Below are 68,194 nucleotides of genomic sequence, written 5' to 3' on the forward strand. Positions count from 1 at the left end.
AAGACAGTATAAGAAGATCCCTACCCCCTAGCCTCATATATGCGATTGTGAGCGGCACCACGGAACAGAGGAATAGGGGGTAGACCACAAACCCTAAATTTCTAACATTGGTATCAGAGCCGATTAAATTTCACGACGTAGTCATCGACTCGATTCGATCCGTAATCAAATCCGCTGCGTAGTCTGCTCGTGGTCAACTTGTACAGGAATTCCACGCCATCAGGACTGAGATTGATTTGATGTGCTCTTCGTGTACAGACGCGCTGGTTCAGCCGCTCAAATCGCTCCAGGTCGATTTGCTCGCGCGCCGCACTACCGCCTTGCCACGCCGCTTGCTGTCTCGCGCCGCCGCACTACTGCCGCGGAGCGCCGCCTGTAATCCGCGGAGGACCAATGTTTGTGAGAATGTCTCGTGAAGAGCCGGCTCTAGCACGTGTTCCTAGGTGCTTTGTGAGAATGAAAGGTGGGTCATATATGATAAAAGTAGTATTCTTTTACAACTAACTATTGTACAAGCCAGCTATAAGATGAGCTATAAGGATGCTTATAGCCAGCAGTTGGCTATACTATTAACCATGCTCTAACACTCCTTTCCATTCATTAGCTGTTCGAGAATGAAAAAGGAGGCGACCGAAGGACTCTAGATCTCGGGCCCGGCCCAACCCCGGATCTCCGCCGCCAACGCTAGCTGTCGGTTGGGGTAGAGATGGGGAATGTGCTCGGAGCTCTGTTGTAGATAGTAGGTCTAGTTAAGTTGTTTTCTTAGCGAAGTTTGGCTAGATGCCGGAGTCTGGCTTTATGCCGATGGAGATTGTGTCACCGGCACGTCCGAGCCGCGTGCGGTGGCTGCCAGAGCTGACCTTGTTGCTAGTGCTGATGTGGTTTTTGCTACTACTTACGGGCGTCGAACAGGCATCTCCGGTAATAAGCTCGAGTTGTCCCTGCCTCTGGAAAAGCCCTCTCTTCCTCAGATGCCACCATGGAGGTGGAGAAGGAGTTGAGGAAGGGTAGTGACTAGTGAGACGGTTCTTGAAGAAGGGGTTCGAGCACAACAACAACAACTTTGATTCGGTGGAGCTAAGGCGTCGGTCTTCACCAAGATGCTTCTTCACGCCGAAAGGCGGGCATCTCTACTCCGCTTGGCCGTGATGCCATATGAGGCAGATGGTGTGTTCGTTTTGAGGCCATGGTGAGCTGTGGCGTCCATGGCGGTTCCGTCGTCCCAAGTGGTGCATGCGCCCTCGGCGACGGTGTAACTCAATCCAAGAGGATGCAACATACGACCCGATTGCTTTCTAATCTTTTCCATATAAGAGGCAGATGGTGTGTTCGTTTTGAGGCCGTGGTGAGCTGTGGCGTCCATGGCGGTTCCGCCGTCCCAAGTGTTGCGCCCCGGCGACGGCATAGCTCAATCCAAGAGGATGCAACATATACCACCCGATTGCTTTCTCATCTTTTCGTTTGGGGTCCTCTTCGTGAAAGACAGGGACTTGTTTGATATATCATGTTTCTGTGATGTCTTGGTGTAAACTGCTCTGTAATCCTGACTTATGTGGTGTAATGCAGTGTCTAGGCCGTTTCTTGTTCAAAAAAATGATTAGGACAGGGCAAACGCTGGATCCAAACATGTATGTCCCTCTATCCATTAAGCAACCAGGCGCGAGTAATAGCTGGTGTGTGTTGTGTAGGATATGAATGTCATTTTTTCTTTGCTACAATGTTGTTGGGGAAGACGTGCGTCCGTTGGACGGCTTGTATAGACGAGCATCGCACTGTTATGTTGATGGAGAATAGACCATGCGGACGACGGCTTGCACGTGTATGTTGGGCGGCTCGTACAGGCAAGCACTGCACCGACGGGTTGATGTCGTCCGGACCGCGGGGGTGACGTCTTGCGCGCGTCTGTTGGGCGGCTCGTACATGCAAGCACTGCACCGGCGGGTTGATGTCGTCTGGACCGCGGGGGGCGGTGTCTTGCGCTCGTCTGTTGGGCGGCTCGTGCAGGTGAGCACTGCACCAGCGTGTTGATGTCGTCCGGACCGCGGGGGCGGCGTCTTGTGAGCGTCTCTTGGGCGGCTCATACAGGCGAGCACTACACCGTCAGGTTGATGACGTCCGAACTGCGGGAGCGGCGTCTTGCGCGCGTCTCTTGGGCGGCTCGTACATGCGACCACTGCACCGACGGGTTGGTGTCGTCCGGATTGCGGGGGCGGCGTCTTGCGCCCGTCTCTTGGGAAGCTCGTAGAAGCGGGCACTGCACCGAGGTGTTGATGTAGGAGTCGTCCACGGTGTTTGAAACCAGTGTGGGTAACGAGTTAGTCATGGCATTGTAATCCGGCATGGACGATGAGCCAGCTGGGTCATTTGTAAGCTAGAGAGAACGACGAGTCAGCCCCATTATTTAGAAACTGGTGCGGACGGCTAGTTGATCGTGGTGTTGCAAACCAATTTGATCGTTGAGTTCATTACGGCCTTGTAAGCCGGTGCAATCCGCCAGTTGATTTTGTCCATGTAAGACGGTTCGAATGGCGAGTCGATGGCAACATTATATGTCGGCACAGACGGCGAGTCGGTCGTGACGTTGTAAGCTGATGCGCGAGTCGGCCATGACATTATAAGCCAGCTTGGTCACGCGAATGTGAGAGTTGGCCTTGTCATTGTAAACAGTCTTGACGCGCGGACGTGAGAGTTGGTCGCGTCATTGTAAACGGACACTAATGGCAGGTTGATCACTGCGTTGTAAGACGATGCGCAAGCCCATTGAGCAACGCAACACGGATGAACACCGGTGCAGAAAATTCTAAGGCACGCTTCATCTTCAAGATATAATGCCACTTTTGTAATAAAGAATTATCCTGCGTAGAAATATTGTAGACCAGAGTAATTGTTTTCAGAGAAATTTAAAATAAAAAATAAATAGGACGAATAACAGCTGATGTATTTGGACGACCGCGTAAAAATTCATTCTTCACCGTATCTTCCATGCCTGCACACATAACTCGCTTGTGACGCACCCAGGCATTGTTTCTGCTCATATTGGCGGGCATGCAGCAGCTCCATCAGCCAGTCCACACAGAACCTTATCTCTTCATCTCTGTTCTCTCCTGTTATGCCACAACAGCTCCTTTTTCTTTGAGCCCATCTTTCTTTAGAGCATCTCCAACAACGACCCTAAAAAACGTCTCCATCCCTGTTCTCTCCCGTTATGCCACAAAAACTCCTCTTTCTTTAGAGCATCTCCAACAGCGACATTAAAAAACGCGCGTGCGGTAAACTGGACTTTTAGCGCGCGTGGGGCGAAATCGTGCGTTTCAGCGGACGCGTGAAACTAGCGCGCGGTAACATATTGCGCGCATGCGGGAGAAAGCGGACGACCGCGCGCTAGATTTGGCGCACCGCTTTCAGCGTGCCTATAAAATGCGGCTGCCCATAGCCACATGCCCTCTCTCGTCGCTCCCTCTCTCGCCGCTCCCTCACTACTCGCTCGCCGCTCCCTCTGCCACCATGCCGCCGCGCCGCCGTGGAACCTCGGGCTACCACGGCGTCCGCGAGCGCCCCTCCGGCGCCTACTACGTCGAGATCAGGTCCGGCGACGTCCGCCTCGACCCCGACACCTTCAAAACCGCGCACGAGGCCGCCCGCGCGTACGACGCGGCGGCGTGGCGCCTAGGAAGGCCTCGTGCGCAGATGAATTTTCACGATGTGTACACGCGCGAGTAGGCGCAGGACCTCGCCCCTCCACCTCGTCTGATAACAGACCAGGACCGTCAGGATCATCATCGGTAGCAGCGCCGGCTCCTCATCGTCGAGGAGGACGAGTGAGCCATGACGGAGTGGCGCCGACGCCACCCGGAGGACGTCGCCGCCGAGAACGCCTTCTGGGCGGAGAGGACGGCAAGGCGTCGCGAGGAGCGGCATGACAGACGTCGGCGCAAGTTACTCGTTATATCGCAGTGTGGGGCCGTCAACAACGGTTTGCCGTCCATCTTCACTTCTGACGATGAACGTTGGAAGGACACATGGTTATCTACCTCGAGCAGCATCCACAGTGACGACTCGGAGTAATTTTATCTATTTATGTTGTTTTTTACTCCCGCCGTACCAAAATAACTATCTCAAGCTTAGTACAACTATATACTAGAGCCGGTACAAAGTTGAGACAGTTACTTTGGGACGGAGGAAGTATTATCTATCTATACAGTTTTATCTTGTTGAATTATCTATATTATCGTGTTGGACTAGTTATGATTATTATCCATATAATAAATAAATTATGTATCAAATATATGCATATATTAATCGTGTAGCACTAATTGGAATAATACTACTGATGCGAATTGATTTTGCAGGGTTTTGATCCTCTCGTGAGAACACAACAGCTGCTCTAATCCCTTGCATGTGCGTGTGCTTTGGTTGGTCAATCGAGGGAAATCGAGGACTGCGGCGACTTGATGGCGAAGCAGAATTAACGAAGACTGCGGTGACTTGATGACACGTCTGTAGCTAGACAGAAACTGCAACGGAAAGTATGATCTTGGTCTCCGCGACTTTTTCGGACCGCAGCGGTGGTAAAAGACCACGACCCTAATTTTTTGTTGATCTCAAATCTTGTATACGTTGCTTTGACTATTCGTTGATGATGTGATCTTCTGCATAGACCTAGCGGATCTGGCGAGTCATACGCTTCTGGATCCTTAAAGGAGATCCCTTCAAGAATACAATTTTATCGTGCGATGAGCCCCACGACGGACGCCAAATGTCGTGGTTTTATCACGGCATATGTCCTCATGAAAGGACTTACGTGTAAGGCCATCGCAACTATATGGCGGCTTGAGAGAGATTGGTTGGAATCAAGAGACGCAAGTTTACCCAGGTTCGACCCATTCGATGGACGTAAAAGCCCATGTCCTGCTCGTGTTGGGTGCCTTAACTTGTCATATGCGGTCAGTTTAGTGCCTAAAGTTATAAAATACACGAAAATGATGCTTTAACTTGTTCGACCGTGCAAATACGGTGCCTCCTACCGTATTTGTATGTACGCCTTGCCCGTGTGACGTGCCAGCATGGCGGCGGCCCACAAGTCGATGGCTGGAAGTGAACGAGTAATTTTTTATTTTTGTTGGGATGAAAATTTGAAGCTGGAACATCCTGCTTAATGCAATAACATGCTGGTCACCGAGCCAAACTAAGTTATACGTAGTAGTATTAGCTAGAAATGTATACAGACCAATTCGACGTATCGTTCTGCAATTCCTCAACACATTTGCTACAATTTTGTAGAAAAAATCAAGATCATGTTTAATTTTCATGATATGTAAATTTTACCAAATAAATATACAGTAATTATCGGTAGGGCATTATTGTGTAATTTAAACATCTATTATATTTTTATTATTGTGTACTTTGAAAAGGTTAACGTGAACGTTTTAAAAAATTTATGTGGATTTAGACAGTTCAATGTATATTAAAAATTGTTGTGTAAATTTATGTATCTTCATGAAGGACCACAAGCACGGACAATGTAATTACTATATTTTTAAAATACACAATTACAGAAAAATTGACAATGTAATTGTTCGATGTGCATTAGAAATTAGTGTGTAATAATAGTAATTTTAGAAATGTATTAAAATATCTTAAATGTGTTTGTATAAATGTAAGAACAATTTTACACAATAACATTTTCAATGCACGTTGAACATTTATAAAAATACATGTTGTCATTTTCTTGAACGCATGACAAACATCTTTCAAATATAAGTTTATAATTTTATAATACCCGTGACACATGTTTCAAAAGCATTTTTTTTCAAATAAACCAGCACATTCCCTAAATCTCCCTTGATACTAAAATGGTTAAGAAGTAAATTATCTCATTTGGGCATCAAATGGTTAGCAGAGGTCCCTCGGTGAACAATATAACCACGAGGCACGACACCATGTGATGCCTAAAATGGAGAAATAATGTTTACATTTTTTAGAGGGTGAGATAAATAAATTCATAGGAAAATTCCAACTAGATGCTCTAAATAAACATAAGATTTTGCTTGGTTTATCGGCTAGATTGCAAGGGTGGCACACGTGAGCTCCTAGGTTCGAAACTTCATATCCCTTTTTTCTTTCTTATTTTTCTTTAATATCTTGCACGGAATCATTATTATAATTTTCATTATATCTATGATTTGCACATACAACCGTGTTTGGTGTAGCTGATATGTGGGACCCAAACCTGACAGGTTGGACCCATCAGTATGCATCTGTATGTGATACAATTATGAGTAAATAAATAAAATGTGAGGGGTTGGATGTAAAAAATGCTCCCGGTCACTGACATGCGGGCCGCCATCATAGTGGCTCGCTATGCGGGCAAGGCATATGCCTGGATACTGTACGAGGCACCGTATTTGCACAACCGGACAAGTTAGAGCACCACTTTCATGTATTTTTCAACTTTAGGCACTAAACTGACCGGACATGACAAGTTAAGGCACCCATGGTGTATTTAACTCTAATTTTTTCTTGATCTCAAATCTTGTATACATTGCTTTGACTATTCGTTGATGATGTGATCTTCTGCATAGACCTAGCGAATCTGGCGAGTCATACGCTTCTAGATCCTTAAAAGAGATCTCTTCAAGAATACAATTTTATCGTGCGATGAGCCCCACGACGGGCACCAAATGTCGTGGTTTTATCACGGCATATGTCCTCATGAAAGGACTTACGTGTAAGGCCATCACAACTATATGGCGGCTTGAGAGAGGTTGGTTGGAATCAAGAGACGCAAGTTTACCCAGGTTCGACCCATTCGATGGAGGTAAAAGCCTATGTCCTGCTCGTGTTTCGTTAGAAGATGATGATCTTGATTACAAGAGTGCGGAATCGCTACCTGTAATCTCAAGAGTGTCTAATATGTCTATCTCTAATGACTTGAAGTTGTCCCTTTTGGGGTGTGTTACCCCTCGTTATATAAGTGAAAGGGGTAGGTTTACATGTACAGTCCTACTCGAGTACGACTAGGACTAGTCTATCTTGAATCCTAATCTGTGTCTTGTTTCCTTCTCGGGGGAGTCATTCCTCTTCTTGGGCCTTCTCTTGTGAGCCAGCCCTCTTGTCCTCTCTATGAGTTGCCTTATGCCGGAGTGCACGCCGGGCCTTGGGCCTTCAGTCTTGTCATTCGTCTGACCCGCCTATCGGGTCACCAATGAGTCACCAATCTCGGCGGGGTGACGAGTGAGTCGCCAAGATCGGCCGGGTCACCAGTGAGTCGTCCAGGGTATATCCCCGACAGAACTCGTAGGGAATCTTTTTCTGGCTTGGGGAGGCTCGGAAGTGCCCGAATCAACAGCGACGATCTTCAAATGTCGAGAAGGAAGTCGACAATGGTTAGCACAATGCAATGTGCTCGAGTTGTTCTACGGAGATGTTCAAGGCGTCTAGGTGGATCTCTTGGACATGTTGGATTGGCAAGGTGTTCGGAGGACGCGAGGACAGAGAACAGACGCTCTCGAGAGAGAGCTAGAGAAGGGGAGAGGGAGCTACGAAAGAGGCAAGAGTTAGAGGAGGTTGTGGACGTCTCTATGGCGCAAAGATAGGCTCGGGGCGCGTGGGACAACGTGAAGCAGAGGTGGCCGTCGAGGCACGAACATGCATGATGCAGTGTGTTCCTGGCGAGGGGTTGGAGACGACCCTGCTCCTGAGTGGGACCCACCCGATGGTCAAGTACCACCTCTGACCGTGTCCACATCAGCATTCGGTCTGGGCAAACCACCCATTTTTTTTGTCCGGTATGGGATTATTTAGGGTGGTAATGTTGGGGAATGTTGCATGGGAAACAAAAATTTTCCTACGCACACGAAAGACCTAACATGGTGATGATCATCTACGAGAGGGAGATTGAATCTACATACCCTTGTAGATCGCTAAGCGGGAGCGTATATAACGCGGTTGATGTAGTGGAATATCTTCGCGATCCGAATCACAGCCCGTCCCGCGATCTCATCACGATTCGTCTCGCGATCCCATCACGATCCATCCCGATCTAGTGCCGAACGGACGACACCTCCGCGTTTAGCACACGTACAGCTCGATGACGATCCCCTCCTTCTTGGTTCAGCAAGAGGGGCACAGAGATAGATGAATTCTCCGGCAGCGTGACGGCGTGCCGGTGATGGTGGTGGATCTATTCCAGCAGGGCTTCGCCTAAGCGCTGCTGAAAACTGATCTAGAGGAAGAACTATGATCTAGAGGAGAGGGATAGCACGTAGCCGAAAATTCTGTACAAAAACCCTCAAAACCTCTAGTATGTATAGGAGGAAGGAGGGAGGAGGCTTGCCCACCAAGGGAAGCCTCCCTTGGTTCGGCCAAAGTAAGGAGGAAGAGTCCTCCTTCAATTCCACTTGGAGGAGGACTCCTCTCCCACTTGTCCACCTCTTTTGGAATTTCCACCTTTTTCCTCATGGGCCTTATTTGGTTGATTGGCCAGCCCACCAAGAGCTATTGCACCACCTCAAAGTCCATGTGGCCCTCTCAGGGAGTGGTGGGCCCACTAGGTGGACCCCTGGAACCCATTCATCACTCCCGGCACACTACTGGTAATGCCTGAAACTTTTTCGAAATCCAAATACAAATTTCCTATATATCAATCTTTCTTTCCGGACCATTCCGGAACTCCTCGTGATGTCCTGGATCTCATCCGGGACTCCGAACAACATTCGGGTACCAACATCAATAATTCAACTATACCGAAAACGTCACTGAACCTTAAGTGTGCAGACCCTGCGGGTTCGAGAACTATGTAGACATGACCGAGCCACTCTCTGGTCAATATGCAATAGCGGGACCTCGACGTCCATATTGGATCCTACAAATTCTACGAAGATCTTATCGGTTGAACCTCTATGTCAAGGATTCACACAATCCCGTATATCATTCTCTTTGTCCTTCGGTATGTTACTTGCCCGAGATTCGATCATCGGCATCTCCATACCTATTTCAATCTCGTTACTGACAAGTCTCTTTACTCGTTCCGTAATACAAGACCCCGTTACTAACTCTTTAGTCGCATTGCTTGCAAGGCTTGTTTGTGATGATGTTCTTGGGGAACATTGCATGGGGAACAAAAAATTTCCTACGCACACGAAGACCTATCATGGTGATGTCCATCTATGAGAGGAGATTAGATCTACGCACCCTTGTAGATCGCTAAGCAGGAAGCGTTAAGAAACGCGGTTGATGTAGTGGTACAGCTTGGTGATTCAAATCACCGTCGTCCCACGATCCGTTCTGATCTAGCGCCGAACGGACGGCACCTCCGCGTTCAGCACACGTACAGCTCGATGACTATCTCGGCCTTCTTGATCCATCAAGAGAGACGTAGAAGTAGATGAGTTCTCCGGCAGCGTGATGGCCCTCTGGTGGTGGTGATGATCTACTCCTGCAGGGCTCCGCCCGAGCTCCGCATAAATCCGATCTAGAGGTAAAACTACGTGGTATAGGTTTGAGTTGCACGTGGCAAAGTTGTGTCTCAAAAGCCCTAAAACCACCAGTATATATAGGAGGAGGGGAGAGGCTAGCCTTGGAGCTCAAGGGAGAACCAAGGGCGCCGGCCCAAGTGGAGAGGAGGACTTCAACTCCAATTCGGTTTGGGGAAGGAGGAGTCCTCCTCTCCCTTCCCACCTCCCTCTTTCCTTTTTTTTCCTTTAGTATTTTTCCCTTGTGGCGCCATGGCCTTGTTGGGCTGGCTGCACCAGCCCACTAAGGGCTCATGCGCCACCCTAGGGTCACTGGGCTCACTCCCGGGTGGGTGGGCCCCTTCCGGTGAATACCCGGAACCCATTCGTCACTCCGGGTACACTACCGGAAATGCCCGAAACTTTCCGTGACCAAATGAAACCATCCTATATATCAATCTTCGTTTCCAGACCATTTCAGAAACCCTCGTGACATCCGTGATCTCATCCGGGACTCCGAACAACATTAGGTAACCACACATATAACTCAACTATACTAAACACATCATCGAACCTTAAGTGTGCAGACCGTGCGGGTCCGAGAACTATGCAGACATGACCCGAGACACTCCTCGGTCAATATACAATAGCGGGACCTGGATGCCCATATTGGATCCTACATATTCTCCGAAAATCTCATCGGTTGAACCTCTGTGCCAAGGATTCATATAATACCGTATGTCATTCCCTTTGTCCTTCGGTATGTTACTTGCCCGATATTCGATCGTCGGTATCCGTATACCTATTTTAATCTCGTTACCGGCAAGTCTCTTTACTCGTTCCGTAATACAAGATCCCGTGACTTACACTTAGTCACATTGCTTGCAAGGCTTGTTTGTGATGTTGTATTACCGAGTGGGCCCCGAGATACCTCTCCATCAGACGGAGTGACAAATCCTAGTCTTGATCCACACTAACTCAACGAACACCTTCGGAGATACCTGTAGAGCACCTTTGTAGTCACCCTGTTACGTTGCGACGTTTGATACACACAAGGTATTCCTCCGGTGTCAGTGAGTTATATGTTCTCATGGTCATAGGAATAAATACTTGACACGCACAAAACAATAGCAATAAAATGACACGATCACATGCTACGTTCATAGTTTGGGTCTAGTCCATCACATGATTCTCCTAATGATGTGATCCAGTTATCAAGTGACAACACTTGCATATAGTCAGAAAACCTTGACTATCCTTGATCAACTGGCTAGCCAACTAGAGGCTTGCTAGGGACATTGTTTTGTCTATGTATCCATAGATGTATCTATGTTTTCATTCAATACAATTATAGCATGGATAATAAATGATTATCTTGAAACATGAAATATAATAATAACTATTTTATCATTGCCTCTAGGGAATATTTCCAATAGTTGTATTACCGATTAGGCCCCGAGATACCTCTCCGTCACACGGAGTGACAAATCGCAGTCTTGATCCATGCTAAATCAACGGACACCTTTAGAGATGCCTGTAGAGTACCTTTACAGTCACCCAGTAACGTTGTGACGTCTCATACACACAAGGCATTCCTGCGGCGTAAGTGAGTTACATGATCTCATGGTCATAGGATTGTATAATTGACTTGTAGAAAACAATAGCAACAAAATGACACGATCATATGCTACATTTATAGTTTGGGTCTTGTCCATCACATCATTTTCGTAATGATGTGATCCCGTTATCAAGTGACAACACTTGTCTATGGCCAGGAAACCTTGACCATTTCTGATGAACGAGCTAGTCAACTAGAGGCTCACTAGGGACAGTGTGTTATCTATGTATCCACACATGTATTTGAGTTTCGAATCAATACAATTCTAGCATGGATAATAAATGATTATTATGAACAAGGAAATATCAGAATAACCAATGTATTATTGACTCTAGGGCATATTTCCAATAGGTAAGGGAACCGAAAAAACACCGAAGGGTAATATGAACCACCGACTTTGTTGAGGGTAGTCAAATGGACTTTTTCCTTCTTCATACAGAGAAACTCCGAATAGGTTTTGGTGATATAATTTGGAAAAGTGTTTTTCATGATTTATTTACTTGTGCGGGTGCATTATCAATGATAGGGGGTGTCTATTCTTGCTAGATCTTCTAATTTTGTAGATGCTATATCCTTGCTTATACTTGAACTCGAAAGACAATTTGTGCACACGCATCCTGCCACACAATGAGTGTTCCTAGAATTTTCCAATATTCATGATCCTTCGGTTAAACTCTTGGCTATAATATTCCTAATACGTGGATGAATTTGTTCATATAATGCAAGAGGCTAGAGAGATATTAGCTCATTACTGAATAAATCGTGAATGCCTACCTATAGAAGAACTTCTCTATGGTCAACATGAAGCCAAATATAAACACACTAGACACAACTTATTTCTTCAATAAATGTCATATTATCTTCTGTGTATGTAGGATTTTCTTATAACAATGAAACATCTAAACTAAATTTGAAAAATAACATTCTTTCCACCTGAACATATAATTCTAACTTAGCACTTGTGGGTCACTTTGAAATAATTGACATTTGAATTTTATAAATAGAAAAATTCAAGTTTTAGTACCATGAACACAATTATTATAGTTGTTATATACAATTGAAATAAAAGATTGTCTCCTATGGTTGTAAGTGAAATAAGTAGTTAAGATTTAATTAAATATTGGAATATAAATAAATAAATAAAATGAATGATAAATCGAGGAGAAAACAAAATAAGTAGTTAAGGAGCTGAATTGTTTAGACCTAAATTAATCTAGCAAGCATACGCCGATAAAAAAATCACTTAGTAAAGTAGAAAACTTTTTACAAAACCAGAGACCAGGGTGTCCTACATATATTCAATTTGGAACATATGAATAAAGCACTATAGGCTAAATATTTATGGAATTTAGAAATGAATTTTTATTGTGACAAGATGTGTTGTTAATGAATATTTAAATAATAAGTGTATTTTTTGATTAAATCTAAGGTGTGATATTACTATTTTTGGAGTAGCTAGCTTGTTAAAAGTTTATACATTTTTTCTAAATATTACAACAGGGTGTTAGGTAATGGAAAGAACACTATGTATTGGAAATATTGTTGGGTTGGTGATAAGCCACTCAATTTTTTCTATCCTAGGATTTATAGCAAACTTTGATCATAACACCTTAGTTGATTAAGTCGTTGTTAAAGCATGAAATGGTTCTATCTTAAGAATAGTTCTTTTTTTTTTGAGAATCGATCGCTTAAGATTTGGAATAGTCTCAAACTACGTTGTGAGGAGATAATGATGGTTTGGTAATGATAAGATCGAATGGATGCTTACTTCTGATAGGAGATTTACAATGAGATACGTATGCAAATTTCGGTTAATTGTGCTTGTGGTTTTACCCAAAAATTCTTGTGGAAACTAAGATTCCTTCTGAATTTTATGTTTTTATTATTTGATGGTCAAGAAAAGCATTCTTACCAAGGACCATTTGTTAATAAGGGAGTTGGTAACAAATATTTTTCTATATCCAGTCGGTTTTTGTTGTCTTCCGTAGATGACCTACATGCGACTGCTAAATAATAAATACTCCCTCTGTTTCAAAATAATTGTTGTGGTTTAGCTCGAACTAAAATCAGGACAAGCATTTGATAACTATTTTAATATGAAGGGAGTACATAGCAATGCTACAATTGAAAATTCCTTTTGTAGGCCGAAGTCCAATGAAGTCGTTTTAAAAAAATTCAAAATTCATTCAAATTAGTATATTTACATTTTAATTTTTTTTGAAAAAAACAATAGATATACATGGAGGCATAATGCACAAGTGTGTAAATTTTCAGGACGAAATACATTGAAATGAGGATTGTGCAAAAAGACAAATCTGGAATTTTGTAACACATAATACCATTCATCCTCCGAGGCTATGAATTTGTCTTTTTTTACAGATTGCATTTCAGGGTATTTCATCCTGAAAGTTTGCACACGCATGCACAATATCCTTGTTTACTAATACAAAAAATTCAGACTTTTTATAAACCAAAAAGTTTGAAATTTGGTCTTTTGAAAAGACCTTCATGAAGTTCGGGAGCCAAAACGCGTCACTTTGCTACAATATGCTATCTCCGTAACATAATAAAAGTTGTTTCTGCAAAAAGAACACAGCTTAAGACAAGTTGCTTACTAACACTGTCATAGTTGTTTACTGAGTACACCCTCTATAAACAAAATATAAAATGTGCTTCCTTGGCGGCGACGGCGTAACTCCATCCAACAGGACGCAACATAGGATCCGATTGCCCTAATTTCTCATCGTTTCGTTTGGGGTCCTCTTCGTGAAAGACAGGGACTTGTTTGATTTATAGTGTTTATTATGTGATGTCTTGATGTAAACTGCTCCGTAATCTTGACTTATGTGGTGTAATGCAGTGTCTAGGTCCTTCGTGACCGTTTCTTGTTAAAAATTTGATTAGGATAGGACGAACGCTCGATCCAAACGCGTCTGTCCGTCTAGGTTTCGGAGCCTGCCTGGGACAGCGCGAAAGATACCCTGCGCGCAGCCACTTTTCACGTGCCTTGGGAGGATTCTGGCGTGGGCGGTGCGAGGTTTTGGATTTTGAGCCTCCCACATCCGGCCGGAGGATGCTTCGGCGACGTAGTCGAAATTCAGGCGCGACGGCCGGCGGATGCTTCGCCGACGCGTCGAACTTTTGTATACGAAAACAACACGGCTAGTAAGCCTCTCCGTTAACCAGCTATATAAACTGGGTAGAATGCAAGCACCTCATTCCCATCTCCTCATCGACCTGTCTTTCGTCTCCACACACACACACACACAAGCTGCTGCGTCTGCGCTTAGCGTGGTTAGCCAAATCAAAATTCATATAGCTGCTGCGTCTGCGCTTCAATCGCTGCACTGCAAGCGGATCATGGCGGAGTGCGCCCAGGCTGCGGGCCGGCAGCCAGTGAACCAATGGCGCAAGGCGTTGTACGTCATTCGGGCGTGCAGCAGGCTTGCGCCCGTCCGCGCGCTCTCCACCGGCGGCGGCGAGGACTTTCCGGGGAGCACCTTCTACGTCGCCGTCAGCATGTGCATGCCCCACGAGGACGAGGGTCACTCTCACGCTGAAGCTGATGCCGGCGGCCGCGAGGACCTTCCGGGGAGCACCTCCTACGTCGCCGTCAGCATGTACATGCCCCACGATGACGAGGGTCACTCTCACGCTGAAGCTGATGCCGGCGGCCGCGAGGACCTTCTTGGGAGCACCTCCTACGTCGCCGTCAGCATGTACATGCCCCACGGTGACGAGGGTCACTCTCACGCTGAAGCTGATGCCGGCGGCGGCGAGGACCTTCCGGGGAGCACCTCCTACGTCGCCGTCAACATGTACATGCCCCACGGTGACGAGGGTCACTCTCACGCTGAAGCTGATGCCGGCGGCGGCGAGGACCTTCCGGGGAGCACCTCCTACGTCGCCGTCAGCATGTACATGCCCCACGAGGACGAAGGTCACTCTCACGCTGAAGCTGATGCTGATGCTGCTGCAGTCTCCTCCTCCATCAGGGGCCTCGTCAAGGATAAGTGCCATGACTGCTTTCGCCGCCTCGGCGGAAGCACCGGCATCGCGGCCAAGCTCACTTCCCACCCGAAGCGGGGCATCAGGGACGAGGACATGACGTTGAGCTGGCGCAAGAAGGAGTTCGGCGACAATACGTGCCCCAAGCCCAGGCCCAGGACCTTCTTCCGCCACGTCTTGGACGCGCTCGGCCACGTCTCCGTCGTCGCGCTACTCGCCAGTGCCGCCGTCTCCCTCGGCTTAGGCATCATGGAGCATGGCGTCAAGGACGGGTGGTACGACGGTGCCACCATCTTCCTCGCCGCATTCGTCGTCTTCGGCGTCACCGCGGTCATCAGCCACGCCCAGGCCAAGAGGGACCACAAGCTCGCCACCGAGTCCGCCAACCTTGTCGTCACCGTCGTCCGCGCCGCCAGGAGACAGGAGATCTCCGTATTTGACGTCGTCGTCGGCGACGTGCTCATACTCAAGACCGGCGACGTCGTTCCAGCGGACGGGGTGTTCCTAGACGGCCACGGCTTCCAGGTGGACGAGTCGAGTTTGACGGGACATCCCGGCCCTATCGACATCGACGCCGGGACGAACCCCTTCCTCGCCTCCGGCGTGAAGGTCGTCAACGGCCACGGCTCCATGCTCGTCACCGCCGTCGGCACCAACACCACGGCTTGGAGCATCCTCTCAACGTTGAAATTGAACACTCGCCCGGCGCCGCTAGAGGAGCGCCTCGAGAGTCTCATTTCAACCATCGGCAAGGCTACCGTCGCCGTCGCGCTTGTCGCCTTCACCGTGCTCCTCGTTCGCCATTTCACCAACAGTAGCACGGGAAAGCCGCTGTTGATTGAAAAGGGCGTGCCGATTGCGGTGTCTCTCATGGCCACCTTTGCCATGAAGATGATGGTGAAGGATAAGGCGCTGGTGCACAGTTTGTCGGCGTCGGTCACGGTCATCTGCACCGACATGACCGGAATGCTCACCCTCAACAGGATGGAGGTGACCGAGTTCTGGGTCGGCACTGCCCGACCTAGAACCCCCACGGCGATATCTAGCAGCGTCGTTGGCCTGCTGTGCCAGGGCGTCGGGCTCAACACCACCGGAAGCGTGTACAAGCCGGACAATGTATCCCAACCGGAGATATCGGGCAGCCCGGTGGAGAAGGCACTTCTGTCATGGGCCACGGCGGACCTCTCCATGGATGCTGCCGCCTTGAAGAGGAGCTGCAAGGTAGTACATGTGGAGGCTTTCAACTCCGACGAGAAGCCCAGCCCCAGCCGTGCAATAATCAGGGACAAGGCCACACGTTTGTTGGTCGCGCACTGGAAAGGCGGCGCGGAGGTGCTCCTTGCCATGTGCTCCATGTACATGGACACGGATGCAACGGTGCGTGAACTCGGTGTGGAGCAGCGGAACAAGCTTGAGAAGGTGATCCGCGATATGGTGGCAAGCGGCCTCCGGTGCCTCGGCTTTGCTTATAAAAAGGTTGACGACACTGAGCAATCAAAGGTTCATCACCTGGAGGAACTGACATTGTTAGGTATAGTCGGCTTGAAAGACACTTGCCGACCAGAGGTCAATGCCACCATTGAAGATTGCACAAAGGCAAGCATGGCCGTGAAGATGCTCACCGGCGATAACATCCTCATGGCCCTTACTATCGCCAAGGAGTGCGGCATCATTTCGAGCAATGACCCCGACGGAGTCGTCATCGAGGGACACCAGTTCCGGGCCATGTCAGTGACACGACAACTCCAGATGGTGGACAAGATCCGTGTCATGGCGAGTTCCCGGCCCCAAGACAAGCTGTTGCTGGTGAAGCGGCTGAAGCACAAGGGCCACGTGGTGGCCGTGACCGCCGGCGAGGGCATCAATGATGCGGCGGCTCTCAAGGAGGCCGACGTGGTGCTGTGCATGGACGTCCATGGCACCGATGTCTCCACGGACACCATCTTCCTCAACGGCAAGTTCGACGTAGTGGTGAAGGCTACCCGGTGGGGACGCTGTGCCTATCACAACTTCCAGAAGTTCATCCAGTTCCACATCATCGTCAACGCCGTCGCAATCATCGTCAACTTCATGTCGGCGGTCACCATGGGTAACGTTCCACTGACCACCGTGCAAATCATGTGGGTGAACCTGGTGATGGGCGTCATGAGCACGCTGGCGCTATCCACTGACAAGCCCACCGACGCGCTCATGGAATCCCCACCCATTTCCCGCACGACACGGCTCATCAACAATGCCATGTGTTACATCATGGCCGCGCAGGCAATGTTTCAGATCGCCGTGCTGCTGGGGCTCCAATTCCTTGGCAACGATGACCAAGCCAGTGCCACCATGATCTTCAATGTCTTCATGCTCTTCCAGGTGTTCAACGAGTTCAACATGAGGGACAACGTCCTTGCCGGGGTGCTCAAGAATAGGATGTTCCTCCTCATCGTCGCCCTGGCGCTCGTGCTGCAGGTGGTGACGGTGGAGGTGCTCACGAAGTTCGTTGGTACCACGAAGCTCGGCTTGGGGCAATGGGGCGTCTGCCTCGCCATCGCCACCGTGTCGTGGCCCGTTGGTTGGGCCGTCAAGTTCATCCCAGTGCCGGTTCGTAGCAGTTGACAAGCCTAGCCTAGTAGCGAATCAAAGGCGATGTGTGGGGTCCTGGACCCGTTTCTGTTGGTAGCAAGTTCAACTGGATCTACTTACTCAAAAAAATCTGACGTTTCTGAAAAGTTTCACATCTTTCAACAACATGTTGAGCGTCTCTTTCATCGTAACATCCTTGCTACCCAAACTGATCGGGGTACCCAAAAACTCCGAGCAGACACCATTATTTTGGTTGATGCTTTTTTTATCTTGGGCGGTCATGTAAAATGTATTCCCATTTATATCAATGCCCTTGGAAAGTCAATACACTCAAAGATGGTGTCCTGGCCAACAAGTACACGTCATCTCCAACAGTGTTGTTACTCATGAGATGTGTTTGCAACCAACCACAAAAAGTCCCCATGTGTTCACGTGTAATCGAGTCGTCAGACTACTCCATGTGTTTGGAGCATAGAATATTCTCATGTTCATTGATGTACGGGGCCACCAAGGTATTTTTGTATAACTGTGTAGTGTGCTTGCGCCCAAGAATGTCCGTTCCTACATATTATTGAGTTTGGTCCTAGCATGCCTTTTCCACTCAGTTTTCCCTCATGCCGCGATTGAGGAACACCAATCGGCTTAATGTCAGGAATAAAGTCAATACAAAACTCAATGCCCTCCTCTATTTCGTGGCCCTTGAAGATGCTTTCATTTGGCCTAGCACGGTTACGGACAGTAAACTAGAAAACTTGCTACAAAACCAAAGACCAGGATGGCCTAGATATATTCAATTTGAAACATATGAATAAAGCACTACAGGCCAATTATTTCTGGAAATTAGAAATGAATTTCGATTGTGACAAGATGTGTTGTTGAATGAATATTTAAATAACAAGTGTATTTATTTGATTAAATCTAAGGTGTGATATTACTATTTTTGGACTAGCTAGCTTGTTAAAAGCTTATACATTTTTTCTAAACATTACAACAGGGTGTTAGGTAATGGAAACAACACTATGTCTTGGAAATATTGTTGGGTTGGTGATAAGCCACTCAATTTTTTTCTACCATAGGATTTATAGCAATTTTTTATCATAATATCTTAGTTGATTAAGCCATTGTTAAAGGACGAAATGGTTCTATCTTAAGAATAAATCCTTTTTTGAGAATCGCTTAAGATTTGAAATAGTCTCAAACTACGATGTGAGGAGATAATGATGGTATGGTAATGATAAGATCGAATGGATGCTAACTGCTGATAGCAATTTTACAATGAGATCCCTGTGCAAATATTGGTTAATTGTGCTTGTGGTTTTACCGAGAAACTCTTGTGGAAACTAAGATTCCTTCATAATTTTATGTTTTTAATTTTTTTCATGGTCAAAAAAAGCATTCTTACCAAAGACCATTAGTTAAGAAGGGGATTTGGTAACAATTATTTTTCTATATCTAGTCGGTTTGTGTTGTTTTCCGGAGATGACCTAGGTGCGACTGCTAAATAATAAATACTCCCTCTGTTTCAAAATATTTGTGGTGGTTTTAGGTCGAACTAAAATCACGACAAGCATTTGACAACTATTTTAATATGAACGGAGTACATATCAATGCTGCAATCGAAAATTCCTTTTGGGGGAAGAAGTCCAATGAAGTTGGTTTCTGAAAAATTCAAAATTCATACAAATTAGTATATTTACATTTTAAAAAATTCGGAAAAAAACAATAGATATACAAGGAGGCATAATGCACAAGTGCGTAAATTTTCAGGACGAAATACATTGAAATGAGGGTTGTGCAAAAAAGAAAAATCTAGGATTTTTTAACACATAATAATATTCATCCTCCGAGGCTATGAATTTGTGTCTATAGATTACTAAAGTACTGATTTAAACATAGGACCGGACTGCTTTCTCATCTTTTCGTTTGGGGTCCTCTTCATGAAAGACGGGGACTTGTTTGATATATCATGTTTCTTTGATGTCTTGATGTAAACCGCTTTGTAATCCTGTCTTATGTGGTGTAATGCAGTGTCTAGGACCTTCGTGACCGTTTCTTGTTATAAAATAATTAGGGCAGGGCGAACGCTCGATCCAAACGCATCTGTCCGTGCAGGTTTCGGAGCATGCGCGGGACGGACCACCGGACAGCGCGAGTTAGAAAAGCTACGCGCACGCGGGTTGCGTCAGCACGAGGATGACAGACGGCCCCCACAAAGTACGGAGCGGACAAAAGTATCACGTGCCCGCAAGAAAGTTCCCCACTATCGCCGCAGGGACTTTTATGTTCTTTTTTGCGAAAAAGCGCCTCAGGGACTTTTCTGTTTTTTTGTTTTTACGAAAAAGCGCCTCAGGCACTTTACACTTGCCGGGTTTTGGGCCTCCCACGGACCGCTGCGTGCCATAGCGGGTGGCGTTCTTATCGGCTGCGCACGTGAATTGCTCGGCCCGCCGCGAAATTCCTACCGACTTCACGACGGGCGGCGGATGCTTGCCGACGTCGGACTTTTCTATACGAAAACGACCAAGCTAAGTAAGCATCTCCGTTAACACCCCCCCCCCTCCGCCCCTTCACTATATAAAGCGAAGCGTGGCATGCAAACACCTCATCAATCTGTCTTTCGTCTCACTGACTTTTCTGTTTTTTTTTTCGAAAAAGCGTCTCAGTGACTTTCCTATTATTGTTGTTTTGCAAAAAAGCGCCTGAGGCACTTTACACGTGCCGGGTTTTGGGCCTCCTACAGACCGCCGTGTGCCATAGCGGGTGGCGTTCCTATCGGCTGCGCACGTGGATTGCTGGCCTGCTAGACATATAACCAATTATTACATGTTGATTAGGATTCTTTCTTTCTAACTAACCAGATTTTTAAGGGAATGAGGTCCTCATTTCCCTTATAATCTTTAATCAAAATCCACCTCTTTGTAAACCTATGTAAACTTATGTATTAACATTACTTGCACGCCGCACACGCCTTCCCTGCGAAAGTCGACCGGCGTAGTCGAAATTCCTACCGACTTCACGACGGACGACGGATGCTTGGCAGGCCTGGCCCTGAGGGGGGGGGGGAGGGGGGCGATCGGGGCGGTCGCCCCGGGCCCCCTGATGCCAAGGGGCCCCACATACGTGTTCTCGTCTTGTATGGGATTAGCTCCCTGATCAAATCCCAAAGTATCGCCTACCTCCTACGCGAAAACTAAATGGTATTACCGTTTCCCAGGATTTCCTTCCAGCTACGATTGAGGAGTAATTTGTTATTGCATGCGATTAATTGGGAGTAGTTATGGGGAAAATCGCTAGTGATTTGTTCCTTAATTTGCCAGCCGAAAATTGTGCGCTTAATTGTTTCATTTTCAGATGTTCTCCTAATTTTCAGCCAGGTCAAGCGGATCTTTTATAAAGGGGACATACCCGGAATGTTCAAAGGTTACAGAAGCTGAGAGTTGAGAGAATAGATCGTCCCCTACAGTAGCAGCACGGCACTTGATATCCATCTCCTATGTGTGCGTGGCGGCGCTTTGACTCACACAAGCTCCGTGTCGAAGGATGACTGAACCGCCGGCGATAGCCATGCCTTCCACGTAACCATGCCGACTCGCCGAGAGGCGATACAGTGTGATGGCGTGATTAGAAAAGATAAGTTATATGCCTCGGATCTCAATTTATCTGCTAGTGTAAGCCGTGTGAGATTTAACTGGGAAGCTTTATTTAAATTTATATATGATCATCAAAATTTCCTCTAGATTGTTGCAACTAGGCCATTATTAATCTATTCAGTTTTTGATGGGATTAATAATATATTCATTAGATAATGTTTGTGGATAGATGTTATTGGGGTTATAATTTTCGTATTTGATAACTTACCGGAAGTTGTTGTGGAGGAAAAAAAGTGATATAAATTTGGAAAACAAGGATTTTACATAATATGATATTTACATTAACATCAATCATATAAACGTGAGTGACTATCTGCTAAAATACCATGATTATCAGTGAATAAACTATTAGGTCCGATATTTTTATCATCAAAACAATCCAAAGAAGAGACTTGTATATAATAAAAATTAACATATTGCCTTCAGCGAAGAATAAAAGATCATTTTTTGTATATGATTTTATGCTCTACGCCCGGGCCCCTGGATTCTAGTTCCGTCCCGAGCCCCCGAATTCTCAGGACCGGCCCTGATGCTTCGCCGACGTCGGACTTTTCTATACGAAAATGACCAAGCTAAGTAAGCATCTCACGAGGACATGTACATGCCCCACGAGGACGAAGGTCACTCTCACGCTGAAGCTGATGCTGATGCTGCTGCAGTCTCCTCCTCCATCAGGGGCCTCGTCAAGGATAAGTGCCATGACTGCTTTCGCCGCCTCGGCGGAAGCACCGGCATCGCGGCCAAGCTCACTTCCCACCCGAAGCGGGGCATCAGGGACGAGGACATGACGTTGAGCTGGCGCAAGAAGGAGTTCGGCGACAATACGTGCCCCAAGCCCAGGCCCAGGACCTTCTTCCGCCACGTCTTGGACGCGCTCGGCCACGTCTCCGTCGTCGCGCTACTCGCCAGTGCCGCCGTCTCCCTCGGCTTAGGCATCATGGAGCATGGCGTCAAGGACGGGTGGTACGACGGTGCCACCATCTTCCTCGCCGCATTCGTCGTCTTCGGCGTCACCGCGGTCATCAGCCACGCCCAGGCCAAGAGGGACCACAAGCTCGCCACCGAGTCCGCCAACCTTGTCGTCACCGTCGTCCGCGCCGCCAGGAGACAGGAGATCTCCGTATTTGACGTCGTCGTCGGCGACGTGCTCATACTCAAGACCGGCGACGTCGTTCCAGCGGACGGGGTGTTCCTAGACGGCCACGGCTTCCAGGTGGACGAGTCGAGTTTGACGGGACATCCCGGCCCTATCGACATCGACGCCGGGACGAACCCCTTCCTCGCCTCCGGCGTGAAGGTCGTCAACGGCCACGGCTCCATGCTCGTCACCGCCGTCGGCACCAACACCACGGCTTGGAGCATCCTCTCAACGTTGAAATTGAACACTCGCCCGGCGCCGCTAGAGGAGCGCCTCGAGAGTCTCATTTCAACCATCGGCAAGGCTACCGTCGCCGTCGCGCTTGTCGCCTTCACCGTGCTCCTCGTTCGCCATTTCACCAACAGTAGCACGGGAAAGCCGCTGTTGATTGAAAAGGGCGTGCCGATTGCGGTGTCTCTCATGGCCACCTTTGCCATGAAGATGATGGTGAAGGATAAGGCGCTGGTGCACAGTTTGTCGGCGTCGGTCACGGTCATCTGCACCGACATGACCGGAATGCTCACCCTCAACAGGATGGAGGTGACCGAGTTCTGGGTCGGCACTGCCCGACCTAGAACCCCCACGGCGATATCTAGCAGCGTCGTTGGCCTGCTGTGCCAGGGCGTCGGGCTCAACACCACCGGAAGCGTGTACAAGCCGGACAATGTATCCCAACCGGAGATATCGGGCAGCCCGGTGGAGAAGGCACTTCTGTCATGGGCCACGGCGGACCTCTCCATGGATGCTGCCGCCTTGAAGAGGAGCTGCAAGGTAGTACATGTGGAGGCTTTCAACTCCGACGAGAAGCCCAGCCCCAGCCGTGCAATAATCAGGGACAAGGCCACACGTTTGTTGGTCGCGCACTGGAAAGGCGGCGCGGAGGTGCTCCTTGCCATGTGCTCCATGTACATGGACACGGATGCAACGGTGCGTGAACTCGGTGTGGAGCAGCGGAACAAGCTTGAGAAGGTGATCCGCGATATGGTGGCAAGCGGCCTCCGGTGCCTCGGCTTTGCTTATAAAAAGGTTGACGACACTGAGCAATCAAAGGTTCATCACCTGGAGGAACTGACATTGTTAGGTATAGTCGGCTTGAAAGACACTTGCCGACCAGAGGTCAATGCCACCATTGAAGATTGCACAAAGGCAAGCATGGCCGTGAAGATGCTCACCGGCGATAACATCCTCATGGCCCTTACTATCGCCAAGGAGTGCGGCATCATTTCGAGCAATGACCCCGACGGAGTCGTCATCGAGGGACACCAGTTCCGGGCCATGTCAGTGACACGACAACTCCAGATGGTGGACAAGATCCGTGTCATGGCGAGTTCCCGGCCCCAAGACAAGCTGTTGCTGGTGAAGCGGCTGAAGCACAAGGGCCACGTGGTGGCCGTGACCGCCGGCGAGGGCATCAATGATGCGGCGGCTCTCAAGGAGGCCGACGTGGTGCTGTGCATGGACGTCCATGGCACCGATGTCTCCACGGACACCATCTTCCTCAACGGCAAGTTCGACGTAGTGGTGAAGGCTACCCGGTGGGGACGCTGTGCCTATCACAACTTCCAGAAGTTCATCCAGTTCCACATCATCGTCAACGCCGTCGCAATCATCGTCAACTTCATGTCGGCGGTCACCATGGGTAACGTTCCACTGACCACCGTGCAAATCATGTGGGTGAACCTGGTGATGGGCGTCATGAGCACGCTGGCGCTATCCACTGACAAGCCCACCGACGCGCTCATGGAATCCCCACCCATTTCCCGCACGACACGGCTCATCAACAATGCCATGTGTTACATCATGGCCGCGCAGGCAATGTTTCAGATCGCCGTGCTGCTGGGGCTCCAATTCCTTGGCAACGATGACCAAGCCAGTGCCACCATGATCTTCAATGTCTTCATGCTCTTCCAGGTGTTCAACGAGTTCAACATGAGGGACAACGTCCTTGCCGGGGTGCTCAAGAATAGGATGTTCCTCCTCATCGTCGCCCTGGCGCTCGTGCTGCAGGTGGTGACGGTGGAGGTGCTCACGAAGTTCGTTGGTACCACGAAGCTCGGCTTGGGGCAATGGGGCGTCTGCCTCGCCATCGCCACCGTGTCGTGGCCCGTTGGTTGGGCCGTCAAGTTCATCCCAGTGCCGGTTCGTAGCAGTTGACAAGCCTAGCCTAGTAGCGAATCAAAGGCGATGTGTGGGGTCCTGGACCCGTTTCTGTTGGTAGCAAGTTCAACTGGATCTACTTACTCAAAAAAATCTGACGTTTCTGAAAAGTTTCACATCTTTCAACAACATGTTGAGCGTCTCTTTCATCGTAACATCCTTGCTACCCAAACTGATCGGGGTACCCAAAAACTCCGAGCAGACACCATTATTTTGGTTGATGCTTTTTTTATCTTGGGCGGTCATGTAAAATGTATTCCCATTTATATCAATGCCCTTGGAAAGTCAATACACTCAAAGATGGTGTCCTGGCCAACAAGTACACGTCATCTCCAACAGTGTTGTTACTCATGAGATGTGTTTGCAACCAACCACAAAAAGTCCCCATGTGTTCACGTGTAATCGAGTCGTCAGACTACTCCATGTGTTTGGAGCATAGAATATTCTCATGTTCATTGATGTACGGGGCCACCAAGGTATTTTTGTATAACTGTGTAGTGTGCTTGCGCCCAAGAATGTCCGTTCCTACATATTATTGAGTTTGGTCCTAGCATGCCTTTTCCACTCAGTTTTCCCTCATGCCGCGATTGAGGAACACCAATCGGCTTAATGTCAGGAATAAAGTCAATACAAAACTCAATGCCCTCCTCTATTTCGTGGCCCTTGAAGATGCTTTCATTTGGCCTAGCACGGTTACGGACAGTAAACTAGAAAACTTGCTACAAAACCAAAGACCAGGATGGCCTAGATATATTCAATTTGAAACATATGAATAAAGCACTACAGGCCAATTATTTCTGGAAATTAGAAATGAATTTCGATTGTGACAAGATGTGTTGTTGAATGAATATTTAAATAACAAGTGTATTTATTTGATTAAATCTAAGGTGTGATATTACTATTTTTGGACTAGCTAGCTTGTTAAAAGCTTATACATTTTTTCTAAACATTACAACAGGGTGTTAGGTAATGGAAACAACACTATGTCTTGGAAATATTGTTGGGTTGGTGATAAGCCACTCAATTTTTTTCTACCATAGGATTTATAGCAATTTTTTATCATAATATCTTAGTTGATTAAGCCATTGTTAAAGGACGAAATGGTTCTATCTTAAGAATAAATCCTTTTTTGAGAATCGCTTAAGATTTGAAATAGTCTCAAACTACGATGTGAGGAGATAATGATGGTATGGTAATGATAAGATCGAATGGATGCTAACTGCTGATAGCAATTTTACAATGAGATCCCTGTGCAAATATTGGTTAATTGTGCTTGTGGTTTTACCGAGAAACTCTTGTGGAAACTAAGATTCCTTCATAATTTTATGTTTTTAATTTTTTTCATGGTCAAAAAAAGCATTCTTACCAAAGACCATTAGTTAAGAAGGGGATTTGGTAACAATTATTTTTCTATATCTAGTCGGTTTGTGTTGTTTTCCGGAGATGACCTAGGTGCGACTGCTAAATAATAAATACTCCCTCTGTTTCAAAATATTTGTGGTGGTTTTAGGTCGAACTAAAATCACGACAAGCATTTGACAACTATTTTAATATGAACGGAGTACATATCAATGCTGCAATCGAAAATTCCTTTTGGGGGAAGAAGTCCAATGAAGTTGGTTTCTGAAAAATTCAAAATTCATACAAATTAGTATATTTACATTTTAAAAAATTCGGAAAAAAACAATAGATATACAAGGAGGCATAATGCACAAGTGCGTAAATTTTCAGGACGAAATACATTGAAATGAGGGTTGTGCAAAAAAGAAAAATCTAGGATTTTTTAACACATAATAATATTCATCCTCCGAGGCTATGAATTTGTGTCTATAGATTACTAAAGTACTGATTTAAACATAGGACCGGACTGCTTTCTCATCTTTTCGTTTGGGGTCCTCTTCATGAAAGACGGGGACTTGTTTGATATATCATGTTTCTTTGATGTCTTGATGTAAACCGCTTTGTAATCCTGTCTTATGTGGTGTAATGCAGTGTCTAGGACCTTCGTGACCGTTTCTTGTTATAAAATAATTAGGGCAGGGCGAACGCTCGATCCAAACGCATCTGTCCGTGCAGGTTTCGGAGCATGCGCGGGACGGACCACCGGACAGCGCGAGTTAGAAAAGCTACGCGCACGCGGGTTGCGTCAGCACGAGGATGACAGACGGCCCCCACAAAGTACGGAGCGGACAAAAGTATCACGCGCCCGCAAGAAAGTTCCCCACCATCGCCGCAGGGACTTTTATGTTCTTTTTTGCGAAAAAGCGCCTCAGGGACTTTTCTGTTTTTTTGTTTTTACGAAAAAGCGCCTCAGGCACTTTACACGTGCCGGGTTTTGGGCCTCCCACGGACCGCTGCGTGCCATAGCGGGTGGCGTTCTTATCGGCTGCGCACGTGAATTGCTCGGCCCGCCGCGAAATTCCTACCGACTTCACGACGGGCGGCGGATGCTTGCCGACGTCGGACTTTTCTATACGAAAACGACCAAGCTAAGTAAGCATCTCCGTTAACACCCCCCCCTCCGCCCCTTCACTATATAAAGCGAAGCGTGGCATGCAAACACCTCATCAATCTGTCTTTCGTCTCACTGACTTTTCTGTTTTTTTTTTCGAAAAAGCGTCTCAGTGACTTTCCTATTATTGTTGTTTTGCAAAAAAGCGCCTGAGGCACTTTACACGTGCCGGGTTTTGGGCCTCCTACAGACCGCCGTGTGCCATAGCGGGTGGCGTTCCTATCGGCTGCGCACGTGGATTGCTGGCCTGCTAGACATATAACCAATTATTACATGTTGATTAGGATTCTTTCTTTCTAACTAACCAGATTTTTAAGGGAATGAGGTCCTCATTTCCCTTATAATCTTTAATCAAAATCCACCTCTTTGTAAACCTATGTAAACTTATGTATTAACATTACTTGCACGCCGCACACGCCTTCCCTGCGAAAGTCGACCGGCGTAGTCGAAATTCCTACCGACTTCACGACGGACGACGGATGCTTGGCAGGCCTGGCCCTGAGGGGGGGGGGGAGGGGGGCGATCGGGGCGGTCGCCCCGGGCCCCCTGATGCCAAGGGGCCCCACATACGTGTTCTCGTCTTGTATGGGATTAGCTCCCTGATCAAATCCCAAAGTATCGCCTACCTCCTACGCGAAAACTAAATGGTATTACCGTTTCCCAGGATTTCCTTCCAGCTACGATTGAGGAGTAATTTGTTATTGCATGCGATTAATTGGGAGTAGTTATGGGGAAAATCGCTAGTGATTTGTTCCTTAATTTGCCAGCCGAAAATTGTGCGCTTAATTGTTTCATTTTCAGATGTTCTCCTAATTTTCAGCCAGGTCAAGCGGATCTTTTATAAAGGGGACATACCCGGAATGTTCAAAGGTTACAGAAGCTGAGAGTTGAGAGAATAGATCGTCCCCTACAGTAGCAGCACGGCACTTGATATCCATCTCCTATGTGTGCGTGGCGGCGCTTTGACTCACACAAGCTCCGTGTCGAAGGATGACTGAACCGCCGGCGATAGCCATGCCTTCCACGTAACCATGCCGACTCGCCGAGAGGCGATACAGTGTGATGGCGTGATTAGAAAAGATAAGTTATATGCCTCGGATCTCAATTTATCTGCTAGTGTAAGCCGTGTGAGATTTAACTGGGAAGCTTTATTTAAATTTATATATGATCATCAAAATTTCCTCTAGATTGTTGCAACTAGGCCATTATTAATCTATTCAGTTTTTGATGGGATTAATAATATATTCATTAGATAATGTTTGTGGATAGATGTTATTGGGGTTATAATTTTCGTATTTGATAACTTACCGGAAGTTGTTGTGGAGGAAAAAAAGTAATATAAATTTGGAAAACAAGGATTTTACATAATATGATATTTACATTAACATCAATCATATAAACGTGAGTGACTATCTGCTAAAATACCATGATTATCAGTGAATAAACTATTAGGTCCGATATTTTTATCATCAAAACAATCCAAAGAAGAGACTTGTATATAATAAAAATTAACATATTGCCTTCAGCGAAGAATAAAAGATCATTTTTTGTATATGATTTTATGCTCTACGCCCGGGCCCCTGGATTCTAGTTCCGTCCCGAGCCCCCGAATTCTCAGGACCGGCCCTGATGCTTCGCCGACGTCGGACTTTTCTATACGAAAATGACCAAGCTAAGTAAGCATCTCACGAGGACATGTACATGCCCCACGAGGACGAAGGTCACTCTCACGCTGAAGCTGATGCTGATGCTGCTGCAGTCTCCTCCTCCATCAGGGGCCTCGTCAAGGATAAGTGCCATGACTGCTTTCGCCGCCTCGGCGGAAGCACCGGCATCGCGGCCAAGCTCACTTCCCACCCGAAGCGGGGCATCAGGGACGAGGACATGACGTTGAGCTGGCGCAAGAAGGAGTTCGGCGACAATACGTGCCCCAAGCCCAGGCCCAGGACCTTCTTCCGCCACGTCTTGGACGCGCTCGGCCACGTCTCCGTCGTCGCGCTACTCGCCAGTGCCGCCGTCTCCCTCGGCTTAGGCATCATGGAGCATGGCGTCAAGGACGGGTGGTACGACGGTGCCACCATCTTCCTCGCCGCATTCGTCGTCTTCGGCGTCACCGCGGTCATCAGCCACGCCCAGGCCAAGAGGGACCACAAGCTCGCCACCGAGTCCGCCAACCTTGTCGTCACCGTCGTCCGCGCCGCCAGGAGACAGGAGATCTCCGTATTTGACGTCGTCGTCGGCGACGTGCTCATACTCAAGACCGGCGACGTCGTTCCAGCGGACGGGGTGTTCCTAGACGGCCACGGCTTCCAGGTGGACGAGTCGAGTTTGACGGGACATCCCGGCCCTATCGACATCGACGCCGGGACGAACCCCTTCCTCGCCTCCGGCGTGAAGGTCGTCAACGGCCACGGCTCCATGCTCGTCACCGCCGTCGGCACCAACACCACGGCTTGGAGCATCCTCTCAACGTTGAAATTGAACACTCGCCCGGCGCCGCTAGAGGAGCGCCTCGAGAGTCTCATTTCAACCATCGGCAAGGCTACCGTCGCCGTCGCGCTTGTCGCCTTCACCGTGCTCCTCGTTCGCCATTTCACCAACAGTAGCACGGGAAAGCCGCTGTTGATTGAAAAGGGCGTGCCGATTGCGGTGTCTCTCATGGCCACCTTTGCCATGAAGATGATGGTGAAGGATAAGGCGCTGGTGCACAGTTTGTCGGCGTCGGTCACGGTCATCTGCACCGACATGACCGGAATGCTCACCCTCAACAGGATGGAGGTGACCGAGTTCTGGGTCGGCACTGCCCGACCTAGAACCCCCACGGCGATATCTAGCAGCGTCGTTGGCCTGCTGTGCCAGGGCGTCGGGCTCAACACCACCGGAAGCGTGTACAAGCCGGACAATGTATCCCAACCGGAGATATCGGGCAGCCCGGTGGAGAAGGCACTTCTGTCATGGGCCACGGCGGACCTCTCCATGGATGCTGCCGCCTTGAAGAGGAGCTGCAAGGTAGTACATGTGGAGGCTTTCAACTCCGACGAGAAGCCCAGCCCCAGCCGTGCAATAATCAGGGACAAGGCCACACGTTTGTTGGTCGCGCACTGGAAAGGCGGCGCGGAGGTGCTCCTTGCCATGTGCTCCATGTACATGGACACGGATGCAACGGTGCGTGAACTCGGTGTGGAGCAGCGGAACAAGCTTGAGAAGGTGATCCGCGATATGGTGGCAAGCGGCCTCCGGTGCCTCGGCTTTGCTTATAAAAAGGTTGACGACACTGAGCAATCAAAGGTTCATCACCTGGAGGAACTGACATTGTTAGGTATAGTCGGCTTGAAAGACACTTGCCGACCAGAGGTCAATGCCACCATTGAAGATTGCACAAAGGCAAGCATGGCCGTGAAGATGCTCACCGGCGATAACATCCTCATGGCCCTTACTATCGCCAAGGAGTGCGGCATCATTTCGAGCAATGACCCCGACGGAGTCGTCATCGAGGGACACCAGTTCCGGGCCATGTCAGTGACACGACAACTCCAGATGGTGGACAAGATCCGTGTCATGGCGAGTCCCCGGCCCCAAGACAAGCTGTTGCTGGTGAAGCGGCTGAAGCACAAGGGCCACGTGGTGGCCGTGACCGCCGGCGAGGGCATCAATGATGCGGCGGCTCTCAAGGAGGCCGACGTGGTGCTGTGCATGGACGTCCATGGCACCGATGTCTCCACGGACACCATCTTCCTCAACGGCAAGTTCGACGTAGTGGTGAAGGCTACCCGGTGGGGACGCTGTGCCTATCACAACTTCCAGAAGTTCATCCAGTTCCACATCATCGTCAACGCCGTCGCAATCATCGTCAACTTCATGTCGGCGGTCACCATGGGTAACGTTCCACTGACCACCGTGCAAATCATGTGGGTGAACCTGGTGATGGGCGTCATGAGCACGCTGGCGCTATCCACTGACAAGCCCACCGACGCGCTCATGGAATCCCCACCCATTTCCCGCACGACACGGCTCATCAACAATGCCATGTGTTACATCATGGCCGCGCAGGCAATGTTTCAGATCGCCGTGCTGCTGGGGCTCCAATTCCTTGGCAACGATGACCAAGCCAGTGCCACCATGATCTTCAATGTCTTCATGCTCTTCCAGGTGTTCAACGAGTTCAACATGAGGGACAACGTCCTTGCCGGGGTGCTCAAGAATAGGATGTTCCTCCTCATCGTCGCCCTGGCGCTCGTGCTGCAGGTGGTGACGGTGGAGGTGCTCACGAAGTTCGTTGGTACCACGAAGCTCGGCTTGGGGCAATGGGGCGTCTGCCTCGCCATCGCCACCGTGTCGTGGCCCGTTGGTTGGGCCGTCAAGTTCATCCCAGTGCCGGTTCGTAGCAGTTGACAAGCCTAGCCTAGTAGCGAATCAAAGGCGATGTGTGGGGTCCTGGACCCGTTTCTGTTGGTAGCAAGTTCAACTGGATCTACTTACTCAAAAAAATCTGACGTTTCTGAAAAGTTTCACATCTTTCAACAACATGTTGAGCGTCTCTTTCATCGTAACATCCTTGCTACCCAAACTGATCGGGGTACCCAAAAACTCCGAGCAGACACCATTATTTTGGTTGATGCTTTTTTTATCTTGGGCGGTCATGTAAAATGTATTCCCATTTATATCAATGCCCTTGGAAAGTCAATACACTCAAAGATGGTGTCCTGGCCAACAAGTACACGTCATCTCCAACAGTGTTGTTACTCATGAGATGTGTTTGCAACCAACCACAAAAAGTCCCCATGTGTTCACGTGTAATCGAGTCGTCAGACTACTCCATGTGTTTGGAGCATAGAATATTCTCATGTTCATTGATGTACGGGGCCACCAAGGTATTTTTGTATAACTGTGTAGTGTGCTTGCGCCCAAGAATGTCCGTTCCTACATATTATTGAGTTTGGTCCTAGCATGCCTTTTCCACTCAGTTTTCCCTCATGCCGCGATTGAGGAACACCAATCGGCTTAATGTCAGGAATAAAGTCAATACAAAACTCAATGCCCTCCTCTATTTCGTGGCCCTTGAAGATGCTTTCATTTGGCCTAGCACGGTTACGGACAGTAAACTAGAAAACTTGCTACAAAACCAAAGACCAGGATGGCCTAGATATATTCAATTTGAAACATATGAATAAAGCACTACAGGCCAATTATTTCTGGAAATTAGAAATGAATTTCGATTGTGACAAGATGTGTTGTTGAATGAATATTTAAATAACAAGTGTATTTATTTGATTAAATCTAAGGTGTGATATTACTATTTTTGGACTAGCTAGCTTGTTAAAAGCTTATACATTTTTTCTAAACATTACAACAGGGTGTTAGGTAATGGAAACAACACTATGTCTTGGAAATATTGTTGGGTTGGTGATAAGCCACTCAATTTTTTTCTACCATAGGATTTATAGCAATTTTTTATCATAATATCTTAGTTGATTAAGCCATTGTTAAAGGACGAAATGGTTCTATCTTAAGAATAAATCCTTTTTTGAGAATCGCTTAAGATTTGAAATAGTCTCAAACTACGATGTGAGGAGATAATGATGGTATGGTAATGATAAGATCGAATGGATGCTAACTGCTGATAGCAATTTTACAATGAGATCCCTGTGCAAATATTGGTTAATTGTGCTTGTGGTTTTACCGAGAAACTCTTGTGGAAACTAAGATTCCTTCATAATTTTATGTTTTTAATTTTTTTCATGGTCAAAAAAAGCATTCTTACCAAAGACCATTAGTTAAGAAGGGGATTTGGTAACAATTATTTTTCTATATCTAGTCGGTTTGTGTTGTTTTCCGGAGATGACCTAGGTGCGACTGCTAAATAATAAATACTCCCTCTGTTTCAAAATATTTGTGGTGGTTTTAGGTCGAACTAAAATCACGACAAGCATTTGACAACTATTTTAATATGAACGGAGTACATATCAATGCTGCAATCGAAAATTCCTTTTGGGGGAAGAAGTCCAATGAAGTTGGTTTCTGAAAAATTCAAAATTCATACAAATTAGTATATTTACATTTTAAAAAATTCGGAAAAAAACAATAGATATACAAGGAGGCATAATGCACAAGTGCGTAAATTTTCAGGACGAAATACATTGAAATGAGGGTTGTGCAAAAAAGAAAAATCTAGGATTTTTTAACACATAATAATATTCATCCTCCGAGGCTATGAATTTGTGTCTATAGATTACTAAAGTACTGATTTAAACATAGGACCGGACTGCTTTCTCATCTTTTCGTTTGGGGTCCTCTTCATGAAAGACGGGGACTTGTTTGATATATCATGTTTCTTTGATGTCTTGATGTAAACCGCTTTGTAATCCTGTCTTATGTGGTGTAATGCAGTGTCTAGGACCTTCGTGACCGTTTCTTGTTATAAAATAATTAGGGCAGGGCGAACGCTCGATCCAAACGCATCTGTCCGTGCAGGTTTCGGAGCATGCGCGGGACGGACCACCGGACAGCGCGAGTTAGAAAAGCTACGCGCACGCGGGTTGCGTCAGCACGAGGATGACAGACGGCCCCCACAAAGTACGGAGCGGACAAAAGTATCACGCGCCCGCAAGAAAGTTCCCCACCATCGCCGCAGGGACTTTTATGTTCTTTTTTGCGAAAAAGCGCCTCAGGGACTTTTCTGTTTTTTTGTTTTTACGAAAAAGCGCCTCAGGCACTTTACACGTGCCGGGTTTTGGGCCTCCCACGGACCGCTGCGTGCCATAGCGGGTGGCGTTCTTATCGGCTGCGCACGTGAATTGCTCGGCCCGCCGCGAAATTCCTACCGACTTCACGACGGGCGGCGGATGCTTGCCGACGTCGGACTTTTCTATACGAAAACGACCAAGCTAAGTAAGCATCTCCGTTAACACCCCCCCCCCTCCGCCCCTTCACTATATAAAGCGAAGCGTGGCATGCAAACACCTCATCAATCTGTCTTTCGTCTCACTGACTTTTCTGTTTTTTTTTTCGAAAAAGCGTCTCAGTGACTTTCCTATTATTGTTGTTTTGCAAAAAAGCGCCTGAGGCACTTTACACGTGCCGGGTTTTGGGCCTCCTACAGACCGCCGTGTGCCATAGCGGGTGGCGTTCCTATCGGCTGCGCACGTGGATTGCTGGCCTGCTAGACATATAACCAATTATTACATGTTGATTAGGATTCTTTCTTTCTAACTAACCAGATTTTTAAGGGAATGAGGTCCTCATTTCCCTTATAATCTTTAATCAAAATCCACCTCTTTGTAAACCTATGTAAACTTATGTATTAACATTACTTGCACGCCGCACACGCCTTCCCTGCGAAAGTCGACCGGCGTAGTCGAAATTCCTACCGACTTCACGACGGACGACGGATGCTTGGCAGGCCTGGCCCTGAGGGGGGGGGGGGAGGGGGGCGATCGGGGCGGTCGCCCCGGGCCCCCTGATGCCAAGGGGCCCCACATACGTGTTCTCGTCTTGTATGGGATTAGCTCCCTGATCAAATCCCAAAGTATCGCCTACCTCCTACGCGAAAACTAAATGGTATTACCGTTTCCCAGGATTTCCTTCCAGCTACGATTGAGGAGTAATTTGTTATTGCATGCGATTAATTGGGAGTAGTTATGGGGAAAATCGCTAGTGATTTGTTCCTTAATTTGCCAGCCGAAAATTGTGCGCTTAATTGTTTCATTTTCAGATGTTCTCCTAATTTTCAGCCAGGTCAAGCGGATCTTTTATAAAGGGGACATACCCGGAATGTTCAAAGGTTACAGAAGCTGAGAGTTGAGAGAATAGATCGTCCCCTACAGTAGCAGCACGGCACTTGATATCCATCTCCTATGTGTGCGTGGCGGCGCTTTGACTCACACAAGCTCCGTGTCGAAGGATGACTGAACCGCCGGCGATAGCCATGCCTTCCACGTAACCATGCCGACTCGCCGAGAGGCGATACAGTGTGATGGCGTGATTAGAAAAGATAAGTTATATGCCTCGGATCTCAATTTATCTGCTAGTGTAAGCCGTGTGAGATTTAACTGGGAAGCTTTATTTAAATTTATATATGATCATCAAAATTTCCTCTAGATTGTTGCAACTAGGCCATTATTAATCTATTCAGTTTTTGATGGGATTAATAATATATTCATTAGATAATGTTTGTGGATAGATGTTATTGGGGTTATAATTTTCGTATTTGATAACTTACCGGAAGTTGTTGTGGAGGAAAAAAAGTAATATAAATTTGGAAAACAAGGATTTTACATAATATGATATTTACATTAACATCAATCATATAAACGTGAGTGACTATCTGCTAAAATACCATGATTATCAGTGAATAAACTATTAGGTCCGATATTTTTATCATCAAAACAATCCAAAGAAGAGACTTGTATATAATAAAAATTAACATATTGCCTTCAGCGAAGAATAAAAGATCATTTTTTGTATATGATTTTATGCTCTACGCCCGGGCCCCTGGATTCTAGTTCCGTCCCGAGCCCCCGAATTCTCAGGACCGGCCCTGATGCTTCGCCGACGTCGGACTTTTCTATACGAAAATGACCAAGCTAAGTAAGCATCTCACGAGGACATGTACATGCCCCACGAGGACGAAGGTCACTCTCACGCTGAAGCTGATGCTGATGCTGCTGCAGTCTCCTCCTCCATCAGGGGCCTCGTCAAGGATAAGTGCCATGACTGCTTTCGCCGCCTCGGCGGAAGCACCGGCATCGCGGCCAAGCTCACTTCCCACCCGAAGCGGGGCATCAGGGACGAGGACATGACGTTGAGCTGGCGCAAGAAGGAGTTCGGCGACAATACGTGCCCCAAGCCCAGGCCCAGGACCTTCTTCCGCCACGTCTTGGACGCGCTCGGCCACGTCTCCGTCGTCGCGCTACTCGCCAGTGCCGCCGTCTCCCTCGGCTTAGGCATCATGGAGCATGGCGTCAAGGACGGGTGGTACGACGGTGCCACCATCTTCCTCGCCGCATTCGTCGTCTTCGGCGTCACCGCGGTCATCAGCCACGCCCAGGCCAAGAGGGACCACAAGCTCGCCACCGAGTCCGCCAACCTTGTCGTCACCGTCGTCCGCGCCGCCAGGAGACAGGAGATCTCCGTATTTGACGTCGTCGTCGGCGACGTGCTCATACTCAAGACCGGCGACGTCGTTCCAGCGGACGGGGTGTTCCCAGACGGCCACGGCTTCCAGGTGGACGAGTCGAGTTTGACGGGACATCCCGGCCCTATCGACATCGACGCCGGGACGAACCCCTTCCTCGCCTCCGGCGTGAAGGTCGTCAACGGCCACGGCTCCATGCTCGTCACCGCCGTCGGCACCAACACCACGGCTTGGAGCATCCTCTCAACGTTGAAATTGAACACTCGCCCGGCGCCGCTAGAGGAGCGCCTCGAGAGTCTCATTTCAACCATCGGCAAGGCTACCGTCGCCGTCGCGCTTGTCGCCTTCACCGTGCTCCTCGTTCGCCATTTCACCAACAGTAGCACGGGAAAGCCGCTGTTGATTGAAAAGGGCGTGCCGATTGCGGTGTCTCTCATGGCCACCTTTGCCATGAAGATGATGGTGAAGGATAAGGCGCTGGTGCACAGTTTGTCGGCGTCGGTCACGGTCATCTGCACCGACATGACCGGAATGCTCACCCTCAACAGGATGGAGGTGACCGAGTTCTGGGTCGGCACTGCCCGACCTAGAACCCCCACGGCGATATCTAGCAGCGTCGTTGGCCTGCTGTGCCAGGGCGTCGGGCTCAACACCACCGGAAGCGTGTACAAGCCGGACAATGTATCCCAACCGGAGATATCGGGCAGCCCGGTGGAGAAGGCACTTCTGTCATGGGCCACGGCGGACCTCTCCATGGATGCTGCCGCCTTGAAGAGGAGCTGCAAGGTAGTACATGTGGAGGCTTTCAACTCCGACGAGAAGCCCAGCCCCAGCCGTGCAATAATCAGGGACAAGGCCACACGTTTGTTGGTCGCGCACTGGAAAGGCGGCGCGGAGGTGCTCCTTGCCATGTGCTCCATGTACATGGACACGGATGCAACGGTGCGTGAACTCGGTGTGGAGCAGCGGAACAAGCTTGAGAAGGTGATCCGCGATATGGTGGCAAGCGGCCTCCGGTGCCTCGGCTTTGCTTATAAAAAGGTTGACGACACTGAGCAATCAAAGGTTCATCACCTGGAGGAACTGACATTGTTAGGTATAGTCGGCTTGAAAGACACTTGCCGACCAGAGGTCAATGCCACCATTGAAGATTGCACAAAGGCAAGCATGGCCGTGAAGATGCTCACCGGCGATAACATCCTCATGGCCCTTACTATCGCCAAGGAGTGCGGCATCATTTCGAGCAATGACCCCGACGGAGTCGTCATCGAGGGACACCAGTTCCGGGCCATGTCAGTGACACGACAACTCCAGATGGTGGACAAGATCCGTGTCATGGCGAGTTCCCGGCCCCAAGACAAGCTGTTGCTGGTGAAGCGGCTGAAGCACAAGGGCCACGTGGTGGCCGTGACCGCCGGCGAGGGCATCAATGATGCGGCGGCTCTCAAGGAGGCCGACGTGGTGCTGTGCATGGACGTCCATGGCACCGATGTCTCCACGGACACCATCTTCCTCAACGGCAAGTTCGACGTAGTGGTGAAGGCTACCCGGTGGGGACGCTGTGCCTATCACAACTTCCAGAAGTTCATCCAGTTCCACATCATCGTCAACGCCGTCGCAATCATCGTCAACTTCATGTCGGCGGTCACCATGGGTAACGTTCCACTGACCACCGTGCAAATCATGTGGGTGAACCTGGTGATGGGCGTCATGAGCACGCTGGCGCTATCCACTGACAAGCCCACCGACGCGCTCATGGAATCCCCACCCATTTCCCGCACGACACGGCTCATCAACAATGCCATGTGTTACATCATGGCCGCGCAGGCAATGTTTCAGATCGCCGTGCTGCTGGGGCTCCAATTCCTTGGCAACGATGACCAAGCCAGTGCCACCATGATCTTCAATGTCTTCATGCTCTTCCAGGTGTTCAACGAGTTCAACATGAGGGACAACGTCCTTGCCGGGGTGCTCAAGAATAGGATGTTCCTCCTCATCGTCGCCCTGGCGCTCGTGCTGCAGGTGGTGACGGTGGAGGTGCTCACGAAGTTCGTTGGTACCACGAAGCTCGGCTTGGGGCAATGGGGCGTCTGCCTCGCCATCGCCACCGTGTCGTGGCCCGTTGGTTGGGCCGTCAAGTTCATCCCAGTGCCGGTTCGTAGCAGTTGACAAGCCTAGCCTAGTAGCGAATCAAAGGCGATGTGTGGGGTCCTGGACCCGTTTCTGTTGGTAGCAAGTTCAACTGGATCTACTTACTCAAAAAAATCTGACGTTTCTGAAAAGTTTCACATCTTTCAACAACATGTTGAGCGTCTCTTTCATCGTAACATCCTTGCTACCCAAACTGATCGGGGTACCCAAAAACTCCGAGCAGACACCATTATTTTGGTTGATGCTTTTTTTATCTTGGGCGGTCATGTAAAATGTATTCCCATTTATATCAATGCCCTTGGAAAGTCAATACACTCAAAGATGGTGTCCTGGCCAACAAGTACACGTCATCTCCAACAGTGTTGTTACTCATGAGATGTGTTTGCAACCAACCACAAAAAGTCCCCATGTGTTCACGTGTAATCGAGTCGTCAGACTACTCCATGTGTTTGGAGCATAGAATATTCTCATGTTCATTGATGTACGGGGCCACCAAGGTATTTTTGTATAACTGTGTAGTGTGCTTGCGCCCAAGAATGTCCGTTCCTACATATTATTGAGTTTGGTCCTAGCATGCCTTTTCCACTCAGTTTTCCCTCATGCCGCGATTGAGGAACACCAATCGGCTTAATGTCAGGAATAAAGTCAATACAAAACTCAATGCCCTCCTCTATTTCGTGGCCCTTGAAGATGCTTTCATTTGGCCTAGCACGGTTACGGACAGTAAACTAGAAAACTTGCTACAAAACCAAAGACCAGGATGGCCTAGATATATTCAATTTGAAACATATGAATAAAGCACTACAGGCCAATTATTTCTGGAAATTAGAAATGAATTTCGATTGTGACAAGATGTGTTGTTGAATGAATATTTAAATAACAAGTGTATTTATTTGATTAAATCTAAGGTGTGATATTACTATTTTTGGACTAGCTAGCTTGTTAAAAGCTTATACATTTTTTCTAAACATTACAACAGGGTGTTAGGTAATGGAAACAACACTATGTCTTGGAAATATTGTTGGGTTGGTGATAAGCCACTCAATTTTTTTCTACCATAGGATTTATAGCAATTTTTTATCATAATATCTTAGTTGATTAAGCCATTGTTAAAGGACGAAATGGTTCTATCTTAAGAATAAATCCTTTTTTGAGAATCGCTTAAGATTTGAAATAGTCTCAAACTACGATGTGAGGAGATAATGATGGTATGGTAATGATAAGATCGAATGGATGCTAACTGCTGATAGCAATTTTACAATGAGATCCCTGTGCAAATATTGGTTAATTGTGCTTGTGGTTTTACCGAGAAACTCTTGTGGAAACTAAGATTCCTTCATAATTTTATGTTTTTAATTTTTTTCATGGTCAAAAAAAGCATTCTTACCAAAGACCATTAGTTAAGAAGGGGATTTGGTAACAATTATTTTTCTATATCTAGTCGGTTTGTGTTGTTTTCCGGAGATGACCTAGGTGCGACTGCTAAATAATAAATACTCCCTCTGTTTCAAAATATTTGTGGTGGTTTTAGGTCGAACTAAAATCACGACAAGCATTTGACAACTATTTTAATATGAACGGAGTACATATCAATGCTGCAATCGAAAATTCCTTTTGGGGGAAGAAGTCCAATGAAGTTGGTTTCTGAAAAATTCAAAATTCATACAAATTAGTATATTTACATTTGAAAAAATTCGGAAAAAAACAATAGATATACAAGGAGGCATAATGCACAAGTGCGTAAATTTTCAGGACGAAATACATTGAAATGAGGGTTGTGCAAAAAAGAAAAATCTAGGATTTTTTAACACATAATAATATTCATCCTCCGAGGCTATGAATTTGTGTCTATAGATTACTAAAGTACTGATTTAAACATAGGACCGGACTGCTTTCTCATCTTTTCGTTTGGGGTCCTCTTCATGAAAGACGGGGACTTGTTTGATATATCATGTTTCTTTGATGTCTTGATGTAAACCGCTTTGTAATCCTGTCTTATGTGGTGTAATGCAGTGTCTAGGACCTTCGTGACCGTTTCTTGTTATAAAATAATTAGGGCAGGGCGAACGCTCGATCCAAACGCATCTGTCCGTGCAGGTTTCGGAGCATGCGCGGGACGGACCACCGGACAGCGCGAGTTAGAAAAGCTACGCGCACGCGGGTTGCGTCAGCACGAGGATGACAGACGGCCCCCACAAAGTACGGAGCGGACAAAAGTATCACGCGCCCGCAAGAAAGTTCCCCACCATCGCCGCAGGGACTTTTATGTTCTTTTTTGCGAAAAAGCGCCTCAGGGACTTTTCTGTTTTTTTGTTTTTACGAAAAAGCGCCTCAGGCACTTTACACGTGCCGGGTTTTGGGCCTCCCACGGACCGCTGCGTGCCATAGCGGGTGGCGTTCTTATCGGCTGCGCACGTGAATTGCTCGGCCCGCCGCGAAATTCCTACCGACTTCACGACGGGCGGCGGATGCTTGCCGACGTCGGACTTTTCTATACGAAAACGACCAAGCTAAGTAAGCATCTCCGTTAACACCCCCCCCTCCGCCCCTTCACTATATAAAGCGAAGCGTGGCATGCAAACACCTCATCAATCTGTCTTTCGTCTCACTGACTTTTCTGTTTTTTTTTTTGAAAAAGCTTCTCAGTGACTTTCCTATTATTGTTGTTTTGCAAAAAAGCGCCTGAGGCACTTTACACGTGCCGGGTTTTGGGCCTCCTACAGACCGCCGTGTGCCATAGCGGGTGGCGTTCCTATCGGCTGCGCACGTGGATTGCTGGCCTGCTAGACATATAACCAATTATTACATGTTGATTAGGATTCTTTCTTTCTAACTAACCAGATTTTTAAGGGAATGAGGTCCTCATTTCCCTTATAACCTTTAATCAAAATCCACCTCTTTGTAAACCTATGTAAACTTATGTATTAACATTACTTGCACGCCGCACACGCCTTCCCTGCGAAAGTCGACCGGCGTAGTCGAAATTCCTACCGACTTCACGACGGACGACGGATGCTTGGCAGGCCTGGCCCTGAGGGGGGGGGGGAGGGGGGCGATCGGGGCGGTCGCCCCGGGCCCCCTGATGCCAAGGGGCCCCACATACGTGTTCTCGTCTTGTATGGGATTAGCTCCCTGATCAAATCCCAAAGTATCGCCTACCTCCTACGCGAAAACTAAATGGTATTACCGTTTCCCAGGATTTCCTTCCAGCTACGATTGAGGAGTAATTTGTTATTGCATGCGATTAATTGGGAGTAGTTATGGGGAAAATCGCTAGTGATTTGTTCCTTAATTTGCCAGCCGAAAATTGTGCGCTTAATTGTTTCATTTTCAGATGTTCTCCTAATTTTCAGCCAGGTCAAGCGGATCTTTTATAAAGGGGACATACCCGGAATGTTCAAAGGTTACAGAAGCTGAGAGTTGAGAGAATAGATCGTCCCCTACAGTAGCAGCACGGCACTTGATATCCATCTCCTATGTGTGCGTGGCGGCGCTTTGACTCACACAAGCTCCGTGTCGAAGGATGACTGAACCGCCGGCGATAGCCATGCCTTCCACGTAACCATGCCGACTCGCCGAGAGGCGATACAGTGTGATGGCGTGATTAGAAAAGATAAGTTATATGCCTCGGATCTCAATTTATCTGCTAGTGTAAGCCGTGTGAGATTTAACTGGGAAGCTTTATTTAAATTTATATATGATCATCAAAATTTCCTCTAGATTGTTGCAACTAGGCCATTATTAATCTATTCAGTTTTTGATGGGATTAATAATATATTCATTAGATAATGTTTGTGGATAGATGTTATTGGGGTTATAATTTTCGTATTTGATAACTTACCGGAAGTTGTTGTGGAGGAAAAAAAGTAATATAAATTTGGAAAACAAGGATTTTACATAATATGATATTTACATTAACATCAATCATATAAACGTGAGTGACTATCTGCTAAAATACCATGATTATCAGTGAATAAACTATTAGGTCCGATATTTTTATCATCAAAACAATCCAAAGAAGAGACTTGTATATAATAAAAATTAACATATTGCCTTCAGCGAAGAATAAAAGATCATTTTTTGTATATGATTTTATGCTCTACGCCCGGGCCCCTGGATTCTAGTTCCGTCCCGAGCCCCCGAATTCTCAGGACCGGCCCTGATGCTTCGCCGACGTCGGACTTTTCTATACGAAAATGACCAAGCTAAGTAAGCATCTCACGAGGACATGTACATGCCCCACGAGGACGAAGGTCACTCTCACGCTGAAGCTGATGCTGATGCTGCTGCAGTCTCCTCCTCCATCAGGGGCCTCGTCAAGGATAAGTGCCATGACTGCTTTCGCCGCCTCGGCGGAAGCACCGGCATCGCGGCCAAGCTCACTTCCCACCCGAAGCGGGGCATCAGGGACGAGGACATGACGTTGAGCTGGCGCAAGAAGGAGTTCGGCGACAATACGTGCCCCAAGCCCAGGCCCAGGACCTTCTTCCGCCACGTCTTGGACGCGCTCGGCCACGTCTCCGTCGTCGCGCTACTCGCCAGTGCCGCCGTCTCCCTCGGCTTAGGCATCATGGAGCATGGCGTCAAGGACGGGTGGTACGACGGTGCCACCATCTTCCTCGCCGCATTCGTCGTCTTCGGCGTCACCGCGGTCATCAGCCACGCCCAGGCCAAGAGGGACCACAAGCTCGCCACCGAGTCCGCCAACCTTGTCGTCACCGTCGTCCGCGCCGCCAGGAGACAGGAGATCTCCGTATTTGACGTCGTCGTCGGCGACGTGCTCATACTCAAGACCGGCGACGTCGTTCCAGCGGACGGGGTGTTCCCAGACGGCCACGGCTTCCAGGTGGACGAGTCGAGTTTGACGGGACATCCCGGCCCTATCGACATCGACGCCGGGACGAACCCCTTCCTCGCCTCCGGCGTGAAGGTCGTCAACGGCCACGGCTCCATGCTCGTCACCGCCGTCGGCACCAACACCACGGCTTGGAGCATCCTCTCAACGTTGAAATTGAACACTCGCCCGGCGCCGCTAGAGGAGCGCCTCGAGAGTCTCATTTCAACCATCGGCAAGGCTACCGTCGCCGTCGCGCTTGTCGCCTTCACCGTGCTCCTCGTTCGCCATTTCACCAACAGTAGCACGGGAAAGCCGCTGTTGATTGAAAAGGGCGTGCCGATTGCGGTGTCTCTCATGGCCACCTTTGCCATGAAGATGATGGTGAAGGATAAGGCGCTGGTGCACAGTTTGTCGGCGTCGGTCACGGTCATCTGCACCGACATGACCGGAATGCTCACCCTCAACAGGATGGAGGTGACCGAGTTCTGGGTCGGCACTGCCCGACCTAGAACCCCCACGGCGATATCTAGCAGCGTCGTTGGCCTGCTGTGCCAGGGCGTCGGGCTCAACACCACCGGAAGCGTGTACAAGCCGGACAATGTATCCCAACCGGAGATATCGGGCAGCCCGGTGGAGAAGGCACTTCTGTCATGGGCCACGGCGGACCTCTCCATGGATGCTGCCGCCTTGAAGAGGAGCTGCAAGGTAGTACATGTGGAGGCTTTCAACTCCGACGAGAAGCCCAGCCCCAGCCGTGCAATAATCAGGGACAAGGCCACACGTTTGTTGGTCGCGCACTGGAAAGGCGGCGCGGAGGTGCTCCTTGCCATGTGCTCCATGTACATGGACACGGATGCAACGGTGCGTGAACTCGGTGTGGAGCAGCGGAACAAGCTTGAGAAGGTGATCCGCGATATGGTGGCAAGCGGCCTCCGGTGCCTCGGCTTTGCTTATAAAAAGGTTGACGACACTGAGCAATCAAAGGTTCATCACCTGGAGGAACTGACATTGTTAGGTATAGTCGGCTTGAAAGACACTTGCCGACCAGAGGTCAATGCCACCATTGAAGATTGCACAAAGGCAAGCATGGCCGTGAAGATGCTCACCGGCGATAACATCCTCATGGCCCTTACTATCGCCAAGGAGTGCGGCATCATTTCGAGCAATGACCCCGACGGAGTCGTCATCGAGGGACACCAGTTCCGGGCCATGTCAGTGACACGACAACTCCAGATGGTGGACAAGATCCGTGTCATGGCGAGTTCCCGGCCCCAAGACAAGCTGTTGCTGGTGAAGCGGCTGAAGCACAAGGGCCACGTGGTGGCCGTGACCGCCGGCGAGGGCATCAATGATGCGGCGGCTCTCAAGGAGGCCGACGTGGTGCTGTGCATGGACGTCCATGGCACCGATGTCTCCACGGACACCATCTTCCTCAACGGCAAGTTCGACGTAGTGGTGAAGGCTACCCGGTGGGGACGCTGTGCCTATCACAACTTCCAGAAGTTCATCCAGTTCCACATCATCGTCAACGCCGTCGCAATCATCGTCAACTTCATGTCGGCGGTCACCATGGGTAACGTTCCACTGACCACCGTGCAAATCATGTGGGTGAACCTGGTGATGGGCGTCATGAGCACGCTGGCGCTATCCACTGACAAGCCCACCGACGCGCTCATGGAATCCCCACCCATTTCCCGCACGACACGGCTCATCAACAATGCCATGTGTTACATCATGGCCGCGCAGGCAATGTTTCAGATCGCCGTGCTGCTGGGGCTCCAATTCCTTGGCAACGATGACCAAGCCAGTGCCACCATGATCTTCAATGTCTTCATGCTCTTCCAGGTGTTCAACGAGTTCAACATGAGGGACAACGTCCTTGCCGGGGTGCTCAAGAATAGGATGTTCCTCCTCATCGTCGCCCTGGCGCTCGTGCTGCAGGTGGTGACGGTGGAGGTGCTCACGAAGTTCGTTGGTACCACGAAGCTCGGCTTGGGGCAATGGGGCGTCTGCCTCGCCATCGCCACCGTGTCGTGGCCCGTTGGTTGGGCCGTCAAGTTCATCCCAGTGCCGGTTCGTAGCAGTTGACAAGCCTAGCCTAGTAGCGAATCAAAGGCGATGTGTGGGGTCCTGGACCCGTTTCTGTTGGTAGCAAGTTCAACTGGATCTACTTACTCAAAAAAATCTGACGTTTCTGAAAAGTTTCACATCTTTCAACAACATGTTGAGCGTCTCTTTCATCGTAACATCCTTGCTACCCAAACTGATCGGGGTACCCAAAAACTCCGAGCAGACACCATTATTTTGGTTGATGCTTTTTTTATCTTGGGCGGTCATGTAAAATGTATTCCCATTTATATCAATGCCCTTGGAAAGTCAATACACTCAAAGATGGTGTCCTGGCCAACAAGTACACGTCATCTCCAACAGTGTTGTTACTCATGAGATGTGTTTGCAACCAACCACAAAAAGTCCCCATGTGTTCACGTGTAATCGAGTCGTCAGACTACTCCATGTGTTTGGAGCATAGAATATTCTCATGTTCATTGATGTACGGGGCCACCAAGGTATTTTTGTATAACTGTGTAGTGTGCTTGCGCCCAAGAATGTCCGTTCCTACATATTATTGAGTTTGGTCCTAGCATGCCTTTTCCACTCAGTTTTCCCTCATGCCGCGATTGAGGAACACCAATCGGCTTAATGTCAGGAATAAAGTCAATACAAAACTCAATGCCCTCCTCTATTTCGTGGCCCTTGAAGATGCTTTCATTTGGCCTAGCACGGTTACGGACAGTAAACTAGAAAACTTGCTACAAAACCAAAGACCAGGATGGCCTAGATATATTCAATTTGAAACATATGAATAAAGCACTACAGGCCAATTATTTCTGGAAATTAGAAATGAATTTCGATTGTGACAAGATGTGTTGTTGAATGAATATTTAAATAACAAGTGTATTTATTTGATTAAATCTAAGGTGTGATATTACTATTTTTGGACTAGCTAGCTTGTTAAAAGCTTATACATTTTTTCTAAACATTACAACAGGGTGTTAGGTAATGGAAACAACACTATGTCTTGGAAATATTGTTGGGTTGGTGATAAGCCACTCAATTTTTTTCTACCATAGGATTTATAGCAATTTTTTATCATAATATCTTAGTTGATTAAGCCATTGTTAAAGGACGAAATGGTTCTATCTTAAGAATAAATCCTTTTTTGAGAATCGCTTAAGATTTGAAATAGTCTCAAACTACGATGTGAGGAGATAATGATGGTATGGTAATGATAAGATCGAATGGATGCTAACTGCTGATAGCAATTTTACAATGAGATCCCTGTGCAAATATTGGTTAATTGTGCTTGTGGTTTTACCGAGAAACTCTTGTGGAAACTAAGATTCCTTCATAATTTTATGTTTTTAATTTTTTTCATGGTCAAAAAAAGCATTCTTACCAAAGACCATTAGTTAAGAAGGGGATTTGGTAACAATTATTTTTCTATATCTAGTCGGTTTGTGTTGTTTTCCGGAGATGACCTAGGTGCGACTGCTAAATAATAAATACTCCCTCTGTTTCAAAATATTTGTGGTGGTTTTAGGTCGAACTAAAATCACGACAAGCATTTGACAACTATTTTAATATGAACGGAGTACATATCAATGCTGCAATCGAAAATTCCTTTTGGGGGAAGAAGTCCAATGAAGTTGGTTTCTGAAAAATTCAAAATTCATACAAATTAGTATATTTACATTTTAAAAAATTCGGAAAAAAACAATAGATATACAAGGAGGCATAATGCACAAGTGCGTAAATTTTCAGGACGAAATACATTGAAATGAGGGTTGTGCAAAAAAGAAAAATCTAGGATTTTTTAACACATAATAATATTCATCCTCCGAGGCTATGAATTTGTGTCTATAGATTACTAAAGTACTGATTTAAACATAGGACCGGACTGCTTTCTCATCTTTTCGTTTGGGGTCCTCTTCATGAAAGACGGGGACTTGTTTGATATATCATGTTTCTTTGATGTCTTGATGTAAACCGCTTTGTAATCCTGTCTTATGTGGTGTAATGCAGTGTCTAGGACCTTCGTGACCGTTTCTTGTTATAAAATAATTAGGGCAGGGCGAACGCTCGATCCAAACGCATCTGTCCGTGCAGGTTTCGGAGCATGCGCGGGACGGACCACCGGACAGCGCGAGTTAGAAAAGCTACGCGCACGCGGGTTGCGTCAGCACGAGGATGACAGACGGCCCCCACAAAGTACGGAGCGGACAAAAGTATCACGCGCCCGCAAGAAAGTTCCCCACCATCGCCGCACGGACTTTTATGTTCTTTTTTGCGAAAAAGCGCCTCAGGGACTTTTCTGTTTTTTTGTTTTTACGAAAAAGCGCCTCAGGCACTTTACACGTGCCGGGTTTTGGGCCTCCCACGGACCGCTGCGTGCCATAGCGGGTGGCGTTCTTATCGGCTGCGCACGTGAATTGCTCGGCCCGCCGCGAAATTCCTACCGACTTCACGACGGGCGGCGGATGCTTGCCGACGTCGGACTTTTCTATACGAAAACGACCAAGCTAAGTAAGCATCTCCGTTAACACCCCCCCCTCCGCCCCTTCACTATATAAAGCGAAGCGTGGCATGCAAACACCTCATCAATCTGTCTTTCGTCTCACTGACTTTTCTGTTTTTTTTTTCGAAAAAGCGTCTCAGTGACTTTCCTATTATTGTTGTTTTGCAAAAAAGCGCCTGAGGCACTTTACACGTGCCGGGTTTTGGGCCTCCTACAGACCGCCGTGTGCCATAGCGGGTGGCGTTCCTATCGGCTGCGCACGTGGATTGCTGGCCTGCTAGACATATAACCAATTATTACATGTTGATTAGGATTCTTTCTTTCTAACTAACCAGATTTTTAAGGGAATGAGGTCCTCATTTCCCTTATAATCTTTAATCAAAATCCACCTCTTTGTAAACCTATGTAAACTTATGTATTAACATTACTTGCACGCCGCACACGCCTTCCCTGCGAAAGTCGACCGGCGTAGTCGAAATTCCTACCGACTTCACGACGGACGACGGATGCTTGGCAGGCCTGGCCCTGAGGGGGGGGGGAGGGGGGCGATCGGGGCGGTCGCCCCGGCCCCCTGATGCCAAGGGGCCCCACATACGTGTTCTCGTCTTGTATGGGATTAGCTCCCTGATCAAATCCCAAAGTATCGCCTACCTCCTACGCGAAAACTAAATGGTATTACCGTTTCCCAGGATTTCCTTCCAGCTACGATTGAGGAGTAATTTGTTATTGCATGCGATTAATTGGGAGTAGTTATGGGGAAAATCGCTAGTGATTTGTTCCTTAATTTGCCAGCCGAAAATTGTGCGCTTAATTGTTTCATTTTCAGATGTTCTCCTAATTTTCAGCCAGGTCAAGCGGATCTTTTATAAAGGGGACATACCCGGAATGTTCAAAGGTTACAGAAGCTGAGAGTTGAGAGAATAGATCGTCCCCTACAGTAGCAGCACGGCACTTGATATCCATCTCCTATGTGTGCGTGGCGGCGCTTTGACTCACACAAGCTCCGTGTCGAAGGATGACTGAACCGCCGGCGATAGCCATGCCTTCCACGTAACCATGCCGACTCGCCGAGAGGCGATACAGTGTGATGGCGTGATTAGAAAAGATAAGTTATATGCCTCGGATCTCAATTTATCTGCTAGTGTAAGCCGTGTGAGATTTAACTGGGAAGCTTTATTTAAATTTATATATGATCATCAAAATTTCCTCTAGATTGTTGCAACTAGGCCATTATTAATCTATTCAGTTTTTGATGGGATTAATAATATATTCATTAGATAATGTTTGTGGATAGATGTTATTGGGGTTATAATTTTCGTATTTGATAACTTACCGGAAGTTGTTGTGGAGGAAAAAAAGTAATATAAATTTGGAAAACAAGGATTTTACATAATATGGTATTTACATTAACATCAATCATATAAACGTGAGTGACTATCTGCTAAAATACCATGATTATCAGTGAATAAACTATTAGGTCCGATATTTTTATCATCAAAACAATCCAAAGAAGAGACTTGTATATAATAAAAATTAACATATTGCCTTCAGCGAAGAATAAAAGATCATTTTTTGTATATGATTTTATGCTCTACGCCCGGGCCCCTGGATTCTAGTTCCGTCCCGAGCCCCCGAATTCTCAGGACCGGCCCTGATGCTTCGCCGACGTCGGACTTTTCTATACGAAAATGACCAAGCTAAGTAAGCATCTCACGAGGACATGTACATGCCCCACGAGGACGAAGGTCACTCTCACGCTGAAGCTGATGCTGATGCTGCTGCAGTCTCCTCCTCCATCAGGGGCCTCGTCAAGGATAAGTGCCATGACTGCTTTCGCCGCCTCGGCGGAAGCACCGGCATCGCGGCCAAGCTCACTTCCCACCCGAAGCGGGGCATCAGGGACGAGGACATGACGTTGAGCTGGCGCAAGAAGGAGTTCGGCGACAATACGTGCCCCAAGCCCAGGCCCAGGACCTTCTTCCGCCACGTCTTGGACGCGCTCGGCCACGTCTCCGTCGTCGCGCTACTCGCCAGTGCCGCCGTCTCCCTCGGCTTAGGCATCATGGAGCATGGCGTCAAGGACGGGTGGTACGACGGTGCCACCATCTTCCTCGCCGCATTCGTCGTCTTCGGCGTCACCGCGGTCATCAGCCACGCCCAGGCCAAGAGGGACCACAAGCTCGCCACCGAGTCCGCCAACCTTGTCGTCACCGTCGTCCGCGCCGCCAGGAGACAGGAGATCTCCGTATTTGACGTCGTCGTCGGCGACATGCTCATACTCAAGACCGGCGACGTCGTTCCAGCGGACGGGGTGTTCCTAGACGGCCACGGCTTCCAGGTGGACGAGTCGAGTTTGACGGGACATCCCGGCCCTATCGACATCGACGCCGGGACGAACCCCTTCCTCGCCTCCGGCGTGAAGGTCGTCAACGGCCACGGCTCCATGCTCGTCACCGCCGTCGGCACCAACACCACGGCTTGGAGCATCCTCTCAACGTTGAAATTGAACACTCGCCCGGCGCCGCTAGAGGAGTGCCTCGAGAGTCTCATTTCAACCATCGGCAAGGCTACCGTCGCCGTCGCGCTTGTCGCCTTCACCGTGCTCCTCGTTCGCCATTTCACCAACAGTAGCACGGGAAAGCCGCTGTTGATTGAAAAGGGCGTGCCGATTGCGGTGTCTCTCATGGCCACCTTTGCCATGAAGATGATGGTGAAGGATAAGGCGCTGGTGCACAGTTTGTCGGCGTCGGTCACGGTCATCTGCACCGACATGACCGGAATGCTCACCCTCAACAGGATGGAGGTGACCGAGTTCTGGGTCGGCACTGCCCGACCTAGAACCCCCACGGCGATATCTAGCAGCGTCGTTGGCCTGCTGTGCCAGGGCGTCGGGCTCAACACCACCGGAAGCGTGTACAAGCCGGACAATGTATCCCAACCGGAGATATCGGGCAGCCCGGTGGAGAAGGCACTTCTGTCATGGGCCACGGCGGACCTCTCCATGGATGCTGCCGCCTTGAAGAGGAGCTGCAAGGTAGTACATGTGGAGGCTTTCAACTCCGACGAGAAGCCCAGCCCCAGCCGTGCAATAATCAGGGACAAGGCCACACGTTTGTTGGTCGCGCACTGGAAAGGCGGCGCGGAGGTGCTCCTTGCCATGTGCTCCATGTACATGGACACGGATGCAACGGTGCGTGAACTCGGTGTGGAGCAGCGGAACAAGCTTGAGAAGGTGATCCGCGATATGGTGGCAAGCGGCCTCCGGTGCCTCGGCTTTGCTTATAAAAAGGTTGACGACACTGAGCAATCAAAGGTTCATCACCTGGAGGAACTGACATTGTTAGGTATAGTCGGCTTGAAAGACACTTGCCGACCAGAGGTCAATGCCACCATTGAAGATTGCACAAAGGCAAGCATGGCCGTGAAGATGCTCACCGGCGATAACATCCTCATGGCCCTTACTATCGCCAAGGAGTGCGGCATCATTTCGAGCAATGACCCCGACGGAGTCGTCATCGAGGGACACCAGTTCCGGGCCATGTCAGTGACACGACAACTCCAGATGGTGGACAAGATCCGTGTCATGGCGAGTTCCCGGCCCCAAGACAAGCTGTTGCTGGTGAAGCGGCTGAAGCACAAGGGCCACGTGGTGGCCGTGACCGCCGGCGAGGGCATCAATGATGCGGCGGCTCTCAAGGAGGCCGACGTGGTGCTGTGCATGGACGTCCATGGCACCGATGTCTCCACGGACACCATCTTCCTCAACGGCAAGTTCGACGTAGTGGTGAAGGCTACCCGGTGGGGACGCTGTGCCTATCACAACTTCCAGAAGTTCATCCAGTTCCACATCATCGTCAACGCCGTCGCAATCATCGTCAACTTCATGTCGGCGGTCACCATGGGTAACGTTCCACTGACCACCGTGCAAATCATGTGGGTGAACCTGGTGATGGGCGTCATGAGCACGCTGGCGCTATCCACTGACAAGCCCACCGACGCGCTCATGGAATCCCCACCCATTTCCCGCACGACACGGCTCATCAACAATGCCATGTGTTACATCATGGCCGCGCAGGCAATGTTTCAGATCGCCGTGCTGCTGGGGCTCCAATTCCTTGGCAACGATGACCAAGCCAGTGCCACCATGATCTTCAATGTCTTCATGCTCTTCCAGGTGTTCAACGAGTTCAACATGAGGGACAACGTCCTTGCCGGGGTGCTCAAGAATAGGATGTTCCTCCTCATCGTCGCCCTGGCGCTCGTGCTGCAGGTGGTGACGGTGGAGGTGCTCACGAAGTTCGTTGGTACCACGAAGCTCGGCTTGGGGCAATGGGGCGTCTGCCTCGCCATCGCCACCGTGTCGTGGCCCATTGGTTGGGCCGTCAAGTTCATCCCAGTGCCGGTTCGTAGCAGTTGACAAGCCTAGCCTAGTAGCGAATCAAAGGCGATGTGTGGGGTCCTGGACCCGTTTCTGTTGATAGCAAGTTCAACTGGATCTACTTACTCAAAAAAATCTGACGTTTCTGAAAAGTTTCACATCTTTCAACAACATGTTGAGCGTCTCTTTCATCGTAACATCCTTGCTACCCAAACTGATCGGGGTACCCAAAAACTCCGAGCAGACACCATTATTTTGGTTGATGCTTTTTTTTATCTTGGGCGGTCATGTAAAATGTATTCCCATTTATATCAATGCCCTTGGAAAGTCAATACACTCAAAGATGGTGTCCTGGCCAACAAGTACACGTCATCTCCAACAGTGTTGTTACTCATGAGATGTGTTTGCAACCAACCACAAAAAGTCCCCATGTGTTCACGTGTAATCGAGTCGTCAGACTACTCCATGTGTTTGGAGCATAGAATATTCTCATGTTCATTGATGTACGGGGCCACCAAGGTATTTTTGTATAACTGTGTAGTGTGCTTGCGCCCAAGAATGTCCGTTCCTACATATTATTGAGTTTGGTCCTAGCATGCCTTTTCCACTCAGTTTTCCCTCATGCCGCGATTGAGGAACACCAATCGGCTTAATGTCAGGAATAAAGTCAATACAAAACTCAATGCCCTCCTCTATTTCGTGGCCCTTGAAGATGCTTTCATTTGGCCTAGCACGGTTACGGACAGTAAACTAGAAAACTTGCTACAAAACCAAAGACCAGGATGGCCTAGATATATTCAATTTGAAACATATGAATAAAGCACTACAGGCCAATTATTTCTGGAAATTAGAAATGAATTTCGATTGTGACAAGATGTGTTGTTGAATGAATATTTAAATAACAAGTGTATTTATTTGATTAAATCTAAGGTGTGATATTACTATTTTTGGACTAGCTAGCTTGTTAAAAGCTTATACATTTTTTCTAAACATTACAACAGGGTGTTAGGTAATGGAAACAACACTATGTCTTGGAAATATTGTTGGGTTGGTGATAAGCCACTCAATTTTTTTCTACCATAGGATTTATAGCAATTTTTTATCATAATATCTTAGTTGATTAAGCCATTGTTAAAGGACGAAATGGTTCTATCTTAAGAATAAATCCTTTTTTGAGAATCGCTTAAGATTTGAAATAGTCTCAAACTACGATGTGAGGAGATAATGATGGTATGGTAATGATAAGATCGAATGGATGCTAACTGCTGATAGCAATTTTACAATGAGATCCCTGTGCAAATATTGGTTAATTGTGCTTGTGGTTTTACCGAGAAACTCTTGTGGAAACTAAGATTCCTTCATAATTTTATGTTTTTAATTTTTTTCATGGTCAAAAAAAGCATTCTTACCAAAGACCATTAGTTAAGAAGGGGATTTGGTAACAATTATTTTTCTATATCTAGTCGGTTTGTGTTGTTTTCCGGAGATGACCTAGGTGCGACTGCTAAATAATAAATACTCCCTCTGTTTCAAAATATTTGTGGTGGTTTTAGGTCGAACTAAAATCACGACAAGCATTTGACAACTATTTTAATATGAACGGAGTACATATCAATGCTGCAATCGAAAATTCCTTTTGGGGGAAGAAGTCCAATGAAGTTGGTTTCTGAAAAATTCAAAATTCATACAAATTAGTATATTTACATTTTAAAAAATTCGGAAAAAAACAATAGATATACAAGGAGGCATAATGCACAAGTGCGTAAATTTTCAGGACGAAATACATTGAAATGAGGGTTGTGCAAAAAAGAAAAATCTAGGATTTTTTAACACATAATAATATTCATCCTCCGAGGCTATGAATTTGTGTCTATAGATTACTAAAGTACTGATTTAAACATAGGACCGGACTGCTTTCTCATCTTTTCGTTTGGGGTCCTCTTCATGAAAGACGGGGACTTGTTTGATATATCATGTTTCTTTGATGTCTTGATGTAAACCGCTTTGTAATCCTGTCTTATGTGGTGTAATGCAGTGTCTAGGACCTTCGTGACCGTTTCTTGTTATAAAATAATTAGGGCAGGGCGAACGCTCGATCCAAACGCATCTGTCCGTGCAGGTTTCGGAGCATGCGCGGGACGGACCACCGGACAGCGCGAGTTAGAAAAGCTACGCGCACGCGGGTTGCGTCAGCACGAGGATGACAGACGGCCCCCACAAAGTACGGAGCGGACAAAAGTATCACGCGCCCGCAAGAAAGTTCCCCACCATCGCCGCAGGGACTTTTATGTTCTTTTTTGCGAAAAAGCGCCTCAGGGACTTTTCTGTTTTTTTGTTTTTACGAAAAAGCGCCTCAGGCACTTTACACGTGCCGGGTTTTGGGCCTCCCACGGACCGCTGCGTGCCATAGCGGGTGGCGTTCTTATCGGCTGCGCACGTGAATTGCTCGGCCCGCCGCGAAATTCCTACCGACTTCACGACGGGCGGCGGATGCTTGCCGACGTCGGACTTTTCTATACGAAAACGACCAAGCTAAGTAAGCATCTCCGTTAACACCCCCCCCCCCTCCGCCCCTTCACTATATAAAGCGAAGCGTGGCATGCAAACACCTCATCAATCTGTCTTTCGTCTCACTGACTTTTCTGTTTTTTTTTTCGAAAAAGCGTCTCAGTGACTTTCCTATTATTGTTGTTTTGCAAAAAAGCGCCTGAGGCACTTTACACGTGCCGGGTTTTGGGCCTCCTACAGACCGCCGTGTGCCATAGCGGGTGGCGTTCCTATCGGCTGCGCACGTGGATTGCTGGCCTGCTAGACATATAACCAATTATTACATGTTGATTAGGATTCTTTCTTTCTAACTAACCAGATTTTTAAGGGAATGAGGTCCTCATTTCCCTTATAATCTTTAATCAAAATCCACCTCTTTGTAAACCTATGTAAACTTATGTATTAACATTACTTGCACGCCGCACACGCCTTCCCTGCGAAAGTCGACCGGCGTAGTCGAAATTCCTACCGACTTCACGACGGACGACGGATGCTTGGCAGGCCTGGCCCTGAGGGGGGGGGGGAGGGGGGCGATCGGGGCGGTCGCCCCGGGCCCCCTGATGCCAAGGGGCCCCACATACGTGTTCTCGTCTTGTATGGGATTAGCTCCCTGATCAAATCCCAAAGTATCGCCTACCTCCTACGCGAAAACTAAATGGTATTACCGTTTCCCAGGATTTCCTTCCAGCTACGATTGAGGAGTAATTTGTTATTGCATGCGATTAATTGGGAGTAGTTATGGGGAAAATCGCTAGTGATTTGTTCCTTAATTTGCCAGCCGAAAATTGTGCGCTTAATTGTTTCATTTTCAGATGTTCTCCTAATTTTCAGCCAGGTCAAGCGGATCTTTTATAAAGGGGACATACCCGGAATGTTCAAAGGTTACAGAAGCTGAGAGTTGAGAGAATAGATCGTCCCCTACAGTAGCAGCACGGCACTTGATATCCATCTCCTATGTGTGCGTGGCGGCGCTTTGACTCACACAAGCTCCGTGTCGAAGGATGACTGAACCGCCGGCGATAGCCATGCCTTCCACGTAACCATGCCGACTCGCCGAGAGGCGATACAGTGTGATGGCGTGATTAGAAAAGATAAGTTATATGCCTCGGATCTCAATTTATCTGCTAGTGTAAGCCGTGTGAGATTTAACTGGGAAGCTTTATTTAAATTTATATATGATCATCAAAATTTCCTCTAGATTGTTGCAACTAGGCCATTATTAATCTATTCAGTTTTTGATGGGATTAATAATATATTCATTAGATAATGTTTGTGGATAGATGTTATTGGGGTTATAATTTTCGTATTTGATAACTTACCGGAAGTTGTTGTGGAGGAAAAAAAGTAATATAAATTTGGAAAACAAGGATTTTACATAATATGATATTTACATTAACATCAATCATATAAACGTGAGTGACTATCTGCTAAAATACCATGATTATCAGTGAATAAACTATTAGGTCCGATATTTTTATCATCAAAACAATCCAAAGAAGAGACTTGTATATAATAAAAATTAACATATTGCCTTCAGCGAAGAATAAAAGATCATTTTTTGTATATGATTTTATGCTCTACGCCCGGGCCCCTGGATTCTAGTTCCGTCCCGAGCTCCCGAATTCTCAGGACCGGCCCTGATGCTTCGCCGACGTCGGACTTTTCTATACGAAAATGACCAAGCTAAGTAAGCATCTCACGAGGACATGTACATGCCCCACGAGGACGAAGGTCACTCTCACGCTGAAGCTGATGCTGATGCTGCTGCAGTCTCCTCCTCCATCAGGGGCCTCGTCAAGGATAAGTGCCATGACTGCTTTCGCCGCCTCGGCGGAAGCACCGGCATCGCGGCCAAGCTCACTTCCCACCCGAAGCGGGGCATCAGGGACGAGGACATGACGTTGAGCTGGCGCAAGAAGGAGTTCGGCGACAATACGTGCCCCAAGCCCAGGCCCAGGACCTTCTTCCGCCACGTCTTGGACGCGCTCGGCCACGTCTCCGTCGTCGCGCTACTCGCCAGTGCCGCCGTCTCCCTCGGCTTAGGCATCATGGAGCATGGCGTCAAGGACGGGTGGTACGACGGTGCCACCATCTTCCTCGCCGCATTCGTCGTCTTCGGCGTCACCGCGGTCATCAGCCACGCCCAGGCCAAGAGGGACCACAAGCTCGCCACCGAGTCCGCCAACCTTGTCGTCACCGTCGTCCGCGCCGCCAGGAGACAGGAGATCTCCGTATTTGACGTCGTCGTCGGCGACGTGCTCATACTCAAGACCGGCGACGTCGTTCCAGCGGACGGGGTGTTCCTAGACGGCCACGGCTTCCAGGTGGACGAGTCGAGTTTGACGGGACATCCCGGCCCTATCGACATCGACGCCGGGACGAACCCCTTCCTCGCCTCCGGCGTGAAGGTCGTCAACGGCCACGGCTCCATGCTCGTCACCGCCGTCGGCACCAACACCACGGCTTGGAGCATCCTCTCAACGTTGAAATTGAACACTCGCCCGGCGCCGCTAGAGGAGCGCCTCGAGAGTCTCATTTCAACCATCGGCAAGGCTACCGTCGCCGTCGCGCTTGTCGCCTTCACCGTGCTCCTCGTTCGCCATTTCACCAACAGTAGCACGGGAAAGCCGCTGTTGATTGAAAAGGGCGTGCCGATTGCGGTGTCTCTCATGGCCACCTTTGCCATGAAGATGATGGTGAAGGATAAGGCGCTGGTGCACAGTTTGTCGGCGTCGGTCACGGTCATCTGCACCGACATGACCGGAATGCTCACCCTCAACAGGATGGAGGTGACCGAGTTCTGGGTCGGCACTGCCCGACCTAGAACCCCCACGGCGATATCTAGCAGCGTCGTTGGCCTGCTGTGCCAGGGCGTCGGGCTCAACACCACCGGAAGCGTGTACAAGCCGGACAATGTATCCCAACCGGAGATATCGGGCAGCCCGGTGGAGAAGGCACTTCTGTCATGGGCCACGGCGGACCTCTCCATGGATGCTGCCGCCTTGAAGAGGAGCTGCAAGGTAGTACATGTGGAGGCTTTCAACTCCGACGAGAAGCCCAGCCCCAGCCGTGCAATAATCAGGGACAAGGCCACACGTTTGTTGGTCGCGCACTGGAAAGGCGGCGCGGAGGTGCTCCTTGCCATGTGCTCCATGTACATGGACACGGATGCAACGGTGCGTGAACTCGGTGTGGAGCAGCGGAACAAGCTTGAGAAGGTGATCCGCGATATGGTGGCAAGCGGCCTCCGGTGCCTCGGCTTTGCTTATAAAAAGGTTGACGACACTGAGCAATCAAAGGTTCATCACCTGGAGGAACTGACATTGTTAGGTATAGTCGGCTTGAAAGACACTTGCCGACCAGAGGTCAATGCCACCATTGAAGATTGCACAAAGGCAAGCATGGCCGTGAAGATGCTCACCGGCGATAACATCCTCATGGCCCTTACTATCGCCAAGGAGTGCGGCATCATTTCGAGCAATGACCCCGACGGAGTCGTCATCGAGGGACACCAGTTCCGGGCCATGTCAGTGACACGACAACTCCAGATGGTGGACAAGATCCGTGTCATGGCGAGTTCCCGGCCCCAAGACAAGCTGTTGCTGGTGAAGCGGCTGAAGCACAAGGGCCACGTGGTGGCCGTGACCGCCGGCGAGGGCATCAATGATGCGGCGGCTCTCAAGGAGGCCGACGTGGTGCTGTGCATGGACGTCCATGGCACCGATGTCTCCACGGACACCATCTTCCTCAACGGCAAGTTCGACGTAGTGGTGAAGGCTACCCGGTGGGGACGCTGTGCCTATCACAACTTCCAGAAGTTCATCCAGTTCCACATCATCGTCAACGCCGTCGCAATCATCGTCAACTTCATGTCGGCGGTCACCATGGGTAACGTTCCACTGACCACCGTGCAAATCATGTGGGTGAACCTGGTGATGGGCGTCATGAGCACGCTGGCGCTATCCACTGACAAGCCCACCGACGCGCTCATGGAATCCCCACCCATTTCCCGCACGACACGGCTCATCAACAATGCCATGTGTTACATCATGGCCGCGCAGGCAATGTTTCAGATCGCCGTGCTGCTGGGGCTCCAATTCCTTGGCAACGATGACCAAGCCAGTGCCACCATGATCTTCAATGTCTTCATGCTCTTCCAGGTGTTCAACGAGTTCAACATGAGGGACAACGTCCTTGCCGGGGTGCTCAAGAATAGGATGTTCCTCCTCATCGTCGCCCTGGCGCTCGTGCTGCAGGTGGTGACGGTGGAGGTGCTCACGAAGTTCGTTGGTACCACGAAGCTCGGCTTGGGGCAATGGGGCGTCTGCCTCGCCATCGCCACCGTGTCGTGGCCCGTTGGTTGGGCCGTCAAGTTCATCCCAGTGCCGGTTCGTAGCAGTTGACAAGCCTAGCCTAGTAGCGAATCAAAGGCGATGTGTGGGGTCCTGGACCCGTTTCTGTTGGTAGCAAGTTCAACTGGATCTACTTACTCAAAAAAATCTGACGTTTCTGAAAAGTTTCACATCTTTCAACAACATGTTGAGCGTCTCTTTCATCGTAACATCCTTGCTACCCAAACTGATCGGGGTACCCAAAAACTCCGAGCAGACACCATTATTTTGGTTGATGCTTTTTTTATCTTGGGCGGTCATGTAAAATGTATTCCCATTTATATCAATGCCCTTGGAAAGTCAATACACTCAAAGATGGTGTCCTGGCCAACAAGTACACGTCATCTCCAACAGTGTTGTTACTCATGAGATGTGTTTGCAACCAACCACAAAAAGTCCCCATGTGTTCACGTGTAATCGAGTCGTCAGACTACTCCATGTGTTTGGAGCATAGAATATTCTCATGTTCATTGATGTACGGGGCCACCAAGGTATTTTTGTATAACTGTGTAGTGTGCTTGCGCCCAAGAATGTCCGTTCCTACATATTATTGAGTTTGGTCCTAGCATGCCTTTTCCACTCAGTTTTCCCTCATGCCGCGATTGAGGAACACCAATCGGCTTAATGTCAGGAATAAAGTCAATACAAAACTCAATGCCCTCCTCTATTTCGTGGCCCTTGAAGATGCTTTCATTTGGCCTAGCACGGTTACGGACAGTAAACTAGAAAACTTGCTACAAAACCAAAGACCAGGATGGCCTAGATATATTCAATTTGAAACATATGAATAAAGCACTACAGGCCAATTATTTCTGGAAATTAGAAATGAATTTCGATTGTGACAAGATGTGTTGTTGAATGAATATTTAAATAACAAGTGTATTTATTTGATTAAATCTAAGGTGTGATATTACTATTTTTGGACTAGCTAGCTTGTTAAAAGCTTATACATTTTTTCTAAACATTACAACAGGGTGTTAGGTAATGGAAACAACACTATGTCTTGGAAATATTGTTGGGTTGGTGATAAGCCACTCAATTTTTTTCTACCATAGGATTTATAGCAATTTTTTATCATAATATCTTAGTTGATTAAGCCATTGTTAAAGGACGAAATGGTTCTATCTTAAGAATAAATCCTTTTTTGAGAATCGCTTAAGATTTGAAATAGTCTCAAACTACGATGTGAGGAGATAATGATGGTATGGTAATGATAAGATCGAATGGATGCTAACTGCTGATAGCAATTTTACAATGAGATCCCTGTGCAAATATTGGTTAATTGTGCTTGTGGTTTTACCGAGAAACTCTTGTGGAAACTAAGATTCCTTCATAATTTTATGTTTTTAATTTTTTTCATGGTCAAAAAAAGCATTCTTACCAAAGACCATTAGTTAAGAAGGGGATTTGGTAACAATTATTTTTCTATATCTAGTCGGTTTGTGTTGTTTTCCGGAGATGACCTAGGTGCGACTGCTAAATAATAAATACTCCCTCTGTTTCAAAATATTTGTGGTGGTTTTAGGTCGAACTAAAATCACGACAAGCATTTGACAACTATTTTAATATGAACGGAGTACATATCAATGCTGCAATCGAAAATTCCTTTTGGGGGAAGAAGTCCAATGAAGTTGGTTTCTGAAAAATTCAAAATTCATACAAATTAGTATATTTACATTTTAAAAAATTCGGAAAAAAACAATAGATATACAAGGAGGCATAATGCACAAGTGCGTAAATTTTCAGGACGAAATACATTGAAATGAGGGTTGTGCAAAAAAGAAAAATCTAGGATTTTTTAACACATAATAATATTCATCCTCCGAGGCTATGAATTTGTGTCTATAGATTACTAAAGTACTGATTTAAACATAGGACCGGACTGCTTTCTCATCTTTTCGTTTGGGGTCCTCTTCATGAAAGACGGGGACTTGTTTGATATATCATGTTTCTTTGATGTCTTGATGTAAACCGCTTTGTAATCCTGTCTTATGTGGTGTAATGCAGTGTCTAGGACCTTCGTGACCGTTTCTTGTTATAAAATAATTAGGGCAGGGCGAACGCTCGATCCAAACGCATCTGTCCGTGCAGGTTTCGGAGCATGCGCGGGACGGACCACCGGACAGCGCGAGTTAGAAAAGCTACGCGCACGCGGGTTGCGTCAGCACGAGGATGACAGACGGCCCCCACAAAGTACGGAGCGGACAAAAGTATCACGCGCCCGCAAGAAAGTTCCCCACCATCGCCGCAGGGACTTTTATGTTCTTTTTTGCGAAAAAGCGCCTCAGGGACTTTTCTGTTTTTTTGTTTTTACGAAAAAGCGCCTCAGGCACTTTACACGTGCCGGGTTTTGGGCCTCCCACGGACCGCTGCGTGCCATAGCGGGTGGCGTTCTTATCGGCTGCGCACGTGAATTGCTCGGCCCGCCGCGAAATTCCTACCGACTTCACGACGGGCGGCGGATGCTTGCCGACGTCGGACTTTTCTATACGAAAACGACCAAGCTAAGTAAGCATCTCCGTTAACACCCCCCCCCTCCGCCCCTTCACTATATAAAGCGAAGCGTGGCATGCAAACACCTCATCAATCTGTCTTTCGTCTCACTGACTTTTCTGTTTTTTTTTTTGAAAAAGCGTCTCAGTGACTTTCCTATTATTGTTGTTTTGCAAAAAAGCGCCTGAGGCACTTTACACGTGCCGGGTTTTGGGCCTCCTACAGACCGCCGTGTGCCATAGCGGGTGGCGTTCCTATCGGCTGCGCACGTGGATTGCTGGCCTGCTAGACATATAACCAATTATTACATGTTGATTAGGATTCTTTCTTTCTAACTAACCAGATTTTTAAGGGAATGAGGTCCTCATTTCCCTTATAACCTTTAATCAAAATCCACCTCTTTGTAAACCTATGTAAACTTATGTATTAACATTACTTGCACGCCGCACACGCCTTCCCTGCGAAAGTCGACCGGCGTAGTCGAAATTCCTACCGACTTCACGACGGACGACGGATGCTTGGCAGGCCTGGCCCTGAGGGGGGGGGGGAGGGGGGCGATCGGGGCGGTCGCCCCGGGCCCCCTGATGCCAAGGGGCCCCACATACGTGTTCTCGTCTTGTATGGGATTAGCTCCCTGATCAAATCCCAAAGTATCGCCTACCTCCTACGCGAAAACTAAATGGTATTACCGTTTCCCAGGATTTCCTTCCAGCTACGATTGAGGAGTAATTTGTTATTGCATGCGATTAATTGGGAGTAGTTATGGGGAAAATCGCTAGTGATTTGTTCCTTAATTTGCCAGCCGAAAATTGTGCGCTTAATTGTTTCATTTTCAGATGTTCTCCTAATTTTCAGCCAGGTCAAGCGGATCTTTTATAAAGGGGACATACCCGGAATGTTCAAAGGTTACAGAAGCTGAGAGTTGAGAGAATAGATCGTCCCCTACAGTAGCAGCACGGCACTTGATATCCATCTCCTATGTGTGCGTGGCGGCGCTTTGACTCACACAAGCTCCGTGTCGAAGGATGACTGAACCGCCGGCGATAGCCATGCCTTCCACGTAACCATGCCGACTCGCCGAGAGGCGATACAGTGTGATGGCGTGATTAGAAAAGATAAGTTATATGCCTCGGATCTCAATTTATCTGCTAGTGTAAGCCGTGTGAGATTTAACTGGGAAGCTTTATTTAAATTTATATATGATCATCAAAATTTCCTCTAGATTGTTGCAACTAGGCCATTATTAATCTATTCAGTTTTTGATGGGATTAATAATATATTCATTAGATAATGTTTGTGGATAGATGTTATTGGGGTTATAATTTTCGTATTTGATAACTTACCGGAAGTTGTTGTGGAGGAAAAAAAGTAATATAAATTTGGAAAACAAGGATTTTACATAATATGATATTTACATTAACATCAATCATATAAACGTGAGTGACTATCTGCTAAAATACCATGATTATCAGTGAATAAACTATTAGGTCCGATATTCTTATCATCAAAACAATCCAAAGAAGAGACTTGTATATAATAAAAATTAACATATTGCCTTCAGCGAAGAATAAAAGATCATTTTTTGTATATGATTTTATGCTCTACGCCCGGGCCCCTGGATTCTAGTTCCGTCCCGAGCTCCCGAATTCTCAGGACCGGCCCTGATGCTTCGCCGACGTCGGACTTTTCTATACGAAAATGACCAAGCTAAGTAAGCATCTCACGAGGACATGTACATGCCCCACGAGGACGAAGGTCACTCTCACGCTGAAGCTGATGCTGATGCTGCTGCAGTCTCCTCCTCCATCAGGGGCCTCGTCAAGGATAAGTGCCATGACTGCTTTCGCCGCCTCGGCGGAAGCACCGGCATCGCGGCCAAGCTCACTTCCCACCCGAAGCGGGGCATCAGGGACGAGGACATGACGTTGAGCTGGCGCAAGAAGGAGTTCGGCGACAATACGTGCCCCAAGCCCAGGCCCAGGACCTTCTTCCGCCACGTCTTGGACGCGCTCGGCCACGTCTCCGTCGTCGCGCTACTCGCCAGTGCCGCCGTCTCCCTCGGCTTAGGCATCATGGAGCATGGCGTCAAGGACGGGTGGTACGACGGTGCCACCATCTTCCTCGCCGCATTCGTCGTCTTCGGCGTCACCGCGGTCATCAGCCACGCCCAGGCCAAGAGGGACCACAAGCTCGCCACCGAGTCCGCCAACCTTGTCGTCACCGTCGTCCGCGCCGCCAGGAGACAGGAGATCTCCGTATTTGACGTCGTCGTCGGCGACGTGCTCATACTCAAGACCGGCGACGTCGTTCCAGCGGACGGGGTGTTCCTAGACGGCCACGGCTTCCAGGTGGACGAGTCGAGTTTGACGGGACATCCCGGCCCTATCGACATCGACGCCGGGACGAACCCCTTCCTCGCCTCCGGCGTGAAGGTCGTCAACGGCCACGGCTCCATGCTCGTCACCGCCGTCGGCACCAACACCACGGCTTGGAGCATCCTCTCAACGTTGAAATTGAACACTCGCCCGGCGCCGCTAGAGGAGCGCCTCGAGAGTCTCATTTCAACCATCGGCAAGGCTACCGTCGCCGTCGCGCTTGTCGCCTTCACCGTGCTCCTCGTTCGCCATTTCACCAACAGTAGCACGGGAAAGCCGCTGTTGATTGAAAAGGGCGTGCCGATTGCGGTGTCTCTCATGGCCACCTTTGCCATGAAGATGATGGTGAAGGATAAGGCGCTGGTGCACAGTTTGTCGGCGTCGGTCACGGTCATCTGCACCGACATGACCGGAATGCTCACCCTCAACAGGATGGAGGTGACCGAGTTCTGGGTCGGCACTGCCCGACCTAGAACCCCCACGGCGATATCTAGCAGCGTCGTTGGCCTGCTGTGCCAGGGCGTCGGGCTCAACACCACCGGAAGCGTGTACAAGCCGGACAATGTATCCCAACCGGAGATATCGGGCAGCCCGGTGGAGAAGGCACTTCTGTCATGGGCCACGGCGGACCTCTCCATGGATGCTGCCGCCTTGAAGAGGAGCTGCAAGGTAGTACATGTGGAGGCTTTCAACTCCGACGAGAAGCCCAGCCCCAGCCGTGCAATAATCAGGGACAAGGCCACACGTTTGTTGGTCGCGCACTGGAAAGGCGGCGCGGAGGTGCTCCTTGCCATGTGCTCCATGTACATGGACACGGATGCAACGGTGCGTGAACTCGGTGTGGAGCAGCGGAACAAGCTTGAGAAGGTGATCCGCGATATGGTGGCAAGCGGCCTCCGGTGCCTCGGCTTTGCTTATAAAAAGGTTGACGACACTGAGCAATCAAAGGTTCATCACCTGGAGGAACTGACATTGTTAGGTATAGTCGGCTTGAAAGACACTTGCCGACCAGAGGTCAATGCCACCATTGAAGATTGCACAAAGGCAAGCATGGCCGTGAAGATGCTCACCGGCGATAACATCCTCATGGCCCTTACTATCGCCAAGGAGTGCGGCATCATTTCGAGCAATGACCCCGACGGAGTCGTCATCGAGGGACACCAGTTCCGGGCCATGTCAGTGACACGACAACTCCAGATGGTGGACAAGATCCGTGTCATGGCGAGTTCCCGGCCCCAAGACAAGCTGTTGCTGGTGAAGCGGCTGAAGCACAAGGGCCACGTGGTGGCCGTGACCGCCGGCGAGGGCATCAATGATGCGGCGGCTCTCAAGGAGGCCGACGTGGTGCTGTGCATGGACGTCCATGGCACCGATGTCTCCACGGACACCATCTTCCTCAACGGCAAGTTCGACGTAGTGGTGAAGGCTACCCGGTGGGGACGCTGTGCCTATCACAACTTCCAGAAGTTCATCCAGTTCCACATCATCGTCAACGCCGTCGCAATCATCGTCAACTTCATGTCGGCGGTCACCATGGGTAACGTTCCACTGACCACCGTGCAAATCATGTGGGTGAACCTGGTGATGGGCGTCATGAGCACGCTGGCGCTATCCACTGACAAGCCCACCGACGCGCTCATGGAATCCCCACCCATTTCCCGCACGACACGGCTCATCAACAATGCCATGTGTTACATCATGGCCGCGCAGGCAATGTTTCAGATCGCCGTGCTGCTGGGGCTCCAATTCCTTGGCAACGATGACCAAGCCAGTGCCACCATGATCTTCAATGTCTTCATGCTCTTCCAGGTGTTCAACGAGTTCAACATGAGGGACAACGTCCTTGCCGGGGTGCTCAAGAATAGGATGTTCCTCCTCATCGTCGCCCTGGCGCTCGTGCTGCAGGTGGTGACGGTGGAGGTGCTCACGAAGTTCGTTGGTACCACGAAGCTCGGCTTGGGGCAATGGGGCGTCTGCCTCGCCATCGCCACCGTGTCGTGGCCCGTTGGTTGGGCCGTCAAGTTCATCCCAGTGCCGGTTCGTAGCAGTTGACAAGCCTAGCCTAGTAGCGAATCAAAGGCGATGTGTGGGGTCCTGGACCCGTTTCTGTTGGTAGCAAGTTCAACTGGATCTACTTACTCAAAAAAATCTGACGTTTCTGAAAAGTTTCACATCTTTCAACAACATGTTGAGCGTCTCTTTCATCGTAACATCCTTGCTACCCAAACTGATCGGGGTACCCAAAAACTCCGAGCAGACACCATTATTTTGGTTGATGCTTTTTTTATCTTGGGCGGTCATGTAAAATGTATTCCCATTTATATCAATGCCCTTGGAAAGTCAATACACTCAAAGATGGTGTCCTGGCCAACAAGTACACGTCATCTCCAACAGTGTTGTTACTCATGAGATGTGTTTGCAACCAACCACAAAAAGTCCCCATGTGTTCACGTGTAATCGAGTCGTCAGACTACTCCATGTGTTTGGAGCATAGAATATTCTCATGTTCATTGATGTACGGGGCCACCAAGGTATTTTTGTATAACTGTGTAGTGTGCTTGCGCCCAAGAATGTCCGTTCCTACATATTATTGAGTTTGGTCCTAGCATGCCTTTTCCACTCAGTTTTCCCTCATGCCGCGATTGAGGAACACCAATCGGCTTAATGTCAGGAATAAAGTCAATACAAAACTCAATGCCCTCCTCTATTTCGTGGCCCTTGAAGATGCTTTCATTTGGCCTAGCACGGTTACGGACAGTAAACTAGAAAACTTGCTACAAAACCAAAGACCAGGATGGCCTAGATATATTCAATTTGAAACATATGAATAAAGCACTACAGGCCAATTATTTCTGGAAATTAGAAATGAATTTCGATTGTGACAAGATGTGTTGTTGAATGAATATTTAAATAACAAGTGTATTTATTTGATTAAATCTAAGGTGTGATATTACTATTTTTGGACTAGCTAGCTTGTTAAAAGCTTATACATTTTTTCTAAACATTACAACAGGGTGTTAGGTAATGGAAACAACACTATGTCTTGGAAATATTGTTGGGTTGGTGATAAGCCACTCAATTTTTTTCTACCATAGGATTTATAGCAATTTTTTATCATAATATCTTAGTTGATTAAGCCATTGTTAAAGGACGAAATGGTTCTATCTTAAGAATAAATCCTTTTTTGAGAATCGCTTAAGATTTGAAATAGTCTCAAACTACGATGTGAGGAGATAATGATGGTATGGTAATGATAAGATCGAATGGATGCTAACTGCTGATAGCAATTTTACAATGAGATCCCTGTGCAAATATTGGTTAATTGTGCTTGTGGTTTTACCGAGAAACTCTTGTGGAAACTAAGATTCCTTCATAATTTTATGTTTTTAATTTTTTTCATGGTCAAAAAAAGCATTCTTACCAAAGACCATTAGTTAAGAAGGGGATTTGGTAACAATTATTTTTCTATATCTAGTCGGTTTGTGTTGTTTTCCGGAGATGACCTAGGTGCGACTGCTAAATAATAAATACTCCCTCTGTTTCAAAATATTTGTGGTGGTTTTAGGTCGAACTAAAATCACGACAAGCATTTGACAACTATTTTAATATGAACGGAGTACATATCAATGCTGCAATCGAAAATTCCTTTTGGGGGAAGAAGTCCAATGAAGTTGGTTTCTGAAAAATTCAAAATTCATACAAATTAGTATATTTACATTTTAAAAAATTCGGAAAAAAACAATAGATATACAAGGAGGCATAATGCACAAGTGCGTAAATTTTCAGGACGAAATACATTGAAATGAGGGTTGTGCAAAAAAGAAAAATCTAGGATTTTTTAACACATAATAATATTCATCCTCCGAGGCTATGAATTTGTGTCTATAGATTACTAAAGTACTGATTTAAACATAGGACCGGACTGCTTTCTCATCTTTTCGTTTGGGGTCCTCTTCATGAAAGACGGGGACTTGTTTGATATATCATGTTTCTTTGATGTCTTGATGTAAACCGCTTTGTAATCCTGTCTTATGTGGTGTAATGCAGTGTCTAGGACCTTCGTGACCGTTTCTTGTTATAAAATAATTAGGGCAGGGCGAACGCTCGATCCAAACGCATCTGTCCGTGCAGGTTTCGGAGCATGCGCGGGACGGACCACCGGACAGCGCGAGTTAGAAAAGCTACGCGCACGCGGGTTGCGTCAGCA

At 48.1% G+C, this 68,194-nt stretch overlaps 7 protein-coding genes across 7 annotated transcripts; all 7 read left to right on the forward strand.

The window, feature by feature from the left end:
- Positions 1–14,430: 14,430 nt before the first annotated feature.
- On the forward strand, positions 14,431–17,682 carry LOC123441306 (calcium-transporting ATPase 7, plasma membrane-type-like). Its single transcript, XM_045117786.1, has one exon. It carries the CDS (start codon positions 14,431–14,433, stop codon positions 17,680–17,682), a length of 3,252 nt encoding a protein of 1,083 aa, XP_044973721.1.
- Positions 17,683–21,894: 4,212 nt separating this feature from the next.
- On the forward strand, positions 21,895–24,591 carry LOC123441307 (calcium-transporting ATPase 7, plasma membrane-type-like). Its single transcript, XM_045117787.1, has one exon. It carries the CDS (start codon positions 21,895–21,897, stop codon positions 24,589–24,591), a length of 2,697 nt encoding a protein of 898 aa, XP_044973722.1.
- A 4,210-nt stretch (positions 24,592–28,801) lies between these two features.
- On the forward strand, positions 28,802–31,498 carry LOC123441309 (calcium-transporting ATPase 7, plasma membrane-type-like). Its single transcript, XM_045117788.1, has one exon. It carries the CDS (start codon positions 28,802–28,804, stop codon positions 31,496–31,498), a length of 2,697 nt encoding a protein of 898 aa, XP_044973723.1.
- Positions 31,499–35,711: 4,213 nt separating this feature from the next.
- On the forward strand, positions 35,712–38,408 carry LOC123441310 (calcium-transporting ATPase 7, plasma membrane-type-like). Its single transcript, XM_045117789.1, has one exon. The coding sequence runs from the start codon at positions 35,712–35,714 to the stop codon at positions 38,406–38,408; it is 2,697 nt and encodes an 898-aa protein (XP_044973724.1).
- A 4,210-nt stretch (positions 38,409–42,618) lies between these two features.
- On the forward strand, positions 42,619–45,315 carry LOC123441311 (calcium-transporting ATPase 7, plasma membrane-type-like). The gene has a single exon (XM_045117790.1). The coding sequence runs from the start codon at positions 42,619–42,621 to the stop codon at positions 45,313–45,315; it is 2,697 nt and encodes an 898-aa protein (XP_044973725.1).
- An 11,119-nt stretch (positions 45,316–56,434) lies between these two features.
- LOC123441312 (calcium-transporting ATPase 7, plasma membrane-type-like) lies at positions 56,435–59,131 on the forward strand. The gene has a single exon (XM_045117792.1). The coding sequence runs from the start codon at positions 56,435–56,437 to the stop codon at positions 59,129–59,131; it is 2,697 nt and encodes an 898-aa protein (XP_044973727.1).
- Positions 59,132–63,342: 4,211 nt separating this feature from the next.
- Positions 63,343–66,039, forward strand: LOC123441313 (calcium-transporting ATPase 7, plasma membrane-type-like). Its single transcript, XM_045117793.1, has one exon. It carries the CDS (start codon positions 63,343–63,345, stop codon positions 66,037–66,039), a length of 2,697 nt encoding a protein of 898 aa, XP_044973728.1.
- Positions 66,040–68,194: the final 2,155 nt, after the last annotated feature.

The sequence above is a fragment of the Hordeum vulgare genome, chromosome 3H (genome assembly GCF_904849725.1).
Source record: "Hordeum vulgare subsp. vulgare chromosome 3H, MorexV3_pseudomolecules_assembly, whole genome shotgun sequence".
In the NCBI taxonomy this organism is placed as follows: Eukaryota; Viridiplantae; Streptophyta; class Magnoliopsida; order Poales; family Poaceae; genus Hordeum; species Hordeum vulgare.

Excerpts from the sequence above, each read along its gene's own strand:
- LOC123441306 (XM_045117786.1), top strand. The coding sequence starts at position 14,431 with ATGGCGGAGTGCGCCCAGGCTGCGGGCCGGCAGCCAGTGAACCAATGG.
- LOC123441307 (XM_045117787.1), top strand. The coding sequence starts at position 21,895 with ATGTACATGCCCCACGAGGACGAAGGTCACTCTCACGCTGAAGCTGAT.
- LOC123441309 (XM_045117788.1), top strand. The coding sequence starts at position 28,802 with ATGTACATGCCCCACGAGGACGAAGGTCACTCTCACGCTGAAGCTGAT.
- LOC123441310 (XM_045117789.1), top strand. The coding sequence starts at position 35,712 with ATGTACATGCCCCACGAGGACGAAGGTCACTCTCACGCTGAAGCTGAT.
- LOC123441311 (XM_045117790.1), top strand. The coding sequence starts at position 42,619 with ATGTACATGCCCCACGAGGACGAAGGTCACTCTCACGCTGAAGCTGAT.
- LOC123441312 (XM_045117792.1), top strand. The coding sequence starts at position 56,435 with ATGTACATGCCCCACGAGGACGAAGGTCACTCTCACGCTGAAGCTGAT.
- LOC123441313 (XM_045117793.1), top strand. The coding sequence starts at position 63,343 with ATGTACATGCCCCACGAGGACGAAGGTCACTCTCACGCTGAAGCTGAT.